The sequence below is a fragment of the Corylus avellana genome, chromosome 6, assembly GCF_965113065.1.
Source record: "Corylus avellana chromosome 6, dhCorAvel1.hap1.2, whole genome shotgun sequence".
Lineage (NCBI taxonomy): Eukaryota > Viridiplantae > Streptophyta > Magnoliopsida > Fagales > Betulaceae > Corylus > Corylus avellana.
Genome location: NC_142495.1, coordinates 17501958 through 17573873, shown reverse-complemented (window position 1 = coordinate 17573873; position 71916 = coordinate 17501958). Strand labels below are relative to the sequence as shown.

General features: G+C 38.3%; 4 protein-coding genes, 1 long non-coding RNA gene and 1 pseudogene across 6 annotated transcripts in view; 1 reads left to right on the top strand and 5 right to left on the bottom strand.

The window, feature by feature from the left end:
* The window catches only part of CCMH (cytochrome c biogenesis protein family), a 2946-nt gene extending 50 nt beyond the window's left edge, over positions 1-2896 (bottom strand). The window contains exons 1-4 of the mRNA XM_059601226.2: positions 2779-2896; positions 1919-2083; positions 513-644; positions 1-422 (exon numbers count right to left, since the gene is read on the bottom strand). The exon at positions 1-422 is cut by the window's left edge and continues 50 nt beyond it. Coding sequence (XP_059457209.2) covers positions 222-422; positions 513-644; positions 1919-2062 — 477 coding nt within the window. The 5' untranslated portion in view covers positions 2063-2083; positions 2779-2896 and the 3' untranslated portion in view covers positions 1-221. The remainder of the gene's footprint in view (positions 423-512; positions 645-1918; positions 2084-2778) is intronic.
* A 2768-nt stretch (positions 2897-5664) lies between these two features.
* On the bottom strand, positions 5665-6081 carry LOC148584960 (uncharacterized). The gene has a single exon (XM_088517611.1). It carries the CDS (start codon positions 6079-6081, stop codon positions 5665-5667), a length of 417 nt encoding a protein of 138 aa, XP_088373737.1.
* A 10441-nt stretch (positions 6082-16522) lies between these two features.
* On the bottom strand, positions 16523-25434 carry SGB1 (Major facilitator superfamily protein). 2 transcript variants are annotated; one of them, XM_059600063.2, is made up of 15 exons: positions 25401-25434; positions 24648-24792; positions 24023-24128; positions 23853-23920; positions 23636-23768; positions 23259-23358; positions 22993-23105; positions 22756-22849; positions 21919-22072; positions 21682-21825; positions 21517-21590; positions 18438-18526; positions 17841-17955; positions 17016-17200; positions 16523-16868 (listed from the first exon to the last, which is right to left on the bottom strand). In XM_059600063.2, exons 2-14 carry the CDS (start codon positions 24736-24738, stop codon positions 17018-17020), a joined length of 1464 nt encoding a protein of 487 aa, XP_059456046.1. In that variant the 5' UTR covers positions 24739-24792; positions 25401-25434; the 3' UTR covers positions 16523-16868; positions 17016-17017. The 2 variants fall into 2 exon arrangements, with proteins under 2 accessions (XP_059456046.1, XP_059456045.1); XM_059600062.2 differs by lacking the exon at positions 25401-25434 and having other exon boundaries at positions 23853-23915; positions 24648-24727.
* A 3638-nt stretch (positions 25435-29072) lies between these two features.
* Positions 29073-52053, bottom strand: GC5 (golgin Putative 5). Its single transcript, XM_059600058.2, has 20 exons — positions 51765-52053; positions 51282-51513; positions 48948-49963; positions 48547-48618; positions 47408-47482; positions 41353-41467; positions 34251-34312; positions 34086-34133; positions 33338-33622; positions 33192-33251; positions 33006-33089; positions 32814-32879; positions 32639-32737; positions 32340-32558; positions 31325-31439; positions 31030-31250; positions 30745-30804; positions 30535-30648; positions 29620-29694; positions 29073-29544 (listed from the first exon to the last, which is right to left on the bottom strand). Exons 2-20 carry the CDS (start codon positions 51436-51438, stop codon positions 29524-29526), a joined length of 2964 nt encoding a protein of 987 aa, XP_059456041.2. The 5' UTR covers positions 51439-51513; positions 51765-52053; the 3' UTR covers positions 29073-29523.
* Positions 52054-52293: 240 nt separating this feature from the next.
* On the top strand, positions 52294-53597 carry LOC132188544 (uncharacterized). Its single transcript, XR_009440895.2, has 2 exons — positions 52294-52457; positions 53224-53597. It is a non-coding gene; the product is annotated as an uncharacterized LOC132188544 (long non-coding RNA).
* A 5787-nt stretch (positions 53598-59384) lies between these two features.
* LOC132187943 (protein FAR1-RELATED SEQUENCE 5-like) lies at positions 59385-62147 on the bottom strand (annotated as a pseudogene).
* Between the last annotated feature and the right edge of the window lie 9769 nt (positions 62148-71916).

Genomic DNA, 71916 nt, shown 5'->3' with positions numbered 1-71916 from the left:
AAAACATTTGTAATGTACAGAGTCAACTTATGCAGTGCACTGTGCAACACTGTACAGGCAATCACTTCTTTATAATAACCAACTCCAGATCCAGTTAAACAAGCTCAACAAGAAGTTGATTATCAGTTTTTGCAAATCCTGGACTAACCATAGTTCTCAAATTGCCAGCAAAGTTTCAAGCTGGCTAAGACAAACAAGAAACCATGGAAGCAAGACATATATCATTGACCTGACCATCTCCTCCACCAGGAGGAAGGAATTCCCTGTGAAGGAGGAGGTGTGAGGAGATCAAGCATGGTTTCCTTCTCTTTTGGGGTCAATGCAACACCTCTAACAAGGTCCAAAGCCATGATGTGAACATTGGTCTTCTGCCTATGCCTTTTGTAAGCCCATACTCCTGCAGCAGCACCTGCAACTAGAAGCTGTTCCAAAAAAGCCCAATATGTTAACTTCAGTACAATTTACAGTTTAAGAATTACTTTACTGCAGCGGTTTGAGTTCCTTATACTGACCGGAGATAGCCACAAGCCTGCAGTCTGCAGATCAAACTTTGGGGCATATAATACTGTCTCCCCAAAATCCTCCTCAAGCTTTTTAAAAATCTCTTTATCCGTCTTCCCGGCATGAATCTCATCACGAATTAACTGTACTGGAAGCATATTAGCATACAGGTTGCAAATTTTTCATTTTCAAAGCTATTCATTGAAAAACTATCAGAAGAGTACAAAGAAAATGCAGTAATTCATGTAACAAAACTAAGTCTTCTTTAAGGTACTTTGACTTTTCTGTACAAAAAACTAAACTGGAAACTATAAATTGTCTCATTTGTTTCAGCGTAAAATATTTTTCGCCATTTCTAAATGTTTGGTATGGACGGAAGATATTGGTAAATGGAAAGCGATTTGCAATCAACGGTAAAGTGGACCACTGAAGCATAAAATATCATAAGCTTTTGAGAAGTGTAAGCCGGGTCTCCTTCCCCTCTCCCCAAACCAGCCACACAGACAACTTCCACACTTTCTTTGTGGTTCTTTTTTTCTGAGTGAAATTCCCTTGGCAGGGGTTTGTTGTTTTGAGTTCTTTGCCATGGAATCCAATGGTCTTTGCTCAGTTTCTGACGGTTTCCGGTGAGGCAGAGGATAATAATTTTCGGTACAAACCAAACAACTAAAAATATTTTTAACATTATTACAATGGAAAATCACTTATTTTCTCCCGAAAAATATCTTCTCTCAAAAAACATTTTACACCCTAGAATTAATACCTAGTTACAAACTAGAAACTTATTCTTTATAGGAATCCTCATCCATTGTCCTTCTAAGCTCTATTGGTCAAAGAAAACCATGGCCCCAAAAGCTCACCATTTGGTCATGAAAAAAAAAATGAACATTCTCCGTGAAATAAAAGATATCCAGTTGTTGCCGCAAGGTTGAGATCACTGTGAAAAGGAACTGTTGTATATGGTAATATGGGATGGGAACCTTCATGCTAATAAAAGGCATATTCCAAGCCCTAGACATCTGAACTAGTGATCCATGAAGGTTAATCAAAATCAAAATGAGGCAAAAATTAAGAGCCAGAAAGAAAGAAAAAGTTGTGCCGGTTGCATAAAGCTTGTCTCTCCAAGAATTCAGCGTGTTCATATGCATTATATGGTATCAACTTAAAGAAATTGATAAGTGCTCCTATTTGCACCTTACTCCAAAACCAGAGCATCAAATGTCCCAACTTGAATTCAAAAAAATTCACAACTTTGATTACAACTAGAACTTCAAGACAATTATCTAAATATTAGCCAAAATAAAATCCTTTGTGACTTTATAACACCAAGTATTAGAAGCATAGTATCAGCCCAGATCACTGAAACTGGTTAGACAACTTCCATCAATCCAATAATCACCTAAATTAAGCACAGTACCTTCCTAAGAAGAATTGCGACGTCCGCTTGTGAATCTTCAATGGATTGACTCCCACATTCAGTGCACCGGACATTGTGACTGATGTTTCTTGCTCGGGCATCAACCACCTGCGTCTTCTTCACCTCATCCTCCTCAGTCTCCATTGTCAATACCTATCGCCTCAACTTCAAAGCAATTGCCAAAACACCCAAAAACGATCACAAGTATCAAAATCTAAAAGCTAAAAAATAAAAACTTCCACGGAAATGTAAGTTTCATCTTCGCTGAGGCATTTCATCAAACAGTTGCCACACCCGAAAACCAATCATGTTAGTTGCAACCCATTTTAAAATAGAGCAACCAAGCTTCAAAACCCAACTCTTAAATATAGATCAAATTCAAAAAACCTAGAATTTTTTCTGGTATTAGTGGTGACAAACAAAATTACATCTTCTCCGTAGTATAAGCCCCACCAATACGAATGATATAGGACAACTCCACAAGTACCGATAAGACAACTTTTACAATTTTTATTTTTATAAAGCCCAGGTAACTTCACGCTGTTTCCAATCAATCGTTCAAGAACAAGAGTAAAATCCTGTTTGGCTGCCAAGAAACTCGAGAGGGAAAAGAAAAATGAAAAATAAAACTTTGGATCTTTTGTTCCACGTTCTTTTGATTTTCGAAAATGGAACAAAGCACGTATTAAGTTTAATTGAGAAGAGACTTATGTATTCTTGAGTCCCGTAAAAACATGAAAAATGGGAGATAAGATACTTTTCCATCACCAAAATCAAGCAGAGATAAAGAAAAAGAGAATCAAAAGAATGGCAGAATTGTGAAAAAAGGAAGAGAGAAAGAAGTGAAGGACAAAACTTACAGTGAGATGCTCAGCCTCAGTCTGCCATGAAGTTTTTGAATCAACAAAAATATATATCAGTCAATATACTGAAGGGTTCGTTGGCTGGCTGGGTTTAGCTCATCCTCTAGCTCTTTTCTCTTTTATTTTTTTAATACATAATATTTTGACATAAAGAAAAATTGCAAAACACATAAAATAAAATAATAAAATAATAAAATAAAATAAAGGGTAATTATCTTTTGCTTCGATGAACTACAGCGTTTTAGCACTTTTCCTCCATGAACTACCGATTATGACACCTGACCCCATCAAACTACTATCTTATGATAAAAAGCTCTCTTTCGTCAGTCAAATGGGTTAAAATTGACGGTCAACAGTCATGTGTAAGTCATGTGCTATTTTAAATTTTTTTCTTCCACTTTTGCCCTCACTTCAAACTTAGAAAATGACCGTATACCCTCCTAGACCCTAATCCAACACATGAAAACAATTTAAAACGAGGGCAAAAGTGGAAGAAATTTTTTTTTTAAAAGGCACATGACTTGCACATGACTGTTGACCGTCAATTTTAACCTATTTGACTTACGAAATGAGGTTTTTTGTCATAAGATGGTAGTTTGATGGGGTCAGGTGTCATAATTGGTAGTTCATGAGGGAAAAGTGCCAATGCGTTGTAATTCATGAAGACAAAAAGTAATTACCCCTAAAAAAAAGTATAGAGAACCAGAGTAACTCTATATGTAAAGACAATTATCTCCGAAAAAATGCTATTTTTCTTTTTCATGTCTATCTCTTGTCCAACTTTATTTATAAGGAAAACTTCACTTAACTATCACTTATTTTGTAAAGAATTGAAGCTTTTAATTTTTCAATGTCTTCCTTATTTTAGAATGTTTCGTTAAATTTCAACAAAATTCATAAAATATCCCCTCCTTTTTCTAAGAAAAAAAATTTAAATTTTTTAAAAAAGATTGAGGCATGGACAAATACTGCTAAATTCAGACCAACGCCTTAATCTTTACAATTTTTTTTTTTTTTTTTCTAAAACAAATGGGGGTATTTTGGAAAAATTTAACAGATGGGTGAGATTGCAAACAATCAAAAGATAGATACACTAAATTGTGAGAAATTGAACTTTATGGAATACATTGCAAAAGTGGTGACAATTCAAGAGGGTCAACTAAAGTTTCCCCCTATTTATATTTTTTTCAAATATATTAGAGGAAACTTGACTTACACCCTTAAATTATCACCCATTTTGCAATATCCTTCCCTAAAGTTCAAAACCTCTTAATTTAGTGTATCAAACTTTTAATTTTTTTCAATGTCTCTCTTTGTTAAGATTTTCTGTTAAATCTCAACAAAATTCTCAAAATACCCCCATTTTTTTTAGAAAAAAATATTTCAAATTTTTGCAAAGATCGAGGCATGGATATTTTTTCAAATACCGTTAATTTTGGACCAATGCCTTAATCTTTGAAATTTTTTCTTCTTTTTTATTTTCCTAAAACAAATGAGAGTATTTTGGAAATTTTAAACACCCATCAGTTAGGATGTAACGGAAAATTCTAATGAAGGGGTGACATTGAAAACAATTGAAAGATTGATACTCTAAATTGAGAGAAATTGAACTTGTAAAAATAATGACAATCCAGGGAGATTAAAGGAAGTTTCTTCAATATGCTACTAAATTTGGAGTAATACTACACTTACTCCCACTTTTTTACATCAATTTTTCCACATCTATAGGTGGATTTAAAAATTACCATTTGATTAAAATCAAGTAAAGATCTCTCTCATATTCAATGGTAATTTTAAAAGTCATCTGAAAAAATTGATGAAAAGAAGTGAAATTAAATGTAGTATTACTCTTAAGTCTGTAAGCCCACATGTAAGCCCTATATATCTATTGGTAAATTTATATAAGAGTTGGACAAGAGATAGACACAAGTCGGATGAATAGCAGGTCTCATTCTCCCCTTCCCATTCGTTTTCACTAATGTGACGCGGTCATGTTAGCCACGCTATGTAATCCCCAATAAAAACAAAAAACAAAAAAATTCAAAACCAAAGTGCTTTTAATTACCCACCCAAAGAGTTTCCTCCAAATCACAATTCCTCCATCTCCCTCTCCTCCCTCTCCCCACAATCAACTGTTGCCCACCAACTACCACATGCACCACTGACCAATAGCTACCACTGCCGCCCACAACATCGACGACTCTCCAAGCTAAATCTCACCCACACCTGTAAGATTTTTTGCGATGAGGTCCCCACCGTCACCCACCAGCTACCGACAAGTGTCGCTGCCCACTAGCTTCCATTGTCGCTACTCCAAGTTAAATCTCACCCACACTTGCGAGATCTTCTGGGACGAGATCCCCAAGGCTGCTAAGTTCAATGACCCACATTAACAAATATTTTTATATTTTGTTTGTATATTTGGAAGAAAATTATTTCCTTCATAATTTCTTGGAAAGTTTTTCTTCGACCTATTTTTTATATGTATGCTAGACTTAGGAGATGACTTTGTTGAAAACATAAGTTTAGGCGAAACATCGACTATGTTGTGATGTCCTGATTGCTGACATTATTATGGTCTTTATATGTTTGCCACCACAATTGTAGTAGCATTTTATTACCCCTTTAGAGTAATGATATAAGGAGGACTAGAATCCAACTAGAATAATCCTAAATGTAATATGAAATTTAAAATTACTATTGAATTTGAGATGATTATTATTGATCAATGGTGATTTAAATGGCACACACATTTTGGATAATTAGTTTTTTTTTTTTTGAAAAATAATCTTGAATTCTCATTAAAGCAAATCAAAGGAGACAGATCCAATGCGGTCTGCCTCAAGAATTCTGCGAATACAATCAGGGGGAACAGATCCCCATTCACTTACGTGGGATATAACCCAGCTCCCAGCCCTGCAGTCCCACTAAACAAAGCTTGATGTCGGCCACTAAGTGACCTCTACTACTGTCATCTACTTTCGTGGAATTCACCGCGCCCACCAGCACCTTGGCATCACTTTCCATTTTCAGGTTGTGGAAACCCCAAGCTTTGCACAGTTTAATGGCCATTAACGCAGCCAAAGCCTCTACTGAGGTGGGACCCAAAAGACCCGGGTGGGACAAGCTTTTTGCTGCCACCAAGTTCCCTTGAGAGTCGCGAATGAGTGTCCCCAGTCCCAGTCTTCCGTGCCTCCTGTCAATTCCTGCATCCCAATTCACTTTATACCATCCAGAGGGGGGAGGCTGCCATTTGAGCATACCACTACAAACAAGAGTGGAGCTCTCCTGAGACGTCATGAGTAGATTGTTGAAGTCTTCAGAGAGCTGAAGTGCTTGCTTTAGAACATAGCTTGGGTGGATAAAAGACCCGCCATGCACAAACTCATTCTACCTATGCCATATTCTACGAGCTACTCCCACAAATTGCTGGAATTCCACTCCACTACATTTCCGAAGCATGCCATCAACGACCTGGAGAAAATCTGGCCCAACATAAACACTCTTCTGAAATTTTGCATCCCCTACACTCCAAACATCCCTCACCAATGGACAGTTCCACAGAATATGGAATGTAGTCTCACGCTCTATTCCGCATATGGGGCACATCGGTGAGGAAATGATCTTACGTCGACATAGATTGTCCCGGGTTGGGAGAATCTCATGACATGCCTGCCACAAGAAATTCTTCGCAGCGCTTGGGACGTTAATCTTCCACAGAGAATGCCATAATTCTCTTGTTCTTCCCCGAGAGGACCCTTCCGCCCTAGAATTCATATCACGCTCTTTTTGGAGATGATACGCACTCCTCACCGAAAACACCCCTGTAGCCGTTCCACGCCAGATCAGTTTATCCTCTTGATTTGTGTGGCTTATAGGAATTGAAAGGATTGTGGCAATTTCTTCTCGTGAAAAGAGCTGCTCCAGGAGAGATTGTTTCCACCATCGCATCTCCCCATTTATTAGACTGCTAACTGTAGCTGAATGATCAAGCACCCTTGGGGTTGATTGCACCTTGAAAGTGGATGGAGTGGGGATCCATCTATCTTCCCAAATACGCACTAATTGCCCATTCCCAATCCTCCAAATCAGCCCTTCCTGGGCTAAATCACATAAACTTTGGATACTCCGCCATGCAAAAGACGGATTGCGCCTAAGGGGAGCATCTAGAATCGAACACCCAGGATGATATTTAGCTGCTATAATTTGTGAGAGTAAACTATCAGGCATCTTCCACATTCTCCAGATTTGCTTGGCCAAAAGAGCCTTGTTAAAGCAATGCAAGTCTCGAAAACCCAGCCCTCCAGAAGCCTTTGATAACCCCATTTTGTTCCAGCTCATCCATTGGATCCGTTTCTCCTTCGCTTTATGTCCCCAAAAAAACCTCATCATCAATGAATTGATCTCTGAGCAAAAAGATTTTGGGAGCTTAAAAATGCCCATACAATATGTTGGGAGAGCTTGGATCACCACCTTCAACAAAATCTCCTTTCCCGCTTGAGAGAGGAATTTAAGCTTCCAGTTTTGAAGCCGTTTCCATACTCTCTCTCTAAGGCTCTTGAAAGTTGTCATTCGAGAACGACCTACTAAGGCTGGTAAACCCAAGTATGTATCATAGCGCTGTGTAGTGGGTATTCCTGCAACATCCTGAATCAGCTCCTGAACCACAACAGAGGTATTGCGGCTAAAAAAAATCCCAATTTTGTTTGTGTTCATTTTTGTTCCGATGCCAACTCATATTGATGCAGAATGAGATATAGTTGATTCCATTGGGGAGAGAGGCCCTGCAAAAAAGAAGGCTGTCATCCGCAAAGAAAAGATGACTGATCTCCAGGCCCCGTTTTGATGTTGGAACTCCCGTTAAAAGCCCCTCCCTACGGGCCTGGAATAACATAGAGCTCAGAGCCTCTGCACATATGATAAAAAGGTAAGGTGAAATGGGATCTCCTTGGCGAAGACCCCTAGAAGGGTAATCAACCCGTAAGGCGATCCATTTACAATTATTGAATAGCTAACCGATTTGACACACATCATAATTAGAGAAATCCACCGTTCATTGAACCCCATCCTCCTCATAACAGCCTCCAAGAACCTCCATTCTACCCGATCATAAGCCTTACTCATATCAAGTTTTACAGCCATGAAACCTTTCTTACCACACATCCTAGAATGCATCGTATGTAGGGTTTCATAAGCCACTAAAACATTATCCATAATAAGGTATCCCGGAATAAAGGCACTTTGTGATTGATCTATAATATGCGCCAAAATCTTTTTGAGTCTGTTTGCGAGAACTTTGGATATAATCTTATACAAAACATTGCATAAGCTTATAGGCCTAAATTCCAAAACACTCATAGGATTTTTTCTTTTTGGGATAAGAGCTATATGAGTCATATCTAGACCAAGGGGCATCTCTCCATAATCAAGTATATTAAGAATAGCCTTACATACCTCATCTCCCATGGTACTCCAATTTTTTTGGAAGAAACAAGCATTCAGCCCGTCCGGGCCCAGGGCTTTGAGAGGAGACATTTGGAAGAGAGCGGTTGTAATCTCATCTGCTAGACAAGGAAGAGCTGTGGTGGAAACAAAGAGCGCGGGAGGATTGGCTCAAATATGGTGATCGTAACACTAAGTATTATCATGCTTGTGCCAATTCAAAACACAGGAGATATTATGTGGGTCCCATTATTGATGAACGTGGGCTGAATTGGAGTACGCCGGATGAGGCGAGAAGGGCCTTTGTGCACTACTTTACAAAGCTATTCTCTCAGGGACGTATTGGGGATGTTAACCCATGTATCCAGTACCTAGGTGACCGTGTAACAGTGGGGATGAACATGGATCTTTCAATTTTGGATGATTATAGGAAGACTCTAGTCCTCCTTATATCATTACTCACCCCTTTATGATCTTTGTTGGTTAGAAAATAAATAGAAGAGGAATAGGGTAGGGTGGGATGTACAGAAGGTTCCAAAGGGCTTACATCAGACAAGAAATGGAATGAACTCAAACAATTAGAGGAGAATAGAGGTCCTTCAACACTTCGCATACATAATTTCATCTCCTTTCTTCATTTTTGTTGTCAAGATATTTGGTTTCTTTTTGCAGTCGCGGCTCGTAATATGCCTAGGCCACTATGGGTATGAATAATCTGGCATTTTTCTTAGTTTCTTTTAGATGACCTAGAGTTCTTTATATTGTGTTGAGGCCAGAAATGGTCCTATATATCTTGGCCATGATATGGCATTGTGATTGCATATCAGAATCAATTGGGTTCATTCAGGAAGAAAGTTCTCCGGCCAATAGTAGTTGTTGAACTTGGTTGAGACCTTGCTTTGAAGTGTAGATGAGGAATGGGGCGCCTTCATGAACTAATTGCAAAAATGAACCAATAGAAGAGGAATGGGTTCCTTCTGGAAGAATGTTCTCCGGCCAAGTCTATGTTGAAAATAAAGTCTCAAATAGATAGTCTCTATAAACCCTTAACAATTTTGAATTTGTTGAAAAGTGCATTGTCTTGTAATGCATTTCTTTTGGGTGTTTGTGAAAGAACTAAGGACCAAGCTCTACCCCCAACACAAGTACATAAGTAATGAAATTATGATAAATAAGTTGCGCTAATCAATAATAAAACATTATAACCATAACACAAATATTTTGGTTACAAAAGAGAAAACCCTTTGAACGAGGTAAAAACCACTTCGGGGCAACTAAACCTGAAAAATCACTATGAGGGGAAGAAGGCCATAATACAGACAAAAATAACTTCTATAAGATCTTAGCACAAACCAAGACCTTTGTACCCTCTAATAAGAGCATGACAAATCAGCGTGGAGCACCATAACAAAAAAAAGCAAAAACACCTTTTTTATTTTATTTTTTTATTTTATTGTTTTTTATTTTTTATTTTTTACCAAGACCTCATATGCGTTAAAACAAAACATCTTCTAGAATAAACTTTTCCTATTCATCCTACCAAGACCCACCGCCAGCCACCAGACCCGCCGCGCCAGAGAAGACGCCAGCCAGTCCAGATCACGTCGGCAGATCTGTCACCAGGTAAGTTCTCTCTCTCTCTCTCTCTCTCTCTCTCTCTGTGGCATCAGAGGACAAAATTTCTCTGTCACCATTTCTGTTCCTCAGACAACCCAAAGTCTAATTCATCAACAATTTAATTAAGGTATTCTCATCTTATCACATATTTCATTTCTTATGATTGTGCTCTCGAATACCTTGAAGCCCAAATCTTTTTTTTTTTTTTCTTATTTTTAAATTGCATATTTTCGGGTCCTTTTTTAGGTAACACTCTATATAACAAAAAAATTAGGTGTCTTTGCTTATTTTTGTTATGGTGTTCCACACTGATTTGTCATGCTCTTATTGGAGGGCACAAAGGTCTAAGTTTGTACTAAGACCTTAAAAAAGTTATCCTCAATACAAACATAGACACTTTCAAATATTTGTATGCTATGACTCCATATGAACAACAAGCTCCCTGCTTGCCTACGCTCTAGCTCCCCCGCTAGCCAATCTTCTTCGAGTGCCTTTTCTTACTAACCATTGGTAAATTTCTTTTCGATTAAGGATGTGTATGGTATAGTTTTAAGAAAAACAAATCCCAAGTGAGAGAGCTTCAATCCTTTTAAGAAACCTTACTTTCGTCAACAATATTGGTGAAGGAAGGGAAACATCTAGACAGGTTCTAGGTTGGTGGATGACAAAATCTTCCTCACCAAGGAGAATGGATGTTCTTCACTTTTGAGAGTTAAGGGAATAAGGGAGAAAAAAATGAGAGAAATGTTTGATTTTTACCAACTAGAAAATCCTGCAATGTCATGGTAATAGATTGACATCATGACAGTAACTAGAGTTTCATCGCTAACTTTCTGACACTTGGCAAGTAACGTCATGAAGGGTTTTGACGATGTCTACCGGAGGCTTTTCTGAGCTTCAACGTCATGATGTTATTCTAATGTTATCAAACATAAGCTTTCCAAGGTTAATCGTCATGAAGACATTTTGACATTATCAAACATAAGCTTTTAGAGCTAAATCGTAGGAAGACCTTTGAACATACTTCTAACGAAAATACACAAAATCGCTTTTAACACCTTCAAACAAGGGACTTCAGAACGTTCTTTAGACGTCAAGAGCATAAGCCTTAATAAGACCATATTTGTTTCACTCCAATTCCTTTTGGACATGAATGATGCCAATTTTTAAGATCTAACAATCTTTCCTTTTGACCATTCGGTAATAAAACAAACAACAAAAATTATAGGAAAAAATAACATTTACAATCACATATAGGAGAAAATAACATTTACAATCACACCCCAGCCTAACAAACCACTACTAGAATAAAGAAGATCAAATGTGCAATGTACATGTTCTCTAAAAACAAAAACAAACACATTACAAGCATTAAGATTTGAAAATATAATCAACATAAATATTGTGTGAGAAAGATATCATAATCCATACATGAGTTCACACAAAATATCATAATCAATTCATGAGTTTGTAACACAAAGAGAAACACCAAAATTTCCAACCATTCGCATTGACCACAAAAGGTAACTAGGGAGTCATTATATACAAAACTGAGTAAACACAAACATCCATGGAGCTAAAACAATGGCTCAAACTAAGAGTAAAAAAACATAGCCCAAATAACACAAGAAGAGAAAGACAACAAGCATTAGAAAAACAACTACTCCCCTTGAAATGGACCAAATCCCTAATAGAGTTCCCAATTAGATCATTACAACTTCTCCCCCCTTTTTGTTATAATGGACAAAGGGAAAGAAACTCAAGCTAACTACTATACGTCATTGGGAGAGTCATGACGAGGATCATGGGTTGTCAAAGGAGGGTCATGAGACTCTAAAAGAGGGCCCTAATCATCTTGGACAAATCTTGGAAAAGCATAGGAGAAACCTCACAAGTGTGGGAAGTGTAGTGACCCAAATAATTAGCTAAGCTTAAGTAGCTTAGGGGGATAATTTGGGCTTTGGGTCACTAAGGACACTAGAAGGGTAATTTGGACTTTTGGACCGAACGTACGCTAAGGTTAGTAGACATACACTTCTATTTGTAGTACGGACGTACGAGGGGGACCATTGTACGTACGCTCTGCAAATAGTACACGAACGTACGCGGGACCACATGGACGTACGCTACTTTTTGGAATACCCTTTGGATAATACTTGGACGTACGAGGCAGCCTTTGGACCGCTGTAGAAATAGTACCGGACGTACGCTAGGGACAAGTGTATTTTGATTCAAGTTTGGGGGTGTGCTTTGAGCCATGCTTTTCAAGACTATGTCGTCCATCTCCCGGGTACATTCTTTCCTTAATTTAGACACATTGGGGACAATGTGTCATTTAGGTTTGGGGGTATGGGCACACATGTTTTAATCCTTTAGTTTTAGTTAATCCTTTAGTTTTAGTTAATTAGGCCATTTTAGTTATTTTATGTGTTTTCTTTGATTTTGTAGGTCATTGGAAGAAAAAGAAGCAATCTCAGAATTTTTGGACTTAAAAAGAGCAATTTCGAATTTTCGAAGGCTCTAGTAGAACGATCGATCGCAGGGGAGCTGCGATCGAGTGCACTACAGGCGAGGATGGCACATTACAAGGCAATCACGATCGAGCGCAAGCATCAGGAGGATCAATCCCAGACCTGCGATCGATCGCACACAGGTTGCGATCGAGCGCACCCGTGCGTGATGGCCAAGACAGCCGCCAGCCTTAATAAGGAACGAGCAATTTCTAGGGCTTTGTAGCATAGTGCGAACTAGGGCTCAAACCCTACTATTTTTAGGGGTTCTAGAGTATTCCTAAAGGCCTATAAATAGACCCTTAAGCCTCTAGAATAGACACACTTTCCAAGGAGAAGAATTTGAGCTCTTCAAGTTCAAGTTTCGGGTTTATTCTTTTTCTTTCTTTTCTTTTCTTTTATGAAGATGTTTAATATCAACTCTATGTGTAACTAATTTATTTAGTAGGGCTAGATTGAAGCCCTAGTTATGTTTAGTTAATATTCAATATTGGCGCCTTTGTGATGATCTTGTTGTGATATCTAAATTGATTAATGCATGTTTTCATGAATTCCCCATATGTGTGTGCTTGATCAACATATGCATCTGATATGGACTAGTTAGTTAAATCAATTTGGATGACCGAGTCCTGAGTTTAACATAAGTAACAAAAGATATCCACACCAGATTCTTAGGTTAATTAACATGGGGAACCGGGAGTAGACACCCAAGCCCTAGGCCTCATGTGTTTGTCGATTTTCACTGTTTTATGCTTTCTTAAATAACAACTTAGTAGACACCCATGCTAAATCCTTTAAGAAAGAAAAGAATTAGAGTAGACACCTATACTTAATTTGTTGCTTAGGGAAATCGATAGCTTAAGGAGTAGACACCAATGCCCTTAGGTTGACAAACATTAGATATTCATAACATTATCAAAACATTGGCATATTGATGAATTAGCTAAATATAATTAGTGGTGGATATCAAAGCCCTACCTTTTTATCATTATCAACTCAAAACCAATCTTTGTTTATTTTACTTTTGGAATTGATTTTAAGCAAAATTTAGCAATTCTAGTGGGAATGACCCCGTATTTGCACACTATGCTATTGTGTTGACCTCGTGCACTTGCGGGTAAAACATCCAATTATTTGCCTATTAATTTAGATAGGTAATTGTGAACAACAAGTTTTTGGCGCCGTTGCCAGGGATTGCAGCGAATTTTCTTTAAAATTATTTTCCTTTAGTTGTGTTATTTTAATTTTCAAATTTTCAATTTGTATATATATATATATATATATATATATATATATATATATATATATTCTGTTGATTCTTAACTTTTTCTGTTTTCTGTTTCAGGTTTGTGGACTAGCATTATGTTATTGCGATCGAACGTCAGCAGAGTGCGATCGAGCGCTGACATTCGATCGCAGTTCCAGGGAGCATCTGGACCAGCAGCACTGGAGCTGCTTTGACTGAAGAAGCAATTCAATTGATGCAAGGCCGTCGATCTCAAGATTCAACTGTCATTCCACTCAATCCTGAAATTGAGCGGACAATTCGACAAAGACCTAGAGACAAAGAAGAAAAGGAAGAAATTGAGAACACAATGGAAGATTTGCATGAGAATCCACCAATAGTGCCAATACCACTGGAGGCAAACCCACCACCGGAGTGGAGACCGATGAAGCAGGTATTCATTCCAACAAACCTCCATCAACCCTCTCATGCATAGCATATCAACCGGAGCTGGAAGGCAGCTATTATATTTCTCCTCAAATCCTCAATGCATTGACTCACTTCAAGGGCACAGCAACTGAGGATCGCAACTTGCATCTTAAAGAGTTCTTTGATCTATGCAAGTTGCAGCACGTCCAAGGCCTAACTCCCGAAAGACTCAAGTTAGTTCTCTTTCCTTTCTCTTTGAAAGATAATGCTAAACTGTGGTATAATTCTTTGCCTGCAGATTCTATCCATACTTGGGAAGAATTAGCCACCAAGTTTCTAAATAAGTTTTTCCTAGCTCAAAAGACAAGACAACTGAAAAGGGAACTTCAAATGTTCCAACAAAGAGATGGAGATCTTTTCTTTGAGGCATGAGATCACTTCAATTCATTGCTTCTAAAGTGCCCACATCACAACATTCCTCAAGATGATCAGGTACAAATTTTCTATGAAGGTTTAGATGATACTAACAAAGGGATGGTTGATTCAGCTTGTTGAGGAGCACTTATAGAAAAGAGCAGTGAGGAAGCAATGGAGCTTTTTGAAACACTAAGTGAGCATTCCCAACAATTCTGCTCTAGAGGAAGGCGAGGATTAAAGAGCAAAGGCATGTATGAAGTGAACTTCAATGGGGGATCTCCCAATCAGATGGCTGCTGTGGAAAAGAAGTTAGACATGATTGTCAAGGCCATGACTGCTCAGAAAATCTCACCTCTGCAACAAGACACACCAATCCAGGTATGTGCTATTTGTTCCCATTCAGATCACACCACTGAGACGTGTCCTTTGTCTCCATTTGCAGAGCAAGAAGAGGTGAATTATGTAGGACAAAACAACTATCCCTACAATCCAGGATGGCGCAACCACTCCAATTTCTCTTGGAGTAATAATCATGGACAGCAGAAGGGACCCCAACAAGCAAGCCAACCAACTCAAGAGTCAAAGTTGAACCAACTGGAGAATATGATACACAACCCGGTAATTTCACAACAGCAATTTACGGCTGATCAAAGACAAATTCAATACAAAGACTGATCTAACCATCCAAAGACTAGAAGTGCAAATGGGGCAGATGGCAAAGGAGCTGAGTGAAAGGAAGCTGGGAGAATTTCCAGCCCAAACAATACCTAATCCAGGGAGTCGCCAACAGCTGAAAGCAGTCACAATTCTTAGCTGAAATGCACACTATGCTACTGTGTTGACCTCGTATACTTACGGGTAAAACATCCAATTATTTGCCTGTTAATTTAGGTAGGTAATTGTGAACAACAGTCAAAAGGCTACACAGTAGGGGGAAGCTCCCCCTACCCATTGCATGTATATGGCTAATAAAGATAGGATAGAATTCCAGGTTTCAGGTACTGAACTTTTGATGTTGTCTACATGTGTTGCTGTTATTTTTCATTGAGAAAATCTGCTTTTTAATTATGTGCATTGCATTTTTCATTCAAATATCTGTCATTTAATTGTTTTTTGCATAATAGAAACTTATGCGTAGATTTTATATATATCTCATTAACAAATTTTTAGTATAAATTATGTACCAGGCTAGATTTCTGTTGTGGTATGCTATTTATTACCTTATAATTGCTCTTTCCCTAGTTCATGCTACATTTTATCTTAAAGGAGCAAGTTGGATGACAGAACAGAGTACAAGCTGTGTAAAATAACTGCTACGCATATCAAAATTAAACTAAAAATAAGTACAAAGTACTAAAAGATCAAACAGAACAGAGTACAAGCTGTGTAAAATAGCTGCTATGCATATCAAAATTAAACAAAAAATAAGTACAAAGAACTAACAGATTTAGATAGATTTTAAAAGATTTTTCTGCTGATGTATCTGCAGGAAGTAAAACAGGCATTAGAGTTGATCGGTGGGTGGCAAATGATTGATGTCTGCGATGCGCTGGAGCTTCTGTCTCCTGTTTTTGAAAGTGAAGAGGTAGGGCTGTGAAAGATAAGGCCTTTGTTTAATAATTTTCTCAGTGACTCTCAAAGAAATCATACATCTCTGTGTGCGTCAATGGCTTCATGCACATACATGTTAGCGATTTCCTTTGGCTGCTTCAACTGATATTTTAAAGGGGTTAGTTTTGATTGATGTTACCTCGTCACCCATTTTACCGATGGTCTCATAGAAATCTTACCTTTTAAGAAAAGACGAATTAGATGTAATATTCCATTATTGACATTTGTAGGTAATATTTAACTCATTTTATTTTAAAAAACCATCTAATTACATAGCACACCCCCTCTTCTGATAGTCTCGCTACACATCCAAATTCCCAGCCAAATCCACGAAGCTGAGGCGAAGACGCATTGATGTATTTGAAGATTTATCCTAGTCAGCCCTAATCACCCAACCAAGTTTCTAAAAGAGAGCTCTATCAATATCCCATGTTACTTTGGCTGACAATGAGGTTCCCGGGATGTGAACAAAATCAAAATATATTGGGGATTGATATGATTTTCTAATTTTTCAAATCATATGCATCATGCAACATGTAATAAATCTGCTCTCCACAGTGGAGGGGCGAAGGTCTATTAAAAATGATTACATGCCTTTTAACATATATTATTTTAATACACACAATTCAGGTCTATCAGGTATACTACATTTCCTCAATAATTTCAGTAGGAAATAACATCAATGTGCTCACAAAAAAAATTAATTGAATAATTATAACTACATGATATATCTTCCTGAGTGAGCACCCGATGAAAGTGTCATTTCCAATGTTCGAACCACAACTTCGACAGAACGGATGTAAATGGTGTAAGAATATAAATATCCATTTATCTGTCTGCAGATCAAAACGATTTTAGTGGACAAAGTTAGCATCAATCAGAATTAAGGGGATACCATGTTTCAGCAAATTTTGCTTTCTCAACCAAATATGTAATCATTTCAGAATTGGTAGTGATGATGTAACTGAGCAAAAGGTACGTACCTCTACTCGGATGGAAGAAGTGCAATTTCAATTTCTTGGAGTGATTTTCCTTTTGTTTCCAAAATACTGCTCTTCACAAAAAACACAGCCACCAAACAAAAGGCAGCAAAGATCGAATACAGTATTTCTGCCCCTAGTTGGTCCAGCAAGGGCAAAAACAATAGACCAACAAAGAAATTTATCACCTGTTGGGGGACACTAAAGTCAATTAACAAGATGGCACCTGAAGTTCATGGGCCCAAGATGTGAAAATGATTGAGATGAAAGCAAAACCAAAAACTCCTAGGTACATGCAAACCTTTTACCTTTTGGAACATCAAAGTATTTTTTATCCTTAAACGGACATCATAGTACTAAGAGCATTTCCAAAAACAAGAACAAAATACATATATATATATATATATATATATATATATATATATATAACCAGATTATCTCAAATCAATAGTCAGCAAAGTGAGATTACCTGCTTCATGCACATTGCGGGTGCATACACTACAACGAACCATGGAAAATCTCAGTATTCAAACATCATATTCCCATTCTCAGGTGGTCAGTTTTAAAGTCATTGTTTTTTTTTTTTTGTTTTTTTTTTTTGCCATCCTCAGACTTTATTCAACACCTACGACAATAAACAATAAACTAGTCTATTGGCCATAGGGATATTCCACTAGCTAGAAAGTCCTTGTGTTAATACTTTGAAAAATGCTCAACAATAGAAATGATGAGTATGACGAGCTTGAGTTTAAATTTCATTTCAATCAAAACAGATAGAAGTTATCTGCCTACAAAACCATGACAGGAAGAACCACAGAAAACAATTACCCAGTGCACAGCCATGCAAACTGCCATTGCTTTAGCCCTAATCCGGCCAGGAAGTATTTCTGAAAGGAGGAGGCCAGGTACTGGACCAGCGCCAAGAGCAAACATGAAGACAAATCTGTGCATATTCAATCTTGTTTAGCATACTTTGCAGAGCATACCATGATATTGACAAATCAATGTCTTCTAAATTTATATGTTTAATCTATATAAAATGTGCATAATCAAAAAATGGCGGAGTACTTTTTACATATATATGCACCAATTCCAGCAACTTAGGTTTGGGACCTTCTTAGATTTACTGTTCAGGTAACGTTCGAGAAGTTTGGTCTCTCAAGCATGTAAGTACATGCCTCACATCATGCTTCAATCTCTACTGGGTAGTACGAGATTGGATCTATCATAAAACATTATCCTATTGGAATGCATTCACTTTAATGCTTCAATCATCACAAAATAACTAAAAGTTGCACTTTAGAGATCCAAAATATATTCATCAAGAAGAATCCTTAGCAGATTTAGTTGTTTTCATTTTAACTTTTCCCTTTCCTGTTGCCTTTTTTTATTGTTCATCCAAGTTGGAAGCAATTGATAACTCACAGTAGCATGCCACCAATAGATAGATACAATGCCGCAGAACCTGATGTGAAAGAACTTGCTCCAATTACTTGGAGTCCCATTGACACTACCTAAACCAACAAAATTTGTAAAACACGGGTCAGATAACATGAAAGTTCATGGACTACTTAATGCAAAACAGAGGGATGAAGCTGATAAACAGCAAACATACATTAGGTAAGACAGCATACAGTTGAAGAAGACATAAATTGACAATCTAATAGAAGTCAACTAGGGAGACCTTGTTCAAAAGTGGCCCTCTTTCATCTCAAATTTGTCACTCTTACAAATAAACAGCAGGCAGCATCAAATAATATATTAAAAAATTCTACAATATCAGAAATTTGGAGTTAGTGATAACTATGCACTCCAAAAAATTCAAAAAACAGTAGAGCAATATTGAGGTTGTCACCCAGATATCACGAGTCAAAACAAAACTACATTTCGGGCCTAAACTAGTATCTTGGTCATCATAAAAACATCACCACCTGTCCTGACAAGACTCTACGATTCAATAAAATAAGGTTACCCTAAAGGGTAGTTCAATTGGTTGGGAACAACACCTCATGAAGCGAACGTCACCAGTTCGAATCTTCCCATGTTAATTATACAACTCACATCAGTAATGGCAAGCATCTCAATAAAGACACTGAAGAGCCATTCATATTTGAAGATAATAATGATTAGATAGTTGAAGAGATCTCACAATAAATTGAATACAAAACATTAGAAGACGTATCGTTAGATAGAATGTGAATAGTTATAACCACTTATAATTGTAGTAGAAGTTGTATGGTTATAGAATAGCTACAAATATCAATACAATGATCCCACTTTATTCATGGGGAGAAATATGTAATTCTCAAAACTTACATGGTATTAGAGCCTTCTGAAGGCACGACTGTTGTTTTTCTTTGATCCCCTATTATGTTTTCTTCTCAATGGCTAACCCACCATCTTCTAAAACTCCCTCCTCTTCGTCAACCACTGTCAAGTTCAGACAGTCAAATTCTTCCTCTACAATTTGATTGGAAATTTGAACGGATAAAAAATCATAGAGCACAACACCCCATCTTTTGTCACCTTTAGTGCAATTTCTTCATTTTCCTCTAGTACAAGCATGGAAGAGTAACCCATCTCTCTCTCTTTCATAAATTGGAAAAAAAAAATACACAATTTTCATCTTTCTTTTGATTTCCTCTTTGGTGATTTTCTCCACAATGAAGAGTATAGCATCTTGTTACCATGAACATGCCATTAAGGTATTTGATACGTATTGTTCAGGCCCTTCAAATCAGCCTAGCATTTCTTCAAAGCCCCTTCGAGTTTCTCACGTTTACATCAAACCTTCCCAAACAAATACCGCAATCTCCGAATCTCTCTCACAATTTGTTGTTGAATCTACTTTGAATCCTCTTCACCTGAGTAAGCATTTTTCTACTATGTTTCCATTTTTCTTCTTTTTAGGTCACTTTTATTTCAAATCCATTTGACCCAGTCTCCCTCTAAACCTCTATTGCAAGCATATAAAACTTAAACTCCCAAGTGTGTGTTTGTTTCTTTTTGCTCTTTGTTTGTGAAATTTGATTGCTTCAAATATGGGGCAGCTTATAGAAAAAGTCGGTTTAGAGCATTATCATGCTCGGAAATCAATCTCTTCTCTCCTTTAGTTGCTTGAACTTCTCCCCCTCTGGGTAGCATCAAGATCAATTATGTTGTAGCTATCATATCATTATTCTCTATGGCTGCCATTGTATGTTAGGGTTCTTTGAGGTACCCACTATGTGGCGTCTAAACCTTGTTCCACTTGCCTTCCCAATATGGGTGAAGCCTATGCCATTCATCTCACTGTTGAATCAGGCTCTATTCTCAAGCTGGAAAATATAATTTTTGTGGGCGACTCCACCACCATCAACATTTCATGAACTCAACTTCACCATTCCATCTGCTGGAATGTTGTTCCACCTTCTTGGAACAATGAATGATAAGGTCTGCACCCTTCAGCCTTTCGCCGAACACAGCTCCGTCAATTATTGTATTCCTCAGGTCCCCAACATTGTCTTTTCTATCCTCCTTTATGTTCAGACTCTGCGAGCTTAATAGATTGATGCTGCACTTTCTCCACTATAGAGTTTGTTTCTATCCAGCTTTGTAACCACTTTTCTCCTAGAGACTATTGAAATTCCTGGACCATCGGTCCCTTTCTTTAGGTCTATCTAAACAGAAGACTTTGTAAGCAAGTCCTACTCATGAGGAATTAATTCATCCATCTTATTCGCTATCTACAACCAGATGTTGCTGACAAACTCTTGCAAGTATTCCAATTATGAACATCTATGGAAAATCTTTGGTCTTTCTTGCCCTTCAGAGGCTGACCCAATGCGAGTGCATTTCACCAGGCTCTGAACATCTATTGGATTCTAGCATCACCCTACCATCACCAATGGACTGTTGTCCCGCTTTGGGCCTACATCTGGAATCATGGTGATTGTTTTCCACTATTTGGAGGCGTGTTAAATATCAACCTCTTGTTTCTACTCAGTTTATCACTCTTCGCTCCAAACTCAACTTTCGTCCCTTACCATTGAGTTTGAGGACGCGTGTTAAAGATACAACTCACATCAGCAATGACAAGCATCTCAAAGAAAACATTGAAGAGCCATTCATAGTTGAAGATGATAATCATTAAATAGTGAAGAGATCTCACAATAAATTGAATACAAAACATTCAAAGATGTATAATTAGATAAAAGGTGAATAGTTGTAACCACTCATAATTGTAGTAGAAGTTGTATGATTGTATAATAATTATAAATATCAATAAAATGAACCCAACAATATTCATGGGGAGAAATATGTAATTCTCAAAGCTTACACCCGGTCCCCTTCCCCTAAGGGTAAAAAATTACTTATCAAAAAGACAAAAAGGTATTCTCCAGGATATTTTTCTATTTGGAAAGTCATATGTGGACGTTTACACCACCTACATGTCCTTAGAAACCATAATATTTTTTACATTAATCCTTCCAGCCAAAAAAGGTGTTTATATCTCTGTACTTACCATGCCTGAAAAACTTCCAAGAAGAAGCGCCTTTCTTCCAAGTTTATCCATCAAGATCGTTGCAATTAATGACCCTAAAGTAGTATAAAAAATATGGTAAATAAGATGTTTGACAATACTCTCAACATCTGCAAGTAAGATACTTTGAAGTAAAGCCATTGGTACCCAACAAATTTATGATTCCCACACATATGTTTGCGAGATCTGAAGGCACACTGAAGCTCTTAAAGACAGTAGAAGAGAAATAGAATATAGCATTTATGCCAGATAGCTGTTGTAAAGCATAAAGGGTAGAGCCAATGAAAACCACTGCAAAATATGTAAGTTATAAGGAACTCATTTAGAACAAAGCATATAGATACCATGAACTAAAACTATGAATAAATGAACTGCTATATGTACCTTTGAAATAGCGGCCATAGAACAACTCAGAGAACTTTACCGTATCAGCCTCATCTCCCCTGTCTGTCCTTGACAATTCTGCCATGGCAGATTTGACATGTGGTCCTCCTAGAAGCTTCTCAAATTCAGCTTCAGCTTCAATACCTCTTCCTCTCTAAGCCAAGTTCAGAAACAATCGTGAGTATCCACATTGTTAAATCACCTTCGTTGGCTCAATGGTTCAAAAACAATTGTATATAGTTGCTCAGCTCTTCCTCTCTAAATCAAGATATTAATAGATTTATTATGAATGTATGCACGCACGTACTAAGGAACAGATATTAGGCTATTCACGAGCATAATGGAGGTTGAGGAAAGCAAAATAATAATAATATGAAGGCGAAAAATTAGTATGTATCCAGACCAACTGCATCCTTCTTTACGAGTGCATTCTACTCATATCTTGGACCTTATTAGAAGACCATCCACCATAGAAATTTTACTTGTTCAAAATATAAGAGGGTAATTTGGATAAAAAGGTTTATATAACTGTCATATAGTGCTACCCACAAAGCAATCAGCATTGAGAGGGTGGAGGTTGAAGAGAGATAAAGAGAGAGAAATGATTTTAAACAAGTCATACACATTTTACATATATTCATAGGATATTATGTCTGAATTTTTTGTTCAAAAAGAAAACTCATTTTAAAATTGGTATTTGTAAATTTGAGTTATGATCCAGATCTCCAAGAGCTGCACTAACCGGGCAATCTGCAGCCCAGAACAAAGGGGGAAAATGTTGAAATCAAACAGAAAACTGTTTAAGAGATTATTGATGTAGAAATGACAGCATATGACCTTGAAAAGCCAATGGGGACTCTCTGCGCAGAACTCCATGCAAACAGCAAGTACAGCAGCAGGAACAGTAGATACCCAAAAACAAATCCGCCACCTGAGCGCATCATCAATGAAAAATACTTCAGATATTCAATTGGAAAATACAAAAAAATGGCTTAAAAGATGTTCATATGGTTTGGAACAATTTTATAAAAATCATAAATTTTCTAAATTACCATTCCTCCGCGCATATCTTACCAACCAACTGTTTCCTTCGCTGGGAACCCAATAAAAAGAGCTCCCATAAGTCCTAGACATGTAGCAATTTGAGTGAAGCTCCCAAAAGTACCCCTTACAAAAGTTGGTGACACCTGCTCATGTTGATGAACCATAATTAAATATTTTTAAAAAAATAAATGAAGAAAACTTTTGCAGCAAATGATAAGCATATCAACCTATAGTCAAAGTAGCTTAGAAAAAACTTCTAGTCAAAGTAAAACCAGCAACATTATCATTTGTTGTACCTCTGCCACATAGAGAGCAGCAACAGGTGGGCCGAGACCCATCCCGGTTCCGACAAATAACCTCCCTAGAAGCATACCCCACATACTTTTGGTTGTTGCGCTGCAAGATCATGCTTGATAAGGTTTTTAAGCTTCATACCATATAGACTAAGTGCACAAAATATTTGCAGATTATATAATTATCACTTACCGTGTCGCCGCAACCTTTAATCAAGAAATATATGAAGGAGGGGTAAAACAAAACCCAGCAAGTTCAAGAAAATCAAATTGTGGAAGTTTAACTGTTTTACGAGGTGGTTGGTTATAGTTGTGAAATAATCCATCCCCTGTAATATCTTTTATAGAACAACAATTAAGATGTGCCACACAATGCAAACCTCATTGATGCACCAATTATCATTGGTAGAGCACAAAGTTGAAATGCCCTTCGACGCCCAATCCCATCTACAATCCAACCACTGAATAGAGATCCAATAAAGGCGCCTCCTAAACATGTACTCACCACTAGACCTTCGTTGACATGAGAGAACATATTAGATTAAAAAAAAAAAAAAATCAAATGCATATAACAGAAAGATTCATCACATTAAGTACCTTCAGCCAAGGTATTCCCACTAAAGCCAAGGTCTAAAGAGATGCTTTCTAGGGTCTCATTGACTACTCTGCATTAAAAAGTAACAAAAAATATATATTACTTTGGTTCTCAAAACAAATCAATAAGGAGAATAAGAAAGGATTTTGAGTTTCAAATATTAGGGACATACGCAAGATGGAAGCCAAATAAGAACGAAGAAAGAGTTGCCACAAGTATATGTGGCAGAGAGCGCCTCCATGATGGGTTTCCAATGTCCTTGCCATTCAGCAAATGTACTAAAGCCCATATGAGAAATCAGCCAACAGCTGTTAGTTTCATTGATCATAAAATAATTTTTTTCATGGAAACGAATATTCTTCTTACATTTGCTATGTGATATCACATATGAAGTGATGTATTTCATCTAATGAATTGTATAGACTTCAGTGATACTTGTTTTGGTTCATAATTAGACCAACTGCTACAACTATATTCCTTTCTTTCTCTCTTTTAGAGGAACAAAATTCACCCACTACAATGTATGTTCACCTAAACCTATTAATGATCATATGTTACAAATAATAAAACTCTCAAGTCCAGAGCATATATAATATAGCCACAAGTAGTGGGATAAATATCGACAAAAATGAGCGAAGGATACTCTACCATAATGGGAAAAGTATAATAAAAGAAAAAAGAAAAAGCCAAAATCAGAAGCCCATTCCCAACCAAAAAGTAAATGGTAAAATTGTAATTTAGTCTAATTTAAATTTAGAATAAAACATGAAAATGGTGATTAAGCAATTTGAAATTACCTGCACTTCCTTCTCTGTCAAAATCATTTATGTAATCCTTCGATGCTCCGCGTTTGAAAATCGAGGGCGCATCAACATAACGTCCTCTCATAGCAAAACTATCAAAATTTTCTCCCAAATTTGGGAGAGGATCTTCTACAACCAACTGCCACCCATATCAACCTCTAATAAATCAGATGATCAATGAAATCCTAATTGTTTTCTACCAATACCTCAATCAATCATAAATTTATAGCAGCAAACAAGTGCATTGGGAAATTAACACTCAAATCAAAGAAGAAATTCATTGATGAAAAGTTATATCTTAGATCTTATACTACAGGATTTCACACGTTTAGTGGAATTCTGAGCTAATTTGATCATACATGCCACAATACATACATACATACAACATACATACATATTCTTTTTTTTTTCGATGAACGTACATACATACATATTATATACATGCAGGTGAATAAGAACGAAGATGAAATTTAAAATTTCACAGATCAAATATCATATTTTAGATCTACAATAAAAAGAAATCCACATTGTGAAAAATTGTGCAACTGTACGCTAATTTCATCGTATATTCGTATTACTGAACATTCCTGTTGAAGGCATCTATATCGGGACGAAAAGTTGACGTGGGGAACTGGGAAAATTAGCTCAAAATAAACAATGTTCAACAGCAAAAATAAAATAAAAAGAGAGAAAAGAAAAGAAAATTTAGGATAAAATTTCGAAACGCGATCAAATGCGCGCGCGCACAGACAGCAATGGCCAATGAGCAAGAAAACTGAGCTTGAAAGGTTCGCCATTTTCAAGATCGCCAAAGAAACAAGCAAACAAACAAACTCACTATTTCGCTGCGAGACAATGAGAAAACAGAGAAACAAACGAAAAACCCACACATGAAAACTCCAATCAAAATGCGGAGCCCAATAGAAAGCATTACGTAGACGTACACATGTAGAGAGAGAGAGAGAGAGAGAGAAAGTGACAAATGACAATGCGGAGAGCGAGAAAGAGAGAGATGTGAAATTAAATTTACATTATGATATCAAAACTTGCAGACGCAGACGCAGAAAACGATCCAATTCAATCCAACAGCTACAGCGAGAGGGTAAGAGAGAGACCTGAAGAAGGAGGGGGCAGGAGGCTAACGTGCGCCGAGAGAAACTATTCAGTGTGAAGAATCAGTGTCTGCTACTGGGAAAATCTAGGCGAGCAATTCCAAACAGTTTTTTGTTTGTGAGAGAGAGATAGAGAGAGAGACAGTGCTAACGTGCGCGTGGGGTTACGATAGTTGCTGCGCATTCGCATTCCAGCTTGACTTTTTCTTCGTTAATTGGCTGTTTTGTAGGGAAGAAGCAACGAAGACTCGAGAGATGTGTAGGAGCGCCAACACCTGTGCCTATTTTGTTGGGAGGGTATGGACGTTTTATCTTTCACACACGAACTTGGTAGATATATGTACCGGTATTCAAATGAGGCGTTATAACCACTCCTCTCATCGCTAACCGCTTATAATTGCTAATTGTTAATCGTTTTGGTAGATAGTTATAAAAACCTTTTAACCACTTAGAGCAGTATCAGTTAGCAATTTTAGAGGTAGGGATAAGCAGTTAATAACCGCTAACTGCCTGCCCTTATATATAACAATATAAATATACATATTACATATTTTATATTAATAATAATTATAACCATTGTATATGACTGTATGTATGTGAAATATAATGTGGTATATGATGTTTTGGGTTAACCTTTATTCAAAAACATTGTCTGACCAAAAAAATAGGCACAGTGATGGCCTGAAACACTTAAAAAGCCTATATAACCGCTGGTTATTAGTTTGAATAGCCGCTAACCGCCAGTTACAAAATAACCACTAACCGCCTAGGCAATTGTGGTTATTAAAAATCGATAACCACCCAAGGCGGTGCAACCTAGATATATATATGATCATATTTAATTATATTCAAATTTAATTGTAACTAATTTCAGATTTGATTGTAATCTCTTACCTTTAGCTAATTAGATTTAATTTGATATTCCACCTACCATATTTGTATTTATGAGTCTTTTGTATGGTTTTAAAAAATAAAAATTAAATAAATAAATTAATTAAAAAAAAAACCCTTTTAAAATGAATAACGGATTTAAAAAATTCAAGGCTTATCTTAAAAAACTTTTTTGTACGGCCACAGCAAAGACGAAGAGGATGATAAATCACCCTTAGCAATGCATTAGATTTTATGTATATTAATAGTGAGAAGCTCATGTTTTGATGAAGACGGAGCAAGTAATAAGAGAAAATGATGCGAAGGAGGCAAAAGGGACAGCTCCTTGACATACAAAACAGCTGAAAAATATTGGGAAATCCACCTAACTTGAGCTTTTAGATTGTAGAATCAAGGGTCATCTTTTGTTTTCACATGAGAAATTATTACTGACTTTAAATTGTTGATCCAGCTTTCCGGCTGGTGAGCAACTGAGATGTGATAAATTGTAAGACAGAAAGACGTAAACAAATGAGATTACCGGAGCCGGCGGACAATGTGTTCGTAGAGAAGAGAAGATGTATGACAATGTGCTGTTAGAGGAGAAGATGTATAGAAGGTATGTGGAAGAAAAGAAGTCAGGCTGGAGCTCCCCTTATATAGCCTCATTAATTAGAATTGTATTTATAGCCCCCAATTGACTCTCATATAATTGGGGATTCCTTATTAATTGTAGATACACACTTCAATCCCCAAAAATATAGGATCTCATGTGTAAGTCAAGATTGATTTAAATTTGATTTGCCAACGAGGTAGAATACTTGCTTTACATTGAGTTGCTTGTTTAGCGTCTTGGCTGATGGTTGGCTTCACCTAAAGTAGGCCTCTTAGGCTTTCCCTATCATAGGCCCAATACCAAACAAAAATGATTTTTTTCTTTTTTTTTTTTTAATTAAAAAAAAAAAAAAACATGATCGTGTTGTAGGAGAATTACGGCAACCTACTCATAGATATAAAATTTACCTCCTTTTTAATATTTTTAGTCGAAATAATCTTGAATCTACGTGTGCAGATATAAGAAACCTCAAATTTTCAGGTCGGAAAAGGGGGAAAAAATTAATTACGTTATCAAACCATCGTTAATTCATTGTGTATTTAGAAAATACAATTATACAAAGTGCATTGTTTTACATTACCAGGTACAAAGCCAATATATATATATATATAACTTCACAAGTCTTAGTGTGTAAAGTGGGTATTTTACAACCCCTAATAAAAAGCTTACACTTACTTGCGCCTTTTTACTAAATAATAAAAAGAATGTCCACACACAAACAAAGCACTCATTCAAGAGAAACCCTTTGTTTCTCCATAAATGTGCCAATAGCCGCCAATGGTATCTGCTTTGTTTGATTGTTTATTTCATATGTTTGGTCTGATTGTGTCATGTGCAATTTATTCCCCATTTGTTCTTTTTCAATCATATGTTTCGTCATATATATATATATATATATATATATATATATATATATATATATATAACTCACGCATTGATACTTGTCAATACTCATAATCGTAGGATAATTTGACAAATAATGCTTAAACTTAATAATCATGGAATTTCAAAGTACGATCAATACTAATTTAATATAAATAATGCATGTTAAAACTAATCATTCATCCAAAGTTCCTACAATTAGCCATATAGTTGACATAAGTGCAAGATGAGGTAATTGACGGTTAGAAAAAGAAAATATAAAAAAATATGAATATTAAGAAAAGACGAATTTTTAAAAATATTACTACTAAAAAAAAAAATTTCAAAAATATGATTGTTAGAGAGAATAAAAAAAAAATGAATAGATAAGCGCGTCAAAAAAGAAAATAACTGAAATAAGAAAAGGGTGACCATTTACCTAAATTTCAGCTATGCAAGTATGAATGCTTGGGTGTTTCTATTAATAGGACATGATGGGTTACATTCCTTGAATCATGAACACGATTCACAAACATAGATGAGAACTACTACATTTATCAAATTTTTTCTCCCAAAGTTAGTTCTCAAATAATGTCATAATGACATTTTTCAAAATAATAGATATCATAAGATAGTAAAACATTACTTAGAAACCAACTTTTAGAGAGAAAATTTAGCATTTTTCAACATGGAAACGTTCACGTTGATTTTTTTTTTTTTTTTTTTTTTTTTTTTTTGGCGGGGGGGGGGGGTGGGGCTAGAAATGAATTGTTCAAGTTATTCTGCATATATTTTTACTAAGGATAATTCACCACCACGTCCCATATGAGTCGTGACAGTACCCTTACCTAACAATGAGGTGAGCAAGCCCCATCACACGGAACCATTTAGTCTCTTGCACCGGAAGAAGGCAAGTAAATGTCATTTCTCTTCATCTTCATGACCAAAAAAAAAAAAAATTCATGAAAATCCTTTTTATTCATTATTAAACCAATCGAAAAAAAACTGTCAAAATCATTCTCAAAGCTTGACAAGGTGCACATTCGGGCTATACAACAAATCCCCTAAATTATAATACATGTTAAATTTAAAATGAGTACGCTCTTTGTATATCTGCAGCTGCTGCCACACGCCCACATCACTAGAACAACATCAACATGCATAGCGAAAAAGACCAGTGTAGAGGAAAACATATCGGAAACATCATCGCATTCACTCATCATCATAAATTATACCATAAACATCATGGCCAGCTGCTACTTTTTTTGTTTTTTGTTTTTTTGTTTTTCTTTTTGTACATGATATAAGGAGAAAAGGCATAAGATTGGAGTGGGGCTTTCCAATTGTGAAACCAATGATGAAAGACTGGTACATACCACAATGCTAGGTGAGCTTATCAGGCAGTACCCATTCATGGACCAATTACCTGGATCTGTAAACAAAGAGAAGCAGGAATGAAACTTTTTTCTTTTAATTTTTTATTTTTAGATTTTGGCTGAAAAGATACCTTATTCACGAGTAAGTTTACTTGCTCCCTATACATCTCCTTCAAGTCTATAATATCTGCACGAAGTTCTTCCAGCTACACATGCAACCACATATAAATGTCAGGTTTTGAGAGAAAATAGCACCTAGTTAAAATGCGGATGTAGAAAAAAACAACAGTCGAGATATGATGGAAATCCTGAAATTTAGTGCAGCCACAACCCCAAAGCACTATTATTTTCAGTTTTTTTGCTTCTGTGGTGGGGGACAATTTTCAAAGTACAACTTCTTATGATTTTCTCCATCCCCTATGTTCATCTATCAAAATGGAATGCCGATGTCTTTATACTTGGCTTATCAATTCTATGCTTCCATTGGTCAATTTTTAGACTTAATTTTCTTTTGAATTGCAAGTACCTGGTGGGTTTTAAACCTGTGAGGGAGGTACCATTTGAGCTGTGAAGCTTATTGACTCAATATTGAGGGAGTTAAATCATTAAATGCAAATGTGATAAAGAAGGGGTAATATGACTACTATTTTTGATGAGCAGGGCGGGTTATATATAACTAATCTCTTTTCTTTATTCTTTTTCTTTATATAACTAGATCCAGGGCATAATTCAGAAACTATAACTGCCATTGTCTTAGAAAATAAGAACAATGTCCAGCTGTTCAAATAGAAGAAAGTCGCTCATCTTTTAAGTATTTTTTCGGAAGTGCGCCTTCCAGGGACTAGGAAAGTAAGCACATTATCATGATTTAATACGGCACAAATAGGCAGGTGACATGGTCAATGATTGAAAATGATGCATTGAACTCAATAACAAAACAAAACTAACATCACATTTTTATTATACATGCCTCTCCACCCCATCCCATCCAAAGCTGAAAATTTATTTACCATTCTGAGCAAAAAAACCTAACTAAAGATGTGTACCTCCTCATCACGTTCACCCATTAGTTCCAATGCAGCAGAGTGCCTCCTCCTTAATGCATCTAGCTCTGCCCGTATGCCAGGCAACATGGAAGCCTCTGCCCGTAACTTTTCACACTGCAACCGATGCAAGCAATTCTCAAGTACATCAACATAAAGGACATTTAAAAGATAGAGGAGGAGGATGAGAAGGATGAGAAGATTGAAACTCACTTGTGCTGTCATTTCGACCAACTCCTCAGCAAGAGAATCACGAATAGATTCCAGTGATGCCTTTAAAAAATGAAAAAAGAAAAAAAAGAAATAGTCAATGAAAACTGTATATATAGTTGAAATAGCACAATAAAACTGTACAGCACTTAAAAACTTCACAATTGCTGAATGTGAACAAACACAGCTCTGTAGAGCTCAAATCTGGAATATGCAATAAAGCACCAAGCACAATTAACATTTGATGTAAAATAAAATTGAAGTAGGAGCTTAGAATATAGTCCATACCAAACGAGACATGTAAGATGCCAGCTCACCCTCCTTCTGACGAAGAGCAGCTTCGAAAGTACTAGGGGTCATGCTCTTCATATAGTATGGACTCATAGTTGCCTCTCCAGCGTTTCTTCTCTCGGAAAAACTGTCAGATGAGTCCAAAGATGCTTGCAGATAATAGCTTTCCTCCATGCTGCCCAGGCTGCTGGCACTGGAAAGTTTTCGGGTCAAGTTACCTGCAGAAAGTTCCAAAATATATAGCAAAGATCACAGACCATCAACAAATGCAAAATAAGCAAAAGCATCATACCATTCTCATAAGCAGAAGTGTGCTGTGTTGTGAGAGTTTGATCAGATGCAGCAACAGAATGGACATGAGCTGTCCTTTCCAGATCCAACCGAGCAGCTTTCTCCTTTTCTATCTCCTGTCAAAGACCAAGAGCTCAATTCACGCAAGTTGAATGCAACTTTTCCGCCGAAAACATTTTCCGGCGTTTGGCGATTACAGAAAATCACAAATATTTTTTATATTTTCATTCAATCATATTAGCCTATAAGAATCAATATTTATTCACAATATAAAAATTTTAATATACTTAAAAAAAATAAAATAAAATAAAATAAAAATTTGAGCTCCGGCAGTGGTGCACCGGGACATCGCCAACACACTGCAGGACCCCACCATAAATACACACAAGTACATGTCCCAGCCAGGTCCCGGGAACGGTGCATCGGCAGAGTTCCAGCAGTGTCTTAGCAGGTCCCTGCAATGTCCCGACAGAGTTCCAATTGGGTCCTAGTGAAGTCCAGATGGAGTCCCCGCAGGGTCCTGATGAAGTCCCGATAGAGTCCTAGCCAAGTCCCAGCGGAGTCTTGGCCAAATCCCGGCAATGTCCCAACGAAGTCTTGGTAGGTTGAGAATGAGAAGGTCAAATTCGAAAAAATTGTTTATGGTTTTAAAAAAATAAAATCAGTTTACAGAAATTAAAGAATTTTTTTCAAACGGAAAATGTTTTCCAATGACTATTATTTTCCGTCGCACGAAACACCAAAAAACATGAAAAATATTTTCCAAAAATCATTTTATGCCAAAATAAACGGAGCCTACGATAAAAAATAAAAATAAAAAAATAAAATCAAAGAAAATTGGGACACTATAATTTGAATTTTTTCACAAATGCTATGCATAAAAGGTCTCACTTAACTTCTAAACACTACAGTGAGTCAGACTAACATCCCTTAATACTATGAACGTGGTGCTAGATATGCAGTTCCTCTTCTCACTATCAAATGCAACCTTAAATTATCTAAGCCAGAAGCACCACCTGCTGCAGTAGTTCCCTGTGCATCAGTGCATCTTGTAACTCTTGCTTGTGTTTCCGCCTGAGTTCCTTAATTTCTTCTTCAAGCTGCCTTGCACGACCTTCTTGAGTGTCAGCTTCTTCCTTGGCTGCAAGGTACTCTTGCCTATTTTCAGCTGCTCTCTGCCTTTCCTTCTCAAGTGATCTACTTAACTGTGTCTGTTCTGCTCTAAGACATGAAATCTGAAATGTACCACAGGTGTAAGCTAATATCTACGAAAAATATCTGGTACTTAAACAACCAAACCGACAAAAAACAGAACCTGAGCCTCAAGAACGTTAATACGAGATAAGGTTTGAGATAAGCGTTCATTCACAGATCTCTCCCTTTCCTCAGCAGCTGCAGCTTTGGCCTCTGCTTCCTGTAGTCCAATAAGAACAATAAAATAACGTCACAATACAAGTTTCAAATATAACTAGAAAAAACATTCTACACACCTGGAGCCGAGAATTAAGGGATCTCTCAACAGCAGCCCAAGCTTCTGCCCTTCTACCAGTTGTTTCCTGTTACCAATAATAGATTCAAACAAAAGAACCAAGAAACTGACAAACGCAAATCAAAGGACCAGCATCCAAGGTCCATAAAGATTGTCATCAGAACTCTAAAACCACATTTAAGCACATATCCACCTGCATAGCTTCAATCTGTCGTAAAAGAGGCCTCGTAGATTCTGGAACTTGCGTGATCAACTCCTCACATCGGCGCTCACTCGCCTAGACAAAGAAAAAACCATATTAATAATCTGCAAGATGATGGCAACAAATGAAAACAAATAAAGCATAACAGTTGAATCAAAAAGAGCAAGTTTGACACACTTGATAACGTTTTTGAAGATCCTCAATGTCCCTGCGAAGCATGTCTTCTCTAAACACTGCCTGCAAAATTGATAATATGGTATGTTTATCTTGACCAGTGGCGTGTCAGCCGGACAAAACCAACAATGCAACCGATATAACAAAACCTGCTGCTCCTTTCTACTTAGAGTTTGCCTTAATTCTTCAAGCGCCTGAACTAGCATAGATTCACGTTCCTCAGCCTCTCTCAAACGACTCTCTAGTTCAGTTCTGGCTTCATTATTGACGCGTGCCTCTGCTAATGCCTCAGCCTCCTTTGCAGCATTCAAAGCATTTGTATAATACTCTTTCTGTGATGCAAGTTCTATTTGGTGTTTTTCTATTGTTTCTTGCAGCAACTTCTCTGTAGCTGCCTTGTCCTTCTTGATGCTCTCTACTTTATTCTCTTCTACCTGGAAGTAGACAAAAGAAATTACAAACCATTTGTAAATCATTTATAAATCCTATATACAATATTCTATGCACTGTAACTCCATTTTTTAACAAAGAAAAAGAATGTTCCTTCTGTAAAGATCCCAATATTCGCTTTGGAGTATTGCGTAACAGAATTCTTCAATTAACTGGAATCAGAAAAGCATCGACCAATTTCTTACGAACAGATAAAAATCTGATCAAGTGCAAACTCCAGTCCTCATGGGACATAAAGATTACAGTAGACCTTCCAATTCTGTAGAGTTAAATCTGTCATCTAACATGGGAAAGTTTCAGCAAGCAAGCTTAAAAAAAAGACAAGTGCTGAATAACTAGGAAAGTCCTTGTCTCTACCAACTTTATGGCAAACACAAAGGAAGTGTTTGTTCCAATTGATTATCCAGAAAATACCACTTTTAGAGTATGCTTCGAGAGTTTGATTACCTGAAGTTTAGTGTTCAGCCCCTTCTTCTCTTCTTCAATCTCTCTAATCTAGCTTTCAGAAAAAAGGAGAAAAGACAAGGCAATGGATTTGTTACATTAAAAGATCTAGCAGCAAGAGGATTAAAGTTTGAAAAGCTAGACAATTAGTAAACATGCAAGCAATACCTGAGCCCTTAATTTCCTAATCTGAGATTCTTGAGCAGCCTGCTTTTTTGAGAGCTCCTCACCTGCGATTATTACAAATATCTTCAAACATGAACAATATTTTTTGTATAATATGTAGATTGAGAATAAATAAAAAGAATGCATCTCAAACTTGAAAGTGCAATTAGTTCATAGAGTGACTGCAGCACAACATCACCGAATTTAGGTGAGCATTGTTCATGCTCAGCAGATTTTTCACCAATTGGCTGAGGTTGATGGAGAGCCTTGTAGAGCCCTTTTAGCATTTTGGCTAGCCAAAATACTTAAAAAGTTGCTTTGGCTAGGCAGCAGTGAATTCTCTTATATTCTTACAAATTGTTTGATACCCACAAACTATACATTCCACACATGAAAGGAGAATGGAGATAATACATCTAACATCTCGCTTTCCTATTTCCTAGGCACAAATAGTGCCATAAATAGCACACACGTCTAAATAAATTAATAAACCTTTATATTTTACAAGAGGCTTGATACACTTCCTAGACACACATATACACATCTTTTCTTGACATTTACGAAGAGACAAATTTGAAGTGACGTTTTACCATGTGTCAACAATATTCACAGGTTCCTTGTTTTCTTGGAAGAGTATTTGGGGAGTTTAGGTTCTTTCGAGAGTAACATTCTTTGTGTGGACAGCAGCATTAGGGAAAATATTAACGTTGAAAACCTTAAGGAAGAGGAACATCATTAAAATGGATTGGTGTAGTAGCAAGAGATCTATGGAGCTCGTCATGTAATTTGTTTGGTGTTGATTGGGTTACACCTTGAAGAGTAAGAGAGTTGTTGATAAGTTGAGAAGGTCAGGTGGGCCATCATAACATTTTGAAAGTTTGAAAGTTGGCTCCTTTATGTTTAATGTGGTGTATCTGGATAGAGCGGAATGCACGGGGCTTTGAAGATAAAGAGACTTCGGTGGTGGAGGTGAAAAAGATTACATTCAAAGCTCCCTTTACACATGGACAGCAGCTCATAATAGTCTGCATTTTTCTAGTTTTTCTAACATTTTGAAACTTTGTTCTTTTTCTACTAAATAGGAGTTTCTCTTGTATACTTCATGTGTATTAGGGTTGCGTTCTTCTGCGCTTTTCAGTGAGATTAAATTACTTACCAAAAAAGGATTTTAGCAATTTTTAAACATGACATTGTTGTCAGTGTCATCAATTCAAAGCCACCATCTCTAAGGTGATATTAGGTTTGTCCCTTCCTTAGAACCTCATGTAAAGGCTATGGGAGGAGGCCACAGGCTTTAACTCATTGAGAGTTCTGCTCGTCTCCCACTGGCTTCACAAAAAGGAGGGTTATTTGAAGTCCTGCACACCACCCATTTTTAAGCTGCAGCACCTAATGGCTCAGTGCTTATGTCTGCAGCAATGCCCAAACTTCCTTGTGCTGCAAATCAACGACATAACTGTCTTATTATATGCATCTTACATAAAATCATTAGGTCCATGGTTTGATCCTAACAACTGTAACCAAGTAGCTCTCTCATCTCACTCAGTTACACTACCCTAATCTCAAGCCAACCAGCCTCTTTCATCACCCACTATCTTGTCGGGTTCAGCACCTTCGCCAAACCAACCTCAAGTCATCCTCAAAACAACATTTCATCTTACTCTATTCCGCATGGCTTGCCTGGGCCTTATATCTTCTTCCTGGTTCATTTTGAGGCAGAAAAAAGTTGTTGACGATGAGGTAGCTTGCTCAAGCTGACTGGAACAACTATGAGAAAACAGCCAAAGCTAAAGGATCCTTTTTTTTTTTTTATAAGTAATAATGCATTAAAGAGCGCAAAGGGGCGCAACCCAAGTACACAAGTAGTATACAAAAGAGCAACTAAGTAGGGGAGAAGGAAGAAGAGAACATAAAGAGAAAATCAGAAAAATTAATCACTAAAGGAGCAAGCGAGCCTGCAGTCTATGTGAAAAGCGTGTACAAAAAGAAATGAACAAGGTCCTCAAGGTTCTTCGACGAATTCTCAAAGCATCTCGCATTCCTTTCCTTCCAGAGGCACCATAAGAGACAAAGGGGAACCATCTTCCATACCACGGCACTATGGGATCTTCCGCCCGACCACCAACTAACAAACATCTCCTTGACGCTTCTAGGCATAACCCAACTCATGTTAAAACGAGAGAAGATAACGTCCCACAACTTGCGTGCAACCCCACAATGAAGAAAGAGATGATCCACGGACTCCCCATCCGATTCACACATACAACATCAATTAATCACAACGATACCCCTTTTCTGAACATTGTCCAAAGTGAGAGATTTCCCAAGGGCGGCCGAACACGCAAAAAACGCCACTCTCGAAAGAGCCTTGGTGCGCCAAATACTTTTCTAAGGAAAGTGGTTGGGCTCTTTAAAGGCAAGCATCCTATAAAAAGATCTTACCTCAAACTTCCCTCTTCTCGAAGGGATCCACCACATCCGATCCTCCCCTTCCCCACAAATCGTACCCGAATACAAGAGAGAGAAGAAAGAGGCTAAAGCCATCTCCTCCCAGTCATGAATACTACGAGTAAAAGTAACATTCCAATGGACCATCCCATTTACGCACTCGCGGATATCTGCGATGGAAGCATCCTTATTGCTAGCAATATTGAAAAGGCCAGGAAAAGCATCCTTAAGGGGCATCTCACCACACCATAAATCCTCCCAAAATTTGACTTTCCCCCCCGAACCAGGATCCAATCTAAAGTGGCACTGAAACGACCTCCAACCCCTACAAATGTGTTTCCATAGCCCCACCCCATGCGTTTCACGAGGGACTTTAGAATGCCAACCACCCCAAAGCACCCCATACTTTGCCACCAAGATACTTCTCCACCAAGCTTCTTCCTCATTAGCGAATCTCCATAACCATTTCCCCAAAAGAGCTTGATTAAAAAGACGAAAACTCCGAATCCCTAGACCACCCTCAGCAATCGGAGAACAGACCTCATGCCAACTGACCAAATGGAACTTAGGCTCTTCCTTGAACCCCCCCATAAAAAATCCCGTTGAATCTTCTCAATGCGATTCGCCACAGAAACAGGAATGGGAAAAAGGGACAAAAAATAGGTGGGAAGATTGGATAAGGTGCACTTGATGAGAGTGAGCCTCGCTCCCTTGGACAAATATGAGCGCTTCCAAGGGGCCAACCTTCTAGCAATTTTCGGCAACATGTCATCCCAAATAGCCAAAAGCTTGAACGAAGCCCCTAGCGGAAGACCCAAATACTTCAAGGGCAGAGAACTAGTGCCACAACCCAGAATGCCGGCCAACTCACCCATCTCATCCGAACCTCCGACAGGAACCAAAACAGACTTGGCCCGATTTACTTTTAACCCTGAGACTGCCTCGAAGCCAATAATGAGGGCTTTAATAAATCTAACTTGATCAGGAGCAGCCCCACAAAAAACCAACGTAGCATCAGCAAAAAGAAGATGAGAAACTGTTACCCGCTCAGGCTCTCTAGCACCCACATAGAAACCGTTACAAAAGCCCCTACTAATAGAAGCATTAATCATCCTGCTGAACGCCTCCATGACCACAATGAACAAAAAAGGCGAAAGGAGGTCACCTTGTCTTACCCCACGCGAACTCTCAAAGAAACCGGAAGGAGAGCCATTGATCAACACCGAGAACCGCGCCAACGAGATACAATGTTCAATCCATGAGCACCATTTCTCACCAAAGCCGCATCTTCTTAATAGGTAGAGTAAAAACTTCAAGTTCATGTGATCATAAGCCTTCTTCATATCCAACTTACACAAGAGGTCGAGATCCCCAGATCTGAAACGGCTGTCCAGGCACTCATTGGCAATAAGCACCGAATCCAAAATGTGTCTACCTTTGACTAAGGCATTCTGTGGATTGGAAATGACCCGATTCATGACCCCCCTCATTCTATTGGCTAAAACCTTCGCAATAATCTTATAGATCCCACCCCCCCCCCCACCCCCCCCCGGCCAAGGCTGATTGGGCGAAAATCCTTCAGATTGGAAGTCCCATGCGACTTCGGAATAAGAGCAATAAACGTAGCGTTGAGGCTTTTTTCGAATTTACCTCGATCATAGAACTCCGCAAAAACTGCCATGATGTCCTTTTTGATCACCTCCCAGCAATCCTGGAAAAAAGCCATAGAAAAGCCATCCGGGCCGGGAGCCTTGTCCCTATCCATTTTTTTAACCACCTCCCACACCTCCCTTTCCTCGAAAGGGACTTCCAGACTAGAAGACTCATCCGCCTCCAACATATCGAAATGAAGATTATCCAACCTCGGTCTCCAACTAAGAGTCTCTGTGAAGAGCGTCTCATAAAAGCGAGTGATATGATTACTAATAGCCTCTTGATCAAAAATAGTAGTGCCATGAATGTTCAAAGACTCAATATAATTCTGTCTTCGGTTGGCATTAGCAATCCGATGGAAATATTTTGTACACTTGTCACCCTCTTTCAACCACCGGATCCTAGATTTTTGTCTCCAACTGATTTCTTCTTGAAGAAGGGAGAGTTCTAACTCCCTTGCGAGCACCCTTTTCCTCTCAATCTCTTCCGTGGATAAACCTCTCACTTCCTCCACCCTATCCAGAGCTTTAAGATCTTCCATACGAGCCTTAATACAAACCCCCACGTTGCCAAACTCTTAAGCATTCCATCTTTTAATATCCCACTTTAGAGCTTGCAACTTCTTAGAAAGAATGAAACTCGGAGTACCCTAAAAATGATACGATTCCCACCAACTGCGCACTTTATCCACAAAACCCTTCACTTTGAGCCACATATTCTCAAATTTGAAAGGCCTTTTACCTCCCGAGTAAGAATTGCAATCCAAAATAATAGGAGCATGATCGGAGCAAACCCAAAGCATCCTCTTTTGACGCACGTCCGGATGGCGGGCTTCCCAATCCGGGGAGACAAGAAAGCAATCAAGCCTAGACCAAGAAATATTATTAGACCAAGTAGAGATCCCCCCCACTAAAGGAAGGTCCATGAGTCCCTGCTCCGAGATGAACTCACCAAAATCCCTCATTGCTGACCGTGAATGAGCTCCCCTCGACCTTTCACCAGGATAGAGCGTGACATTGAAATCCCCACCGATACACCACGGCACGTCCCAACAGCTCATGACCCTTGCCAACTCCTCTCAAAGAAAACGCCTAGAGTTTACTCTATTAGGACCATACACCCCCGAAAACACCCACACAAAGTTGAGAGCAAGCCGCCACATAACTGCCCAACACAACATCTACCTTCTCAACAGCCCTCTTGTCCCACGAGCAAAATACCCCCCGAAGCCCCAATGGAAGGAACATAGCACCACTCCACATACGAGCAGCCCCATAAGCTCCTCACTAAGTTATACGAAATAAAGTCCATCTTTGTCTCTTGGAAACAAGCTACATCAGCCTTCCAACTTCTAAGCAAATTCCTAACCCTCAACCTCTTATCCCTCTCATTCAATCCTCTCACATTCCATGAAAGAATCTTGAGCTTCATGATATAACTTGATTGACCCTCCCCTTGTTCCTGTCCCTTGACGGATTCTCCACAAAAAAATTTTTTGATAACGTTGGAGAACTTTACTCAGATTAATTGTACGTCACAAACGCATACTGTACAACAATCATCACCGTTAATCAAACTCCTACGGGTAACTGACCCCACCCGCCAGAACCAGTTACCAGGTAATCCAGGAGCTTTCACCCCTGACGGGCTAAGCAGTTTATCCTCATTCTCCACAAAATTAATAGAAGACTGCAGATTATAAAGCTCCCTCTTACCTTTTTTCACTGCAGGAGTACACCCTTCCCTTTCCAACTCATCACCTTTGTTGTCAGCCATAAGTAGCCCAATGGTCTTCAAGCTTTCCTTCATCTCCATCACTAGATAGGCCAACTTCCTTGCATGCCTTAATGATAAAGACCCTCTCCTGCTCCTCCAACTGCTCCTCATGTAAAGAGCCTGGGGCAAAAGATTCCTGGGAAGTAGAACCCTCCACTGCTACAGGAGCTCCACCCAAAATATCAACCTGTGACGTGCCTATCCCCGGCTCCTTACCCAGAATACCCAGCACAGAAACATCCAGAGACTGATCAACGGGGTTGCTCCCCAGAAATTCTTCCCTCCCGAACTCATCGTAGTCACCAGCATCAAACCCAGAGAAAACTGGTGACACCCACTTGCCCGGCTTCTTGCCCAAAATCCCCATGCTAAAAACTCTCAACCCACATTTTAGAGAGCATTGATCATTATGGCCGAGTTCCAGGGGAAGAGAAGGGTCAGAATCAAGAGGGACAGCCTAAACAGATTCTAACCTTGATCTCGCCTGAACAGTGAAGTCTACTGTCGAAACCTCACCCTCAACGCCAACCCTCGCCGGAACCATCGTCACTGGCCCCTTGCCCGCCGAATCTACCCTCATCGACTCCTCTTCCGTGGCCATAGTCTCGATCGCGCCAACCCTCGCCGGAATCATTGTCATCGGCTCCTTACCCTCCGAATCTACCCTCATCGGCTCCTCTGCCGTGGCCGTAGTCACGATCAGCCCGTGGGGATCAGCCAACCCCTTACCCGCGGTCTCGATCGACAAGTGGGAAGCAGCGCGGCCAGACCTAGCGACGTGGATCGAGCATTCTGGAATATCGTCGACGCCCACCGGAGCTTTGTGACTGCCCTCCGACGATTCCAGCACGCCTACCGGTGCTAAAGGATCCTTACCAGATTCCTAGTGCAGATCATCATCCATACACATTTATCATAAGGCCATAAGTTTCCTCTTTTTTTTTTTTTCTTGCTTGGTAATTAACTCATGCACACCACACCATGGGTTCAACACCTGTAACCTCTCATCAAAACACCCACTTTTAAGGGGGTGTAAATGCCATTTGGAGTGCATTCCATTGGCCATAAATTTTCATTTTGTACAACGTAACTGTAACAGATATATCCCTCTATAAAATGTAAATGTATCTAAGACAAGCCTCTCAAAAACTCAAAGCTGAAAAAGAACAAGCTAATGCGTCCAAAAAGAAAAGGCAAATATGGGGCACCAAGAGTTGCACATATGTACCTTCAGCCATAACCTGACTAATAATTTCATCTTTTTCTTTCAGAAGAGCAGCTGCATCACTTTTTTTATTCTGCTCTCTCCTAAGTGTATCCCTTTCCTTAGTAAGAGCATAAACCTGTAACCACACATGCCAGAGAATTTAAATGATAATATTAGTACAGTATCTTCAACTGACAAAAACATATTACCGTCCCTAAAATCATTTAGAAAAATTACATTCTCCTTTGACAATAGCTTATAATATATGCACCCTTCTACTACACTTGGAATTTCAAAAAGCACTCTATTATGTTATTTCTTTAACATGTAGCTGCGTATAAATAGAAGCTTGAGAACTTCACGAACAGCCAAAGAAAAAAACAATATGGGAAGTGTCTTTGAACGATTTAGGAGTAGTTGTCAACATCTTCCAAGATTACCCATACGATTACAGTACAATTCAGATCTAAAAGAATATGAGCCACCCAAAAGTATCACAATTTTATTGTGCCTTACACTGTACAATACATCAAATATTTCTTGAAGTAAACTTCAACACATTTTGGTAGTTCCTCAAAAGAATACATTTTAAACCATTTTTTTCCTAAGAGAGATTGTTTTGTTGCTTGTAAAGTGTTTAGCTAATAACTATATCTTTATAAATCCAAAGACACTTTTTTGTCAAATTTAAATAAAATTGAGATTTTTCCATTAAATACAAAAAAATGAGACATTGAAATCTGCAAGTGGAAACTTGTAACTAAGAGACATACTAAGGGTGCATGAGTTGTATTTATCCATCCAAAAAAACAATGTAGATGACTTTCTCAACATTTTTTTTCATAATCAAGTAGCTTGTTGGGAAAGGAGCTAGATGTTTTGATAATTCCACTAAGACCATAGAGGAATTGACTCATTTCTTCTTATTTACGCTTTACTCTTGGACGGCCGCTTGGCTAGCTCCTTTAGTGATTAGCTTCTCTGATTTTCTTTTTCATTTCTCCCCCTCCTAGGCGCTCTCTGTTTATACTTCCCGTGTATATGGGTTGCGCCCCTCTGCGCTCTTTTATATATCATCATTACTTATCAAAAAAAAAAAATGTGATCCTCTATTATAATGTTTAAACAAGTATCTTGTAGGAGGCGCGTGTAGGAGCATCCCGACATTCTTCATACATCTATTGGTTTTTCCAGCAATGGCGTCAACCTAGTTTTTTTCCTCTTCGATATTTCGCAATTGGGTATTCGAGTTGGTTCTACATTGAAGCTAAGTCATTCTAGTTTTTGGCAGAAGAAGGGTTTTCACTTTTACGAATTGTTGAAAAGAGCAAGGGTGTTTCTTGAACAGTATAGTTGGGTAAGGTTAGCATAGTGTGGCTGTTAGCTACCACGGAAGCTCTGACTCAAGCGGAGGGGTTGAAGGAGTTTGTGAAATCCTCAAGGGTTGGCAATAAAGCATTCATCACCCAAAGATGTTCTAATAGTCATGGCTGTTTTTTGGCTCTTGCAGAATATGGAGGCGGTGGTCAGAGAGGCTTCATTGTCATACTAGAAGCAAGAGATGGGAAGGGTTGGAGAAGTTGTGCCCTCAAGTTGCAAAAGGTTTCAGCTTTTTTTCAGTCATCCTTCGGCATTGGGTTCAGAGTATTGGCTACCCAAAAGCCTCATGGTGGTCTTCATTCAATTGGAATGATTGGTAGTAAATCAGCATTAGCGAAAAAGGCTCCAGCTGAGGCCGTTGGTAAAAGGTCATGCGGAGGCTCTGAAGGGATGAGGTGTCAGTGGTAGGGGAGTGCCTGGGTAATTTTAGGGTATTTCAGAATCCAAGCCGGAATTGCCAATTCAAAGGATCCTAGGGAAGATTTGGGCGTAAACCTAGATTTCACACACTTAGGCCTTGTTTGATTAGCGAAATAGGTATTCCATTAGGAAAATGAGTAGTTATTACTAGTAATAGACGAGAGTGAAATGGAATAGTTATTTCTATTCCTCAATTTGGTAACAATATATGTGTTCTAATTGGAATTGAACCAAAGTTGCAACAAACAAAAAAAAACTCACATATTTTCTTTTCTTTTTTTTAAAAAAAAAAAACAAAATCAAAATCAAAATAAATAAAAAAACTCAGATTAAAATAAAAAATAAAAAACCGCCGAATTCAACGTTTTTCTTTTATGATCAAATAAATAAATTTAAGGGTTGAAAGAAAATTTTGAAAGAAATTGGCTTTTTTGAAAAAGATTGTCTATTCCTCTTCGTAAGGGAATAACTATTACTAAGAATAGATCCTTACCAAATAAAAAAATAGTTATTTCATAGAAATAGTCATTCCATTCCTATGGTCTATTCTAAAAACCAAATGAAACCTTAGGAACATGTTGGTCCTTCTAAAAGTGGAAGTTGAATGTTGCATTAACAGGTTAGAGGTCGGTCAGGACCTTCTTAGGCGTGAGAGTAGTGCAGGCCACGTGAAGGATGTAGTTGTTGAGTCAAAGTCCAAACTATATGAGAGGTCCCCTTCTACTATGTCTACTGGCTCTAGTGCACAAACTTTAGATCCGTCTGTGGAGGCCCAGCCCAATAGGGTGTGAGCTAAGGCTCATGTCTGTTTTTTGTGAATGAGCTCAGTGTTTTAAGTCAGATTTGGCCAAGGAGATTGGGCACGAGGGCCTCAGCTTTGGGCTAAGGTGCAGGTGCAGACTCGAGTCTCCCTTCTACTCAACCCTCTAGTTCTTCAGAACCAAATCCCAATCTAAATGGAAGGGCCCCTTCTAATTTGTCTGCTGGCTCGGTTGCCCAAATTCCAAACACATCTTTGGCCCAATTTGATGGGCCTAGGCCTGCTTCATTTTAATGAGTCCCATGCCTTAAGTCAGCTATGGCCCAAGCCCAAATACACTTTTAAGTGGTTAAGATTGGGCACAAGGGCTTCACCTTCAAGCTCGAGTTACAAAGTGGGTTCAGGTCTCCCTTTTGCTTAGCCTGCTAGCTCTCTGATAGCATCACCACTACCTCTTGTGATCGATGTCTCTCGGTCTTGGTGGTGAAGGGGAGTCATGGCGTATCAAAGAGCGTAGTTATAGAAAGCCTTGATGGTGGTTCCTTGTCAAAGGTGTCACCCGCTTACGCTGCCTATTGTTGGAGCTTTTGTTTTAAGCTCAGACCTTGTCGGCGGTGATCTAGGTGCCAAAGACTCAAATTTACGTTTGGAGGCTGATAGGCCCTTGGAATCGAGTGCACCTTCAGGCAAAACCATCGCCAACGATGTGGTTGTCGTTCCTCATTTCAGTGTTGCAAAGATCCTAAGGTCTTGGAGTGGGTGATAGACCTTAGGAATAGGAAGACGATTTCTATTCTAGGATTAAATCTTGGGGCCCTTTTGTCTCCTCTTGAGAAGAGAATGGGGGAAGGCAATAGCGTGGGACAAGAGCATGAGAATGCGCAGGCAACCCTGTCGGCAAGAATTGATGCTGGAAATAGCCTGATCAGCTGTTATGGGGACTAGGTGCCTTCTCTTTTGGAAATGGTTCTATATTCTAGGGAAGAGCCTAGGGACAATAAGCCATGGATCATCCGCCCCCTTGCTATAATTGAAGAGCCAATTTTGCCTACATCAGATTCTTTAGAAGGGTGGTTTAGAAAATTAATAGTTTTCATCACTTTGTGTAGTTGTCCTGTAAGGGGTTTGAGGATGAGTTGATGTTTTTGTTCATTGCCATTGAACAGAGTCGAAACCAGAATGACTTGGCTAGTTCCCCTACAAAAATGTCCCAACCGAATCCTGGCTAGGTCTCGATTGGGCCCCCTGAGGTCCCTACGAGTCCCGATTGGGCCCCGATGGGGTTTTGATCGAGTCCCAGCCAGGTTTCGACCGGTCCTAATCAGGTCCCAACGGTGTCCTATCGATCCCAGCAATGTCTTAACTGGGTCCCAACAATGTCTCAGTCGGGTCCTGGCAGGGCAAGGCGTTGTTTCCATCTGGTCTGGGTGGGATCCTGACCTAGTCCCGACTGGGAGTCCCAACGGTGTCCCAGTGGTGTCCCTGTCAAGTCTTGGTAGGATCCCACCAAGGTCCCATCGAGTCCTGTTCGGGTCCCGACAACGTCCTAGTCGAGTGCCGGCGAGGTCCTGACGATGGCCCATAAAAGTCCTAGCGAGGTCCCAACACGTCCCGACGACGTCCTGGCTGGGTCTGTTGATTTGAGAATGAGATACTCAAACTTGGAAAATTGTTTACAGTTTTAAAAAATGAAAACCATTTTTTAGAAATTAAATAGATTTTTTCGGTCAAACTAAAAATATTTTTCGTTGACTATTGTTTTCCATCACATCAAACACCCTAAAATGCGGAAAACATTTTTCCATAAATCATTTTACACAGAAACAAACGGAGCCTAAATTTGTTAGATTTGATGTAGTGATGGTTCTAAGATCAGGTTTTGGTATAATACTTGGTGTGGGGATCAAAAATTGAAGGCAACTTTCCCGAAGTTCTTTAGCATTGCTCTCTGTAAGGAGGCTTTAGTGGCAGATCATGTGCATAACGACACTTTATTGTTGATTATCACTTTTATCATATCAATGCATGATTGGGAGGTGGAGTTGTCTTTTACTCTCTCAGGTTGAAACGATGTGTTGTGGATAAAATTTGTTGGATCCCTTTCAAAAGGCAAACATTCGAGGTCAGATATTTTTATCATGCGCTTAGTCCCCCCCTTTGGCTCTCCCTTTCCTTAGAAGAGCATTTGGAGAAATAAGGCTCCTTTGAGAGTGGCATTCTCTGTATGAACAACAAAATTAAGGAAGATTTTAACTTTGGATAACCTGAGAAAAAGACACATCATAGTAATGGAATAGTGTTGCATGTGCAAGAAGAGCAGGGAAATCATTGATTATCTTCTATTCCACTGCGAAGTGGCTAGAGATTTGTGGGTATCGATTTTCCATATGTTTAGGATAGAGTGGGCCATGCACCAACGAGTGGTGGAGCTGTTGGCTAGTTGGAGAAGTCAGTTTGGAAGCCACTGCAATATTGAAAACTTTGAAAATTTTGAGAGAATAGTGACAATTAAAAGCTAGTATGTTCAAATTTCTTTATGTTTGGACGGTTGCTTACAAAAGTTCTCACCTTTTTAATTTTCTAGAATTTTTGGATTTGTGTTCTTCTTCTCCTTAAATTGATATCTCTCTTATATATTTTATGTGTACTTGAGTTGCAACCATTTCGCTTTCTAATAAGATTGAATTACTTATTAAAAGAAAAAAGAGACATGCTAACATATTGTCACATAATATAATTTAGAATTACAAAGGTAAACATCGGTAAAGGATTCTCTTGGTTGACCACTAAAAAGGGTTACTATATCACTTAAATGGCACTTAATAGTGAGAATGAATATTCGAAGCCAATCACATATTGGAACTAAGGCTTTGGTTAGTTTAAATTAGTCAATAAAGTGAAAGACCATACATCTCTTAGCATTAGATATATTAAGATAAAATGGCTGCACCATATTACTTCGAGCATCGCAAAATAAAGTTGAATCTTGAAGTTACCAATTAAGGCATGGTACATGCACTTAATTTGGCAGGTGTAAGAACATTACTTGTTCGAAGTTCAATCCCTTTTCTTGCTTCATATTTATTTCTTTCAAAGAAGTTCCATATCCTATGATGCAAGATATTTTATTATGATACTTCATAAGAAACGACTACAGATATCATTATTTGCATGATAGACAACGCATCATCTATGTCTCTAAATACTTCAGGGACATATACATGGTTACTATACAGCCAAGACAACACCAAAGTTAGCAGTGCATTAGAAACTAGACAAGAACAAACCCTGTCTTAAGAAAACTTAAAGAGCATCCATAGCACCACAAGATGAGAAAAGTCTGCTACTATAGGAAATATGAGCATGATTCAATAATTTTGAAGAAATGAAGGGCACATAAAGACTCAAATTTCAGAATGGATTTTCAGCCAAGAATCCTGAAGTTTAACAGGGTTAAATACCTCGCTGAACAAAATCAAAAACATAAAAAATAAATAAATAAATGGGAAAACATACCTTCCTCTCAAGAGTTGAAACCCTCTGGTGGTATTCCTCCCGCAAAGACTCAATTTCAGCATCATTGGATTTTCTCTGTTCCATAACTTTTAGCAATTAGTGTGGATGTTTGAAATGAGAGGATGTATCTTTTTAACATGGAGTTTATGATCCCCAACACGTTCAATTGAAAGATGCCAACAACCAAGCAGCAAATTGATGGAAAAAGAAATGACAGATATATAACACATATGAACAACCATGGTTTTCAAGAAAACCTGAACAAGCTTGTCCAGACTTGAAACATACAACAAAGGAAATCAACAAATTTGGGGCAAAAACAAGCAATTATAATTTCAAAACATCATGCTAACAAAATAAACATAATTATTTTAAAACTTTCCCAATTTAAGAGTGTTGTGCTTTTAGAAACATACAATCAACAAATAAAGATAGATGCTTTAAATCATTTAATCATGCAAAAAAAAAAGGTAAAGTAATCAATTCTTTTTAAGACAAAAGAAAACATAAGTTTTTTTTGTTTTTTTTTTTTTCATAACAAGGAACCCCTCCAAGGCGGGGCCACTTTCTGTACCCACTCCAATCGGACAAACCTCGGACCCATATAAAGCGCCCCTCCACACGAATCAGATAATACTCCAACTTCGCTAGTGGGCTAGCTCCAAGAAATTGTTTGCACCCAAGGAGATTCAAACCTTAGACCTGATGGAAACGCCATCAAGACCAATACCCTTACCACTTGAGCCAACTCCTTGAGATTAAAAGAAAACATAAATACATTAAAGAGATAAGAAAATAAGCATTGTAATCCATCACATTAATCAGTTTGATTTATAACATATCTTCAACACGCATTCATACATGCGTACATACATACATAAACAATATATATATATATATATATATATATATATATATATATATATATATAAGCGATAAGCACCCCCATGTATACAAGAAGTATACAAGAGAAACCACACCTAACTAGTATGGGCAAAAAGAACAAGAAAATCATGATAACTAATCCCTAAAAGAGAAACATATATATATATATATATATATATATATATATATGATGATAAAATCATACCAACTCCTACCACGTATATTTGACGAACATAAGGTATTATTGTACATACCTTCAAATCCTCAATCACAGCTTTTAGGTGTTCATTTTCATTCATAAACTTCGCAATCTCATCAGCTTTTGCCTAACAAAATATCAAATTAATCAGAATCTCACACGAAGTAGATATCCAAATATGTCTTGGAGACCTATTGTAAATCCAAAAATTTTATGAGAACTGTAATTTTAAAAGACGTTCTTTCATTTTGAATAATCAAACAAAAAATATAACATCCTTTAATTTCTTTAGAGTGAATGTTGAATAACTTTCAGAGGAAAAGTGATATTTTACTGACCACTAGTTGACTGTAAGAAAAGTTAGATGCAACTTCCAACACAAGAGAGACCAAGCATCAAGTCTGACGCTCAGTTGCAAGTCTTACCCTACAAGAATATTTGGGCCTCATGAAATACCTGAGCTTGTCTAGCAGCACCTAGCAATGCAGTTTCCATCATTTGCATCTCTCTCTTCACCTTCTCCAATTCAAGCATAGAATCTGAAGAGTCAGAGACGTTTAATCCTGAGCTCAACTGTTGCTCTTTTATGTCAGTTTCATAATCATTTACTTGCTGATCCACTTCCACTGCTTTAACAATTGCATGACTTTCAGGAGAAACCAAGTCAGAAACAATTGCTGAAGCTTCATCTGAAGGAAGCGCTGTGGGCAAGGGATAGTTAGAAGATTCATCAGGGCTATCAGTCTCCTCGGTACTAGCAGAGTGTAAACCAGAGGGCTCAGTCCCGCCTTCAGCATGACTATCACTTGATGCCTCGGCTTGAACTGGATCAATTGTCTCTGAAAGCTCTTCTGCTTGTGACTTCTGTTTATCCATGTTCTCTACTTGTGTCTTCTGTTCATCCATGCTCTCACCCATATCAACGACATTATCTGACTTGTGTGGCACAACCATACTACTCTCATCTACTTCAATGACACCTGACTTTGTTTGCACCAACTCTGAATTTTCAGAGTGTCCCACTTCTGAAATTTCTTTCTCTAGTAGCATGCCAACAGATTCTAATGTCTCAACATCCTGACCAGTGGGTTCAGCTTGTATAACAGGCATAGGTGTTAATTCAGATTCAGCTTTGTCAGGGTACAAAATCACATTATTTGTTTCCCCTGCTGTCTCTGGATGCTCAGCATCCTTGTCTACCTTGCGCACTTCATTTTCATCTTCTGCAGTGTCTTGTTCAGCTGCCGAATGGAGAGATCTGTCAGTTTCTGGTTCAGTTCCTTCTTTTTCCTCTACTCTAGATTTATGCTGCGGAGATCCAGGGTCTCCAGACGATTCCTCAACTGTATGTGGATGCTGGGAAGATTCCTGCATTGCCGATGATTCGCCAGTACTTTCCTCACTTGTATGCCCCATAAAGGCCATGACAGGATCAAATAGGGCTTTCCGGTCAGGGGCAGAAGCCCATAAACCTGATGATGGCAAGCAAAGAGAGAGGACAGCATAAGCTATAATCAGTCTAAAACCTGAATTATGAACTTTCACACAAAATAATGGATACACTTTTAAATTTTGAGAACTTTGTACAGAACCAGCCATAGAAAAATATACTAAAACATTAGCATAACTTCAACATGTCCTCCTAGATAAACTGACAATAAAGCACATTTATTTTCCAATTATTCCATATTCCTAAGAACTAGTAGCATACATATTGTTCAGGTATAACCTAAATACCATTCCAACTTAATTTTCAGCTATATTTATCAATACAAGTGACAAACTACTCATGCTTGAAGGGTTCATGTAACAGTACAACAAAGGCACTCCCACTTAAAGAGAAATACTAGAGCTACCATTCACACATGTTCTTTGCAGCGGATGGTCCCAAAAAGAGACAAAACTAATTGAGCCATCACCTGGCACAACTGCATTCAAATGCTGAATTCTGCAGTATGAGCATCCCAAAATGTTCGAACTTAAACTTTGGCACAATTTTAGCTGGAATCTACACTACTAATATTAAGTTCTGCAGTATGAGCATCCCAAAATGTTGGAATTTAAATTTTTGGCACCATTTCAGCCAGAGTATGCAGTAAGGCATCTTAAAGTTTTTTTAGTTTACTTATGTGGGATTGGGATAAGAACGTTTATCCTTTTTTCTTTCAGTATACTTTCTATAATAAGACTAGAGCTTCATAAGTGATTTTAAGGAGCTCCAATTGCAACTTGACTAGTCGTTTTAAAGTGATAACACATATGTGACCAGCACTTTCCCAAAGTTGTTACAAAACCATTGTCGCCTTTACTATTCATCTTAATCATGGAGATTCTTGGTTAATAGTTGAGTAGAGCTACGAAGGGGGGTTTCTTAAAAGAAAAATGACTCCTTTGAACTGGTGTGTTGTATGCACGAGTTTAGTACAGTCTCCATCATCGCTAAATTGCAAGAGAATTACCGTCTTTTGCCTTTTCTTATTCGGGGTTAAATGGTGATGTCTATTAACAAGTCAAGTATGATCTACCGACTCTAATTCGTGATTCCACATCTTTCTTTATTTCTTGCATAAGAACCTTGATTAGTCAGGGTACTTTCATTCCAAAAAGAAAAAAGAATTAAAGCTGTGTGCTCTAGCTGCAGCATTCAATGACGCCACACTACAAAGCAAAACATTCAACCACTTCACTAACATGCCTATGCCCAATTCAACATAACCTGACGACTATACTGGGTGATTAGCAAATCAAAATTCTAATCCAACTATAAAGATTACAGAGTGATAAAGGTACCTTCATTGCTGGATTCGGACTTCTCCGACTTCTCTTCCAAACCGAGAGCGGAGTCGAAATTCTTCTCGATGTTCTTCACACTCTCCTGGAGCTTATTCACCGCTCCGGCCAGATCCGGAAAGTTCCCTAATGAAACTCTCCCACTAAACCACGCCATCTTCTGATTACGAACCGAGAAAATAAAACTCGATCCGAATCTCTCTAACCAGACAATTCGAACGCATCAAAAACCCTGCATTCCCATCCCAAACCAATTCCACAACAACAACAACATCAAAATATAAAAAAGAATAGACAATTAAACCCAAAGAATTCGAAATTAATGGAATTTAGTTTTGAAATCATCCAAAAGGTGATCAAAGCTTCACATCGATGACATACATACACACAAACATATTTGACAAAGATGCGAGATCAGATTCATAATGAAACGGGTAAATCTAAGAAGGAGATCAACGGTGGGGAGTTGAATCGTGAATGAACCTTTTTGAGGGTCAGATTGGGGGCGGCGGAATGCAGCGAGTTCTCTCGGAATTCGAGAATCAAATCATGGCTATTCTGCTTCGTCGAGCTGCTAAAAACGATTTTGGTATGAGATTGGCGTTTCGGTTCAAAAATGAGAGAGAGAGAGAGAGATCTTAGTGGTTTGCTGGAAGAGAGGGTAGTTCGGGGATGGGGACGCGGGTCGATCTGACGGCTCCGTAAAACTAAATATGGTGTCGTCCGGTGAAAGCAAAAATAAAAGTTAAATACTATTGTGGTACATGGAGTTTGCGAGCTTACCATAAAAATTAGAGTTTGCTATAAAATTAAGATTTGATATAAACGGGTCTCGTTTATTACGGATCAAGATCCCCGGCAATGTTATAAAAATTGCCAGCCCCCAATTTTGTTAATCTTGGCCGTCCATTACAACAAACGGCTTAGAATATGCCACGTGTAAAGCAATATGAAATTCAAAATTTAAATACCTATTGTTTTGTTTGAGTCTTTCAAAGCAATTTCAATTTGTCCCTTCTCTCCCTCCTTCCCTCCCTCTCCAGAAAATCGTTTGTGGATTGAAGCACAGTGGCTTGGCCACTGTCGGTGTGCGGAGGAAAGCGATTGGGCTGGGAGACCTTGGCCCAACTCTGGCTGTTGTACGTGTTTCTCGGTGTCCAAATAGGAATCAGCTGGGTAAGTGTTTAATTTTTCCAGCCTTGGGTATTTCTTCTCTCCCCCGCTCTCGCTCATTTTTGGTTGTAAATCTCACTCTCTGCGCTCATTTTCTGTTTTTATTTAGCTTATCTTGTTAAATTTTCAAGGTTTTTGGGTGTTCCTTTAACCAAGTGGGTGAAGTTTGAAATTTTGGGCATTTTTTCTATTTAACCGAATGGGGGAAGGGAAGAGTCTTGCTAATGTTTGGACTGGTTTTCTTGGGTTGTTTGTGGAACTGGAATGGGGATTTTTCAGAAACACTTGAATATCTGCATTTGAGTATTTGAATTTCTGAAACCATATCTTATCTGCAACATTTACTGTTCACCATATCTGCAATATCGAACAACATTTTGAATTCAAGCTTATCAGACCAACCCTTGAGAAATTCTAAGATATTATCATATTCTTTTTTAAAGTTATTCTAATAGGTGTTCATCCGAATGAGTGATTTTGGAGTGAGAAATTTTATGGGCTTGTGATTGTGGGTAATCTTTGTGATCTCTGACGTTGGGTGTGTTCTTTACGGTTAATATCTATCTAGCCTCCAACACTGTTTACTTAACATGTAACTTAATTATCAGCAATTACCTTCTGCATAAAAGTTGTCTCAATTTATAGTTTGTTCTCTATGACTAGTTTCTCTCTTGTTGATCTAAGCTTGTTGATTAGAAAACAATTGATGTGAAATTAACTGTTTTCTAATGCATATGAAATAATTATTAACCCATTGCCTTTGTTGTAGATTGGTTTGGTCCTGAAGTAGTGAAGTTGTTTGAAGATAGGCGGTGGTGAAACGTGAGAATTTGTGGATTACCTCCAAACTTCCAAAAGAGAAGAGAGAAGGCAATAAATTCATGTGTAATAACTTAATGATAAATAAAATTTGTCGTGGAATATAGGTCAAAACTTGATCCAAAGTTTTGTAGTAACTTAATCTATGAAAATGTTTTGTTGCTGTGTTGAGAATGCTCAACAAAAAAAATCCCATGTATTCTTTGTGATGTTGAATATTGTGATTCGATGAGAAGAATGTAATCTATTAAGGAAATATGCTGTTTTTGTAACTCTATTAAGGGATCAGTGCATTTCTGAGATAATCTTGCCTGTTAAAATACATTCATGTGTCAACCTTGGTCTTGAGTGCACTTTCCATATGCATAGAAAAGAAATAGAGCACTTGGAAGTATACTTTCAGAATAATGCAATTCTTATACATGAAAATAACATCAATTGATTCTTGTACATGGACATTAGGGGTGGGCAGATTAACCGATTACCGATTACCGACCGATTACCGACTTTAACCGAACCGATATTAACCGTAACCGATAGTTATTGGTCGGTAATCGGTTAAAAATTTTATACCGATAAGCTTATCGGTCGGTTAAAATTTTTTTATCGGTTAACCGATATGACCGATAAGACCGATAAGCTATTTTAATTTTTAATTTTTTAAAATTTTATATTTATTATTAAAAGTTAAAATCAAAACGACGTCGTTTTGGGTGAAACCAAAACAACGTCGTTTTGGTTTCACAAATCAGTAAATCACGCCTAATCACCTATACTGTTATGACTATTAAGTGTTAACTTAAGTGTATAGAGTCTGTAGACTATACTCATTAGTCATTAGTCATTAGTCATCACTTTGACTCACTTTGACTCACTTTGACTCACTTCACTTAGGTTTTACTTTTCAGAAAATCGATACCTAGCCATTTTGTGTGGTTTTCTTTCTTCCTCTTTTCCCCAATTTCCCAAAGGACCCAAACCCACGGTGCACACAGCGGCAGCAGTGCAGCAGCCACCAGCCAGCAGCCCAGCAGTCTCCCTTTGTTGATCCCTCAGCAGAAGCGCCGCAAGCCGCTCCCTCCGTCGATCCCGCAGCAGCTCCACTCCCTCCGTCGACCCACAGCAGCGCCGCCCTCCGTCGATCCCGCAGCAACACCACATCTCCGTCCTCTCCCTCGACTCTCGAGTCCCTCTGCAGCACCTGCACCATCGATCTCTCGCAGACTCGCACCATCGCACACCTGCACCTTCGTCTCTCGCAAAGTAACATCGCAGCCCAGGTAATTTTCTCATTTTCTGTGTTAAATGTTTTTTTTTTTTTTTTTTTTTTTCTGAACTTTGTACTCCATTAGATCTCTCTCTCTGAAAAATTTCAATATCTTGTTTTTCAGAGTTTCAAATTTCAATCGAGTTTTTCCCATGCCTATTGTAGTGTTGTTGATTTATCATAAAGTTTTAGATAGGGATGGGCAGATTAAGTGTGCTGTTGGTGGTTTATAATTATAAATTAAGTGTTAAGTAGTTGGCGTTGTCTCGATAAATCTTTCCCTCTACATCCTTTACCACCAACCTCAACGTTTCAGCCACCGACTCCCTTGTAAACGAGCCGTCTTCTTCATTTCTGGGCACCTCAACTCCTGCCTCCTTCTCGTCCAAAAACCTTGCTATCAATCCTGTGTCGGTCAAGAAGGGTAGCATAATGAGTGCGCGTCCAAATTGCAATGCCTCTGTCACCGAACTCCAACCACAGTGAGTCAAGGAACCCCCAACCGATTCGTGAGCTAATATCCTCAGCTGAGGCGCCCAATCCGTCCAAACAATCCCACGACCTTGGGTTCGCTCCACAAATCCTTCCGGTAGCTTAACTTAAGTGTATATATATCATATATGGCCTTATTTGCTGTTGGTGGTTTATACTTTGTAATTGTAAATTAAATGTTAAGTGTATATATATGGCCTTATTTGATGTTGGTGGTTTATAATTATAAATTAAGTGTTAAGTGTATATATATGGCCTTATTTGCTGTCGGTGGTTTATACTTTGTAATTGTAAATTAAGTGTTACGTGTATATATATGGCCTTATTTGCTATTGGTAGTTTATAATTATAAATTAAGTGTTAAGCACTTAAGTGTATATATATGGGCCAATAATATGGCCTTGGTCTGTTTTATAAATTAAGTGTTAAGGGTTTTCATATACTCTTTTTTTTTTTATAACTAATTTTTCACATTGTATGAGTTTTAAAAATATTGAATACAAACTATTTTTATTTTTATTGTAGTTTAGATGGATGCATATGCACCTACATCAGCTACTTCTTCTTGTCCCATAGATGATGAAGAATTAGAAACATATGATGATGAATCTGATGAGCTTGAAACGGATACCCAAGGGATTAGATGTGCTGGTTCTATGGGAACATCTCATAGTCGTGGTGGACGACCACCAATCCCTAGTAAAAAAAGATTAAGAGTGAAAAGATCTTCAGTATGGGACCATTTTACTAAAGATAAAAGTAGTTCTGAAGAGTTTCCTACAGCAAATTGTAACTACTGTGAGAGGCAGTATAAATGCCATCCTACAAGAAATGGCACCTCTAACATGTTGTACCATTTTAGAAATTGTGAAAAGTACAAGAGCTTAAAAGCAAGAGAAGATAGCTCTCAGTCTAAGTTCACTTTTGTGGCTGGAGAGAATCAGAGTAGTGGTGCTAGTGGCAATAACCTAATTATTGCTAAGTATTCTGAAAAAATCATTAGGGAGACACTTTGTGAAATGATCATTGTTGATGAATTTCCATTTTCAGTTGTGGAGAAGAGGGGTGTTAGGAAAATGTTTAGGGTTCTTGAGCCTCGATTTACACTTCCTTCTCGCTATACAGTGATGAAGGATTGTGTTAAGTTGTTTATGACCAAAAGGGACCTAATCAAAAAAAAGTTGTTGATGGCTGGTCAAAGGATTTGTTTGACTACGGACACTTGGACTTCGATTCAGAATATGAATTACATGGTTGTAACTGGACATTTCATTGATCCTTCTTGGAAATATCACAAAAGAATATTGGCATTTCGCCAAGTGTCGGATCACAAGGCAATAACGATTACCAAGGAAATAGAGCAATGTTTGGTGGAATGGGGGATTAAAAATTTGTTGACAATAACACTTGATAATGCAACTGCTAATGACAAGGCAATGACTGAGTTTCAAAAAAGAAATATGTCCAATACAAATGTTATTTGTCGCCATGACTTTGTCCATATAAGGTGTTGTGCGCATGTTTTAAATTTAATTGTGCAAGCAGGTACGAAGGATGTACATGATTCAATTGAAAGGATCTGAAATATGGTGAAGTATGTGAAGGGATCCCCCCAAAGATTGGCCCTCTTTAAGTCTTGTGTAGAAAGGAAGCAACTTGGGTGTAAATCTTCATTGAAACTTGATGTTTCCACTAGATGGAACTCTACTTATACCATGTTGGAGGTAGCACAAAAGTATGAAAGGGCATTTGATCTTATGTTAGATGAAGATTCGAATTTTTTCAACTATTTGAATGATGATGAGTTGGGGACTCCGAATGAAGATGATTGGAAGAAGGTTCGACAATTTGTTAAATTTTTGCATGTGTTTTATGAGGAGACAATAAGAATGTCGGGTTCCTCGTACTCAACCTCTAACTTGTTTTTTGATACACTCCAAAATGTTTATCATTGTTTGATGGAGTATTGTGAAAGTGATGATTATTCGTTGCGTAGCATGGCAACAAGTATGAAAGAGAAATATGATAAGTATTGGGGAGACTTTGAGGCTATTAACCCCCTGTTGTTTCTTGCTGCTGTGCTTGATCCACGTTACAAGATATCCGTCTTGGAATTTTGGTTGCAGACAAATGTGGGTACATCAAAAGCATCAAGAATTATTATCAACTTAAAGAAGGTCTTGGACCAGTTTTATCAACATTATGCCAAAAATGTTGAAGGAAGTGGGAGTAGGGTTTCAAACGAGGGTGTGGATGTCGGTACAAGTTCTGAAGGTGTGGGTACTAATAAGAAAGATGCTATAGCTATTTACCATTCCTTTCGAGCGTCCAAAAATGTGATGATGTGTCAGACAGAGATAGAGCAATATTGTACGGAGGAGGTCGAGTCACCAAGTAAGACCTTTGATATTTTAATGTGGTGGAGGGTAAATAAGTCGAAGTTTCCGGTTCTCGCTGAGATAGCACGGGATGTCCTTACAATTCCACTTACCTCTGTTGCTTCTGAGTCGGCGTTTAGCACCGGAGGTCGCATCATAGATCCTTTTCGGAGTTCTTTGGCTCCGAAAACAGTGGAAGCTCTTATTTGTTGTCAAAATTGGTTGAGATCTTCTCCCAATTTTGAGTGTGGTGAGCAACTCTTGCCTGATATTGAAGATGAAGAAAGCTACAAGCTTGAGTCGGGTAATATTTGTTAATTTCAAATTTGTTCATTGTTCTAATTATTTGATTAAATTATTTTTATTTTTTACTAATCCTTTAAAAATTTAATTGTGGTAGAAATTCTGTCTAATTCCCTCACATTTGATGAGGATTAAAGGTTTGATGGATGAACTTTGCGAGGTGATGTTTTGTTTAAAGTATTTGGTAAGTTTTTTGCATCATATATTTTTTTCTTACTTGATATTTATTTCTTACTATTTAATATTAATCACTAATAGCGATTAACTATGTTTATGTTTTGTCTATTGAAGGAAGCAAAATTAAAGAATTGAAGATGATCCATGTTTGAGGTGGATCGTGGAATTGGAATTATTGTGTAACCTTGTTTATGTTTATCCATATTGATTATTATCTTTATATTTTCTTTCTACTTTTGATATTTGTGTAATCGGTGTTGCCCTTTATGTGGGTTAAACTTATTTTCTTTTTAGTTTTTACTAAGTGACTTATTAACTTTACTTAGTTAATACTTTGTTTATTATTCTTGGATGGATTTTAATTTGGGTTTGAGTATGTTTGATTTTTTTTTTGAATTTTGTTGATTTGAGATTGCTTATTATCCACTGATCACTATATGTAGGTTGAAGAGAGCCCCTGATACAAAATATTATATTAATTTAATTTATTATGCTCATGGTCCATGGAGCAATCTCATATGATTATTAATTTATTATATATTTATTTGGTCCATCCGTCCATGGAGAGCAAGCCCAGTAAGAGAAACTAGAAAGAGTTTATTAATTATTATATTAATACAAACTAAAAAAAAAAGAAGCCTAATAAAAAGCCTAATAAAAAGCCCAATAAAAAGCCCACAAAACTCAATCTAGCAATCTCAAATTAATTTTTGGCCCAATTAACAATAAGTAAAAGCCCAATAAAAAGCCCACAAAAGCCCAAACCGATTTAACCGACCGGTTAACCGACCGGTTAACCGATTACCGATATGACCGATAATTTTCGGTTAATATTTCTTATCGGTCGGTAATCGGTTAAGACTTGGTTAACCGATAGCTTATCGGTTAACCGACCGATAAGTCCATTAACCGGTCTTAACCGACCGATACCCACCCCTAATGGACATGGTACAACACCCAACACCGACATAAATTATGCGAACCAGATTGGGCAAAATGAAACTCAAGCTCACGTGAGTGATTTCACTTGCCTGGATGGAATATGCCACTCTAGCACTTAAGCTAGATCACTAGATACTCAACAATACTATCAAATCTGTCATCAATACAACTAAATATCAATACTATATATCAAAAGCAATATCCCAATTTCTACAAATGTCTACATTCACATCAATCCCAGTTTCTACAAAATCTAATGCCTTCTAAGATTAACAATGGTATGATCATTTAATTGAAATTTCAGCTCTCAATCTAGAAATTAAGATAATCATATGCTCCATAGTAACAATGACTAAAAATTGTCATATTGGCTGAAAAGTTTCATACAATAGTAACATAATTTTCAAAATTGAATTTTGATTATACTAATCACAAAAGTATCCTCTAAACAACGCCAACCCACCTAAAGCCCAAAAATCACAACCAATGCCACCATTTAAACTCGCACGAGCATAGCGGGCCTTTGAAATGTTTCCAAGTGACGATAGAAAATCAATGTCCTGAATATGTTTTCAAAATCAAAGTCAATTTTCAAACTAATAAGAAAGTGCTAAAAATTTTCTTTCTATTTGTAAGTTTGTTACTTACCAAGGAAATTCCTGAGATTTATATTTGTATTTGCGCTATCAGCAGGAAGTGTTGGTGTAAGATTAAATCCATCAGTTACCTAAAAAAAGCATAACACTTAACTTGTCAACTTAATATGAGACGTATTATTATTTTTCAAGTATGATGTAAGTGTAAGTTTACCCGTAGAAATTCAATGAAACCGGTTTCAGGTCTATCTCCAAATGGTTCTTCAAATGTTATCAATGGTACTGAATAAGGCACTTGCTCAATTTGCTATATTATAAAACAAAATAAAATATCATTAACAAAAACAACAAACATGAAATGCTTTTAGACATATTAGAAAATTACAATTATTTTAGGCTATTTCGCTATAAACTCAAATTATGTTCACCTGACAAGAATAACATTTTGCATGTGAGTTAGTTATCATCCTGAATGTTGAAAGAACAATTAATTTCCTGCAAGTAAAAGAAAATTTATTGTACCTTTTAGTATTAAATCTAATAAGTCATATGAGATAAATGTGAATTTATAAAGGTAGAATGTTACCTGAAAGAACTTTTCCCCAACATTATTCTTTGTTGTAATTTTTGTGTTCTTCTTTGACTGATTCTCAACCCAACTTCTAAATCGTTTTCCACCCTTTCGACCATCCTTCTTTTTGATCCCTTTTATCGTTTCAAGTAAATTCTCAACAAATGGGGTATGAATCGCAATTTCATTGCCATTTGACAGTGACATGTGAACTTCATTATTAGTAGTACTTGAATTTTTTATATTTTGAACATGTTTTTCCATTCCCTCTAACATTCCCTCTACAAAAGCATATGCCTCATCATTGTCAGCTGCTTCAGCGACTAATTTTACCACCCTTGGACACAATTTTCTATATCGTTGTGTAACATTTAAATTCACATCCTCTTCCACATTTTTGGTCTTAATATAGATATGCCCACTCTTTGCTTCTCTTGTCCACCTCTTCAAAATGTATGTATCAGGAATTATCTTAATATCAAGCAAATCAAAAACTTTCAAAGCATGACAACACAAAATCCCAAATGTTTCGAACTTCATGCAACTACATGAGATTATCTTATTGTCACGGTTGAAAATTACTTTATACTCCTTGTCTTTCTCATAAAGTGCAACAATATACTCATGCACTGACTGACTCTCACTGCGATGTTTTATTATCGTTGCTGATGCATAGTCATACTCATCGTGAAATTTTTTAAATATCACAGGAGTATACATTTGTGCCGCATGCTTCAACAAAGGAGAATTCTTCAATCCCAATGTGGGCAATTTTTGTCGAGCATTATATTCAACCTCCAATTCCTTATGCCGCTTTTGCTCTACCACTCGCTCAAAATGTTGAAAAAATTCCAATATACCCAACTTTGATTTTAAGTAAGCTTTCAAGTCCTCATTCAAGCTTTCACTGAGTTGAGTACTCTGCACTCCCAAAGTAAATGCATTCTTCATGTGACACTTAGCCCATTTTGTCTTCAATTTGTATATACCGTCCAATCAACTAACTAACCCACCATTATATGTCTGAATCATTTTTTTCCAAGCATTTTCAAATTCAATCTCATCTTCATTTTCAAACATACAAGATTTATAGTCCCGTAAAAAATGAGAACCATCCTTCATCAAATTTCCCAAATGCTTGATGCCATTTTGCATTATGTGCCAAGTGCACAATCCATGCCAGGTGTCTGGCATCACCTCAGTTAATGCCTTTGCCATTGCAGCATCTTGATCTGTAAATATTGTTTGAGGCTTTTTACCTCCATGTGCATCTAAGAAATTTTCAAAAAGCCATTTGAATGATTCTGCCGTTTCATCATATAAAAGTGCAGCCCCAAAAATCACAACTCCTCTATGGTGATTAAAACCAGTAAAGACAGCTAAGGGTCTTAATTCTTCATTCGTGCCATATGTAGTGTCAAAAGTTATAACATCACCAAAATAGGCATAGTCAATGATCATTCTACCATCAACCCAAAAAATGTTAGTTATTTGCTCCTCATTATCTAATTGGACAGCATATTGAAACGATGGATTTTTAGCAAGTTGTTCCTGAAAGTACCTTAATAAGCAACCAGCTTCATCATATATCAAATTCTTTTGCTGTCTTGTTCGAAGATAATTTTTTTGATCAAGCTCAGTATATCCAAGATTTGCTCTCCCACCAGCTTCTCTACTCATCAGCGCATGGGTTGCCTTAGGTGAGATTCCAGAAGCACATGCCAAATCAATTGCAAATGCTTGAACTTCTGACATTTTTCGATGTGACCTCATCATATGAACAGTTTCTTGAAGATGCAAAATATGATTATGTTCAGCTACAAAATCATAAACCTTGTACTTCCCAGTCTCTCGTACTAATGAAATAAACAACCGCGCATGGCAGTTAGTTTTTATTTCATCTCGATGACAAGTATAAAAATGATCCCGCTTGTCTACTCCTCGAACACCTTTCTTACAACAAACAAATCCTCTCGATGTTACTTTTCCATCTGACTTACTTTTATTTATAAATTTTTTTCTCACTCCAAAACCCATTTGCTTTCCATAATTTTTCCAATCCCATGCATCTTCTAGGGTATTAAATTCCATATCAACTTTAGGTGTCCAATCTATTTGAGTATCCATATTTTGAAGGGACTCGTCCATAATGCTATCCATTTTTATTTTTTTTTTTGTTACAAAAGTATATTTCTGGCATCAACAAACAAGAAATAAAATTATATAAGTCAAACAAGATCGACATTACTTTTTGTTGGAAGATTTAACCTTCCATACAAAGATAATATATACACACATTAGCACTTGACAGCAGGCTCTTAGGTTTTTATTTTTTAATTTTTTTTTTCTAAAAAAAAAATCAGGTCTTACTCTTAGGTTTAGTTTAAAGTGAGTCTTTTAAAAACAAAAGAGTAATATATTGAAAAAAAAAAAAAAAAAAAAGAAGAAGTAAAATACTAAAATCCTTATATAAAGTCTTCACATCAACTTTTTTTTTTTTTTAAGCAATAGAGCAACAATATGAGATTATTCCTTAGAAGTCTTCATTGTTTTTGTTATAAAAATATTATTGCTTCAGGGACAACAAATAGAGAGACAACAAATAACAAATAGTAGCATAACAACCCCAATCCCTAATACAACAAACCCACTAAAAGACCAAAATGAACTGCAAAAATGGACAAAGAACTCAAAACAAGATTACCAGCTCGGTAGTGTGATCCCTGTTTAGTCGAAGTTTTTCTCAGTTTTTTGATATGAACAGTGCCACACCAGTTGTGGTCCGAAACAGTTGCAAAAGCTTGCTGTCAAAGCTTTTCTGGTTTTTTTTTTTTTTTTTTTTTTTTTTTTGGAAGAGATGAAAAAGGAAGAAGCAAAGGAAGAAGGAAGAAGCAAGTTTTGGAGGGAAAAAAAATTTAACCTCGGGAATATGCCACCTACCTTTTTGTAGGTGTCATATTATAGGCCATTAGATGTATCCAATGGTTTATATTAGCAAAAGTGCTAGCTGGCAATTTTAAGGGATTGCCGGGGATCCCTATCCGTTTATTACACGCTTAATAAATGTGTCTGTAATGCCCCCAAAATAATAATAAGATAAAATATATATATTTATTCGTCATAATCACATTGTAAAAGAAAACAACATTTGCGTTGTAATAATGCCCTAAACCAATTTTTCCCAAAAAACACAAAATATTTTTTACTTTGGTCAAACGTTCGAAGTAAATCTTAGGCTCAAATATTTAATGCTTCTCTAGAACGTTCGAGTAAAACCTAGACCATTGGTATAATAGTACAAGAAGTGCTAGGGAGCCAAACAAATGAATTTAGAAAAATTTTCAAACTGACGTGACAGACCGTGAGTCGCAAATAAGACAGAGAGAATTGCATTTTTTTAATTTAAAAACCATTGCCACGTCAGTTTTGAAATTTTTCTGTGTTCATTCATTTGGCTCTCTAGCACTTCTCTAATAGTACACCAAACATTTGAATGTAATGCACTGAACGTTTGATATTGCGTGAAAATAAAATTTAATCCATTAGTTATATCATTCGGCCTAATCTATTCCACCCACCCCTTTAAATACACCACATACACCCTTTAGACATCATTCATTACTGTAATGACCCCGATGGGCAAGTCAATTAACTAGCAATTGATCCCATGGTTCGTCTCTCACCCCTATTCCTCACGGGACAAGACTCAGGGATTTCAACCTCTCATAGGCGAGAGACCTCAGGGAAAGACTTTCTAAACTATAGGAATAAAAAGCATTACATACACAACCACACATTCATACACCAGAATAAACAAAATACCTCATAATATAAAGGTAATCATCAAATGTACCGATCTTCAAACCATCATCAAATAAGATTACAACCCATAATATAATTGTCTTAACAAAAGATCAACAGATCAAATCCTAAGTTTAAACAAAGCTAAAGGGATAACAATCTCGATCATGTTTGCACGGATGGTTCCTCCATCAGTCCACATAGAATGTAACCAAACTACATCCAAGTCCTCAAAAATTACTCGAATCAAATCATGCACGATCACCCACGTCTGCTTCGAAGGCATCTTCCTCTAAGCTAGCTAAACCATGCAATCATTCATAATGGAGGAGGAAAAACTTAAAATAAAGGAGTAAGTCTAAAGACTTAATGAATATTAACGCATATAATGTCCATGCCAGTTTTTGTAATGAACTCTGGTTTTATAAAGTATGAAAGAGTTCCATCATGATAATTTTCCATAGATGTGATATAAATATATGATATATACATATGATATAAGATAACAGTCATAGTTCAACAGTATGATCTATCCGAGATATTACTCCTTCTCAGTAGGCTTAGCGCTGTCACAAGGGACCTGTAATACAATGCTAATGCCCCAACTATTGTGCGCTACCATACATAACACTAACGGCACGTCTAAGTTCAACCTCGGGTGGCCCACACTGCTATTGATGTTCGTCCTATAGTGACCGCCCATTAAGGTTGCTCCAGCCATGAAACAAAATTGGATCCAAGGCCCATATAACAACAAACACATTTGACCATAAAGTTAACATGTATAGTAAGCCCATGGCTATTATACTGCACGTACCGGTATACCATGTCATACGATGCAATTTATCTTGTCTGTATTTTACATGTATGCTTTTTATAAGTCTCACTTTGTTAACATATTCAGCACAACATTTTTCTCAAAAATGCTAGAGTTCATGTGCAACAAGTGTAAATTGTGAGAGTTGCAAATATGCATGTTTTAGTACACAAAATAGACATGCAATTATGGAAAATAACATCAAGCATTATGTGAGTTAAAACTCACTTGGGTCGATTAAATCCTCCGAGTACACCTTCAACAAGTTCAGGTCCTCCAAATCTGTGAAAAACCTTCTATTAGTCCTAGGTCTGACTAAAACAACCCTAGAACATGAAAACATGAGCTATCGAAGGGCCGACCAAAATAGCATTCCCTGTAACGCTTCTGACCGTATGTTCGGGCTCAATGCCAATACGTCCGCCTAGAATGTTTTAAGTAGAACCTTATTTTGTTCATTCATCCTCCTAACCTCCCACATCGATTTCTAAGGCTACCAAAAGGTCTCCTAAGACTACCTATCTTAAAACAATGTCTCCATGCAATAGAAAATATAATGGAATGCTAAACCCAACTCTAAACAACATCAAAGGTATAATATGTCTAAGTTTCAAACCAACATCTAAGCTACTCTAGAAAGCATTAAAAGAGCATAACGACTTAGAAATAAAAGTTAGGCGTAAAGGGTTACCTTCTAGAAGCAACCTTCAAGAAAACACCTCTCATTCTCCACAAAACACACAACCTCATAAGAACACACTCACAAGAGGTTTATGGGAGCTTGGGGGTGAGTTTGAGCAAGAAAAGGGCGAGGGTAGAGTTAGTATTTATAGAGTAGAGAAGCTATAGACGCTCACCAACTCTTCTAAAAAGTAGCGGACGTCCGATACTATTGGGGTGTACGTCCGATACTATTTATCCAGTGGTCCAAAAGCTGTATCGTACGTCCAGGTATTATCTAGAGGTTTTCCAAAAAGTGGCGTACGTCCGGTGGTCCCCCATCGTATGTCCTTATACTATTTGCATGCGTACGTACGGTGGTCCACCCACGTACGTCCTCTACTAACGACAGAAGCGTACGTCTGGCAACCCTAGCGTACATTCGGTTAGAAAGTCCAAAATACCCAAAGTGCCCTTCCAGCTGTTCCTAGTGACCCAAAACCCAAATTAAACCTCTAACTAAGCTACCTAAGCTACCTAAGCTTAGTTAATTATTTGGGTCACTACATTCTCCCATCCTTATAAAAATTTCGTCCTCGAAATTTCTAGATAAAATACCAAAAGAATAGCATTCAAAGAGGAATACAATGTTACCTTTCGTCCGTAGTATCGTCAACATCGTGCTCAGTAGGTTCCTGTGCTATATTTTCCCATCCATTAACTGGCGCTTCATCATCCTCGAACAACTGCAGAAATCATCTCACAAGTCATCTAACGGGTCATACTCAATGTTACCAACGCTATACCAGTCGTCGTCAATCTCTACCCCTAAATCCATCAACTCACAAAAAGAGTAGTTCCACATGCAATCTAGGTCAATTGGTATAGGTGCCATGATGTTGTAAAGAAAAGCAAACTCTTTCTTAATCAACTATTCCATTACCCAAAACAAAAATATGTATACTATCCAAGTATAATCTTGAATAAAAGAGTCATACATGATCACTCAAACAAATGCGGATAACGACTCTGCATGTCTTGCTTCGCCTCCCATAATGCTTCTTCGAGACCATGGTTACACCATAGTACTTTAACGAGAGGAATCATTTTGGAACGTAAGACTTGCTCCTTCCTGTCAAACAATCTTTACAGGCTCCTCAACATAGGTCAATCCCTTCTAGATCTGTAACACCCCGATCCCATATTGGGAAGATGAGAAGAAGCCCACATAGAGTGGATGATTTATAGAGATAGTCATGGGTGCTAAGTCCCACATTGCCTAGTTACTAGGTGAAACTTGGCTTTATAATGAATTTTAGGGAAACTCTAAATTGACTAGTCCTTTTGGAGTAATAGCGCAGATGTGGCTAGCTCTTTTTCCTAGACCGTTACAAGTGGTATCAGAGCTACCTAGTAACGCCAGGTCATATGGTACTAGAGAACTACATGACGTGGACCTGACGAGGACGTCAGGAGTTTAAAAGGGGGAGTTTGTAACACCTCGATCCCATATTGGGAAGATGAGAAGAAGCCCACATAGAGTGGATGGTTTATAGAGATAGTCATGGGTGCTAAGTCCCACATTACCTAGTTACTAGGTGAAACTAGGCTTTATAAAGAATTCTAGGAAAACTCTAAATTGACTAGTCCTTTTGGAGTAATAGCGCAGATGTGGCTAGCGCTTTTCCCTGGACTGTTACAAGTTGTGACGTCCCATATCGCCTGGGTATGGAGATGAGAATGTGCTTAAATGTATTCTACACCCTTAATGACAACAACGCGTTTTAAAGCCGTGATGGTCATGATCCCATCAAAACTCCGCAGTTAAGAGTGTTTTTGTTGGAGTAGTACCAGGATGGGTGACCTCCTGGGAAGTCTGGTTTGGGGGAGCCAAAAGCGGACAATATTGTGTGTCATTGGGGTGGGATGTTACATATGGTATCAGAGTCATTGCCCAGCCTGAGATGGGGGGAGCATGCACAAGCCCATGAAGGTCGCTAGCGGGCGTTCGCTGGGGCAGACGCCAAGAATGGGCTAATCCCATGAGGGTCACCAGCGAGGACGCTAGGTCCTAAGAGGGGGTGATTGTGACGTCCCACATCGCCTTGGTATGGAGATGAGAATGTGCTTAAATGTATACTACACCCTTAATGACAACAACGCGTTTTAAAGCCGTGATGGTCATGATCCCATCAGAACTCCGCAGTTAAGCGTGCTTCTGCTAGAGTAGTACCAGGATGGGTGACCTCCTAGGAAGTCTGGTTTGGGGAAGCCAAAATCGGACAATATTGTGTGTCATTGGGGTGGGATGTTACAAGATCTCTTACAGCTCATATTCCACAATTACATCGGGGTTAGTGATGTACTTCCTTAGGATTGAGATATGAAAAACATCATGTATTTCGACCAAATCTGAGGGTAAGGCAACCTTGTATGCCAACCTCCCTATTCTCTTGGGTGATCTCAAACGGTCCAATAAATCAAGGGCTGAGCTTCCCTTTCTTCCCAAATCGCATCACTCCCCTCATGGGTAGTATCTTGAGGAATACATGATCCCCTACATCGAATTCCAACGGTCGTCTCCGGTTATCGGCATAGCTCTTTTGCCAACTCTGAGCTACACTCATCCTTTCCCTAATGATGAGCACCTTGTCGCGAGTATCTTGAATCAACTCCGGCTCTAATGCCTGCCTCTCATCGACGTTATCCCAATACAAGGGTGACTGACACTTACGTCCATAAAGTGCTTCATAAGGCGACATTCAAATAGTCGCCTGATAGCTGTTATTATAGGCAAACTCAATCAAAGGTAGGTAGTAGACCCAACTACCTTTGAAATCCAACACACAATCTCATAGCATGTCTTCTAGAATTTGGTTAGTCCGCTCCGACTAACCATCTGTTTAGGGGTGAAAAGCAGTACTAAACTTTAGCTCTATTCCTATCTCCTTCTGCAGACTTTGCTAAAACCTCAAAATAAAGCGAGAGTCTCTATCCGATACAATTGCCGATGGTGTTCCATGTAATTGGACTATATTCTGGACATATAGTTTGGCTAATTTATCCATTGGATCCTTAACCTTCATGGGAATGAAGTGAGCACTCTTTGTGAGACGATCGACTACTACCCAAATGGAATCCTCTCCAGTGGATGTCTTGGGTAACCCCAAAATAAATTCATAGCGATCTCATCCCACTTCCACTTAGGTATAAGCAAGGGTTTGAGCGTCCCTACCGGCCTCTGATGCTCTACTTTAACCTGTTGGCAGGTTGAGCATTGCTCCACAAGTCTTGCGATATCCCGCTTCATATTGTTCCACTAATATGATCCTTTCAAGTCCATGTACATCTTAGTACCACCAGGATGTACAGTGTACGGGGAACGATGAGCCTCGCTCATTATCTCCTTCCTTAGTCCTCCGCTTTCTGGCACACATACTTCCTTGAAATGGGTGAGCAACCCATCGTCCTTAAGACAGAATTCCTTAGCCTTCCCTTCTTCAAGTAACTACATGATCTTGGCACACTCAGGGTCCCCCAACTGAGTGGCTTTGATTCTTGCAAGTAGCTTTGGCTGAACCACCAGGTTCGCCAAGTGTGCAGGCGCACCTTCGCCTATTACTTCCAATCTCATCCTAGCAAACTCCCTGATCAACTAGGGTTGAGAAATTCTAAGAGCGGCAAGCTCCACCATTGATTTCCTACTCAACACATCTGCTACAACATTAGCCTTGCCAGGGTGATAATTGATCTCATGTTAAGCTCCTTCTGAGTAAAGAAGTACTTCAAGCTCTTATGGTCCGTGTAGATCTCTCACTTTTCGCCATACAAGTAGTGCCTCCAGATCTTCAAAGCAAACACGGCTGCTACCAATTCCAAGTCGTCCGTAGGATAGTTCTGCTCATAAGTCTTCAGTTGGCGTGAAGCGTAGGCAATAACATTGCCGTTTTGCATAAGCACGCACCCTAATCCCTTCTTAGTGGCGTCGCTATACACTACGAAATTGCTAGGTCTCGTAGGTAAAGCCAACACAGGAGCAGCTATCAAGCGCTCCTTTAGCTCTTGAAAACTCCTCTCACACTTGTCCGTCCAAACAAAGCGGGCGTTCTTCTTAGTCAAAGTAGTAAGTGGTCCCGATAGCTTAAAGAAACCCTTGATGAAGCGTTGATAGTAACCAGTGAGTCCTAAGAAACTTCGTATCTCGAATACGCTGGTTGGCCTAGTCTACTCCATCACTGCCTTTACCTTCCCCGGGTCAACTGCTACACCTTCTCCAGAAATTAAGTGGCCAAGAAAAGACATGTTGTCCAACCAAAACTGGCACTTCTCGAGTTTAGCATAGAGCTTCTTCCTTCGAAGCCTCTCAAATGCCTTCTGCAGATGCTCCTTATCCTCCTTCAATGTCTTCGAGTAGATCAGGATGTCGTCAATGAAGACTGCGGTGAATTGGTCCAGATAGTCATGAAAGACTATTCATTGTGTTCATGAAGACAGCTGGTGCGTTAGTTAGTCCGAAAGACATAACTAAAAACTCGTAGTGTCCATAACGAGTCCTAAAGGCCGTCTTAGGAATGTCTTCTTCCTTAACCTTCATTTGGTGATAGCCTGAGCGCAAATCAATCTTAGAAAACACGCGTGCTCCCTGCAGCTGATCCAACAAGTCATCAATCCTTGGTAGAGGATACTTGTTCTTAATCGTCACTTTGTTCAGCTCGCGGTAATCGATACACATCCTCATCAATCCGTCCTTCTTCTTTATGAACAATGCCAGAACTCCCCACGGTGATGTACTTGGGCAGATAAATCCTTTATCTAAAAGCTCTTAGAGCTGTTCCTTTAGCTCCTTCAACTCTAACGGTGTCATCCTATATGGTGCCTTAGATATAGGATTAGTGCCTGGCACGCACTCTATTCCAAATTCAACCTCTCTCTCTAGTGTCAATCTAGAATAGTCTGTTGAAAAGACATCCGGATAGTCTCGTACCATAGGGATGTCTTGTAGGTCCTTCTTTTCTTCCTTCGCTAGGGCGATAACAAATGCCAAAAACATCTGCCCTCCTCCAAAAATAAGCTTCCTGGCTCAAACGACAGAAATAGTTGGAGGTACAGACCTCACTCGTGATCCAACGTACGTTACTTCTCCTTCTCCCCACGGACTAAGCGTGACTTGCTTTCAAGCACAAACGATAATCAGCAGATGCTTCGCCAGCCAATTCATTCCGAGAATAATGTCTTAACTTATCATAGGAATAACAACTAAGTTTGAGGGAAGTACTCTTCCACATATGCTAACAGGGCATTTGCAAACTACACGCTTACAAACTACAGTTTTTTCTACGGGAGTAGTTACAGCAAGACCAGGTTCGAAAGTTCGTACTACAAGTCTAAACAGTCTTACGAACATAATAGATACAAAAGAGTGGGTAGCCTTTGAATCAATCAAAATTGAAGCTTCAAATCCAAGTATAGGGACAGTACTTGTCACTACTTCCAATCCTCCCTCCGACTCTCCTGGAACAAGCGCGTAAACTTGCCCTGGCGCGAAAAGTTTCTGAGCACCTCCTTTGCCCATGCAATCCTTGCTGAATTGACCAAACTGGCTGCACCGATAGCAAGTCCCAGTTGCCATTCTACATGGTCCCCAATGAACCTTGTTACACTTCCTGCACAATTTTGGTATCTGACTCTTCTACGACGGAACTTGAGGGTTACTAGAGGTACGCCCTTGTGACCTCTGGGGTGGAAAGCTCCCCACTACCATCCTCTTAGCTGGCTCGGCTCCCATTGCCAAAGTACCAGGTCCTTGGGCCCTCCTCTTCTGATCCGCGTACTCAGCCGCATTCTCTTTCAGGCTTTCCTCGTAGATCGAAGCTCGATCCACGAGCTGGGAGAAATCATGAATGTCGAAGCAACTCATTATAATCTAAATATGAGAGTTCAGACCTCGTTCAAACTTCTTCACCTTCTTCTCCTAATTCGGAATGAGGTACAAGCCAAATCGAGACAACCGTAGAAACTTCACGGCGTACTCAATCACCGTCATTCCCCCCTGAACCAAGTCCAAAAATTCCTGCGCTTTCACCTCCTGCATGACTCTAGGAAAGAAGTGCCGATTAAACTCATGCTTGAAGATATCCTAAGTAATGCATCCTCTGATCCCAAATCAGTGACAAGTGCCACCTTCTTGTCCTACCACCAGCGCTTAGCTTTCCTAGTCAGCTTATAAGTAGCATAAGCCACCTTCTGCTCATTGGTGCACCCAGTAGTGGCTAAAAATTCTCCCACATCATTTAGCAAATTCTCTACGCTGATGTGATCGCCTCTCCCATCGAAGCTAGCCAATTGCGTCCATCACCTAACTTCCCAGAAGCGCTGCTTCATGGACCGGAATGTCCATAGGCTCGGGGTGAACTTGTCCTCAGGGCTTCCGATTTCTAGCGCATTAGGTCCGGTTGCTGGGTTCCTTTGCGGCGACATTCTCTATAATGAAGAGCAGAGTTAGAACTGACTCATCTAGAACCGAACTACGAACCTAGAGGTTAAGTCCTAACAGCTTATCTAGCCTTACTCTAGTGCGATCATAGCCTAAGTGCTCTCTTTCCTCTATCCTATAGTCCTTTCTGAGCATAAGGCTCTGAT

What these genes read in the sequence shown, in the direction of transcription:
- GC5 (XM_059600058.2), bottom strand. Translation starts at nt 51,438, where the DNA reads ATGGCGTGGTTTAGTGGGAGAGTTTCATTAGGGAACTTTCCGGATCTG. An exon ending in CATCTTACATGTCTCGTTTG is followed by an intron (nt 30,805 to 31,029) that starts GTATGGACTATA and finishes CATTTTTTAAAG; the next exon opens with GCATCACTGGAATCTATTCG. An exon ending in TGGGTGAACGTGATGAGGAG is followed by an intron (nt 29,695 to 30,534) that starts GTACACATCTTT and finishes TTGCATGTGTAG; the next exon opens with CTGGAAGAACTTCGTGCAGA.
- LOC148584960 (XM_088517611.1), bottom strand. Translation starts at nt 6,081, where the DNA reads ATGACGTCTCAGGAGAGCTCCACTCTTGTTTGTAGTGGTATGCTCAAA.
- SGB1 (XM_059600063.2), bottom strand. Translation starts at nt 24,738, where the DNA reads ATGAGAGGACGTTATGTTGATGCGCCCTCGATTTTCAAACGCGGAGCA. An exon ending in GTCCCCATTGGCTTTTCAAG is followed by an intron (nt 22,073 to 22,755) that starts GTCATATGCTGT and finishes AACTTGGCTTAG; the next exon opens with AGAGGAAGAGGTATTGAAGC. An exon ending in GGGAATCATAAATTTGTTGG is followed by an intron (nt 21,591 to 21,681) that starts GTACCAATGGCT and finishes ATACTACTTTAG; the next exon opens with GGTCATTAATTGCAACGATC.